This window comes from Equus caballus, chromosome 20 (assembly GCF_041296265.1).
Source record: "Equus caballus isolate H_3958 breed thoroughbred chromosome 20, TB-T2T, whole genome shotgun sequence".
Classification (NCBI taxonomy): domain Eukaryota; kingdom Metazoa; phylum Chordata; class Mammalia; order Perissodactyla; family Equidae; genus Equus; species Equus caballus.
In genome coordinates, this window is record NC_091703.1 from 3,398,093 (window position 1) to 3,470,181 (window position 72,089).

Sequence of the window (72,089 nt, forward strand, 5' to 3'; positions counted from 1 at the left end):
CACCACTACCCAATCACGGTGCTTGGTAATCGCTCAGAGCTACTCCAAGTTGACAAGGGAAAACGCCTTTCACATTGAACTCGTTTCCCTCCGGTAAGAGTTTGACAAGGCTAGATCTGGGAAATGCCCGGATGTTGAAGGTCCAGGGGTTTTGGGTTTTTGGGGGGGAGGGGGTGAGGAAGATTGGCCCTGAACTAACATCTGTGCCAATCTTCCTCTGCTTTATGTGTGACACCACCACAGCATGGTCTGATGAGCAGTGCTAGGTCCATACCAGAGATCCGAACCCGCAAACCCCAGGCTGCTGAAGCAGAATGCGTGAACTTAACCACCATGCCACCGGGCTGGCCCCAATGTCCAGGTTTTGATATGTCTCACAATGTCTCTAAAAGCAGTATAGAGAAATGCAGACTGGAGACTGAAGTTACAGAGTGTCAATGGATTACTCAGCTGTACCCAAAGGTGCCAGTTAATAGATTAACATTCACCCAGGTCGCAGGTGGGGGCTCTAGTGACAGATCAAAGAATTCTCTTTCATCCTATTTTCCAATGAATTGGACGGAAACATCTTCAGGTCTCTGCTCCAATGTCACCTTTTCTGTGAGGTGTTCTCTGGTCACCCTATCTAAACTTGCAAACATCCTCCCCTCACTTGCTCTCTCCCTTGCCTGCTTCATTTTTCTCCATGGCACTGGTCATCACCATACCATGTACGTAACTTGTTTGTCTTTGCTCACCTTCTGTCTTCCCTACCTGAAGGAGGGCTCCAGGAGGACAGAGGTTTCTCTCTGTGTTGTTCACACTGCATCCCCAGAGCTTAGAACAGTGCTTGGCATATTGCAGGGTTTGACTCTCTCAATAGAGAGTCACCAGATGAATGAATGAATGAACAGAAGTAGCACTGTTATCAAATGTGAGGATAACATAAACACAGGAGAACATTAGAAAATATTAGAAAAATATTAGAAAATAATATAGAGAAATATTAGATGTTTCTAATATTAGAAAATATTAGATGACAAAGTCAACAACCAAAATTATCTTGACAGGTGAGAATGACAGTCTAGAGCTAGCAAGATGGAATCTCACAGGCTGTGTAAATCAGCCGGCACTTGGATTTCCGAAAAACAATTGCACAAGAACGAGATGGGAAAGATAGCGTGGCTAAATGACAGCACGTGCAAAGTGACAGGGGCTCGGAGGGCTGCCAGCTCAATCTGAGTCAAAAATAAAACCAGTCTGTCAAAACAGTGTGATCCATGGCATCATAACTAGTTAAAATAATCATACTTTTCAGTATACAAGTGTGCCAATATGCATTCCTCCCTTTGAACTCACTTCTTTTCACACAGACATGGAGTACACGTGTGGACAAGGTTCTTCCTTGCAGCCTAGCTTGTCAGAGAAAGATGAGAAACTGCCGAGTGGCATCAATAGGGCCCTGGTTAAACAAGGAAGGAAAGCTGTGCCATGGAACGCAAACCAGCTTTGACATCAGAAAGACGACATTCTTGATGCACTGATTTGGAGCAGGCAGGTAAGAGGGGGAAGAGAGAGAGATTTAAGAAAACAGAAAATAAATGCCAATTTGTGTTTAGATAGAATTCAGAGCCTTACTACTCAGGGCGACCTGTGACCATTAGCACAAGCATCATCTGGAGCTTGTCAGACATGCGGAGTAGCAGGCCGGATCCCAGACCTACTGAAACAGAATCTGCATTTGAATAAAGCTCCTGGGTGATTTCTAAGCACATTAACTTTGAGAAGTGCTGTTTTAAAGAACAGCTTGAGCCCAGGCTGCCTCACCTTATCCACACCCCGAGGAGGAAGTGGCCACCCTTTCCCTCCAACCTCCCTTCTTGCAGTCCTCAGTCTTGTTCAAGAGGCCAAGGAGCTCCCAACATTCCAACCACCTTAGGTCCAAACCCAAAAGACTCTCCAGGGTACTCTCAGGAACACTGCATTTTGTAGGATCCTCCTCAATTAGCTCAAAATTGTCCCTGGCTGAGCTGACACCAGCATTCGCTGCTTTCGCCTGGCCAAACTCAGCTTACCGCAGGGACATCTGTGGTTGCAAGCAATTTGCTCTCGTTCAGTCACACTGCTTCAGTCAATCCCTGCTGGCTGGTGGTAATTTTCAGTTGTCGCCATCTAAGTGTTCGGCCCAACTGATGCAATCCCAGCCTCAGCTGTGCATTCTCCCTCAAAGATACACAACAGCCAAGATTAGTCTCAAAATCACCCAAGGATTCTTGCCAAATTCAAGATTACTGAGCCACAGCATGACACCTGCTTCACCTGCCAGAATTAGGAAACTGATGAGGGTATCAAACAGTAATGACATCAGAGTGGGAACCCACTCATCATGGAGCTGTCAGCTTATGCAGCTCATCTCCTCTTCCTAGAATTGATGATGTCTTGGTTGACTTTCCCCTCCTGCAGTCACAAGGCCAGTCTTATCCCATCTGCATTCTCAGCTACACACCCAACCCAATAATGCACAGCTTGTGATGCTCACCCTGTCAGTATTTTAGAGCCAGAAGCAAAGCACATATGCCAGCATTGTGCAATATGGATTTTGGGGAGGATTTTGTTCATGCCTTGCAATCACCAGCCAGAGGGCTGAGGTCCACATTGTCCAGAGGGTTGCTCTGGGTCTTAGAGGTCCCGCTAGTTTGGCAGCATCCTACAGAACTGTAGTCCAGTGATCAAAAAGTCCCTACTCTGGAAAACAGATCATTCTAAGAAAAGATGTGAAAATCTTTCTGATTCATTTCAGAAATAATCAAGATCTGTTAGACTTAACTATGAAGAGTGGTGTTCATCCCATGAAAGATAATAAAGGAGTAGTCAAACCACCAGTTCACAAAACTTCAGAAGGTACAGGCAAAACGTTCAGTCAGGAAGCATGGGAAGCCTTGAGTGATTCGCAGCTTTGGTGTAAAACCAACTGAGGGTTTTTCAAGCTCATCTTTGCCACTTACTGCATTTCTTCCATGACAAGAATCACTTTTTATTTCCTATACAAATTTTAATGTTCTGAAATTGGCATGTGTCTTACAATCAAAGTACCTATTTATTGTGTAGTGTTTTGTTTCTTTCTGAAAAGCTATAATTAAATCAATGACACTCCCCCAAAAAAGTCCCCACTACACTCTGTACCTACTTCAGCCACACACACCATATGCTTCCCACCACCACTTAGCCTCCTTCCTCCCTTCCATTCCTCCAAGGCTTATTCTTATGTAAAAAAAAGCAAGGTGTGGTATAGTGTATCAGTCCACTGTGGTTTGCATAAAGGCGGGGAGCACAGTACATTATACACATACAGGTGTGTGCTGTCGTATACAGAGAATGGCCCTGAGAGAACACACACAGGCAGCCTGGCTGACCACAGGAACTCAGTGACAGGGAACAGAAATGGCAAAGAGACATTTCATCATGTGCCTTTGTTCCTTTTGAATCTGGCACAATGTATAAGCAATTACTTTGTAAAGAAATTAAATTTAAATTATAAGTAAAAATACTTTTCTATCTGATTTAACACACACAATTTTATACCTCACTGAACCAATATACAGTGCCAGAACTAAAGAAGTGATACTCTTATTTTTCACTCTGCAATAGTAAGCCTTTCTCACCTGTAGAATGTTCAAATCTAAACGCAATACTTTCAAAAAATTATATCCACTCTTTATATCTTAAAGATACTTCCCTGTCTTTCCTTCTTCCTCAAAACCAGAAGCTGGCCAAGTAAGCTGTCATCTCCAGGATCAAAAGCTCCACTTGGTAGGGAGTAATCATTACTCTGCAATCTGTTAGCATGTCTTAAAGTCATTCCTGCCTGTCAGCCATGCATTTCTGTGCATTCCTCCACAGTGCCACTGCCCTTTGTTCCTGTGAGGAGACCCTATATTAGTAAACGAGATGAATTCAAGAGAATGTTCTAAGTACCAAAGCAGATAATAAAAGTGCATGTTAGCAACAAATTTTGTTTCTTCACCTTGTTAAAACTGCATTACTGGGTGGGGGCTTCCGGTTTCTGGTCTGGCATGTAAAGAGCTTAGAAGTCATCACTCTCACCCTCACAACAAGAAAAAAAACTGAACAAACTGAAAATCAAGACCTCTTCTTCGATCCGTCAGAGAGCTGCAGTCCCAGGGCAACCGCAGCCCCCAACGCTGGAAAGACAGACAGAGAGATGGACAGACAACTTGCCAGAGAAGATGCCCAGGAGCAAAAACAGACTCTGTGCTAGCACTAGTTTCTTTTTCCTATTACATCATGTCAGCTTTTAATAAAAAGCTACAAATTACATTAATGTGTAATTAATACATATTACATTAATATGTAATTACAATTATATTACCTACATATATTACATGTAATATGTAATGCAATTAATACAATTACATTAATATATAATTAAAACTTACATATTAAAAGACAACAAAGTTCGAAGAGACAGAGCAAGTATCAGAACCAGACTCAGATATGTTAGAGATGTTGAAATTATCAGACTGGGAATTTAAAACAACTATGACTAATATGCTAAGGACTCATACTGAAAAAGTGGTCAACATTCAAGAAAAGATGGATAAGGCAAGCAAAGAGATGGAAACTCCTAAGGAAAATTCAAAAGGAAATGCTGGAAATCAAAAACACTATAACTGAAATGAAGAGTGCTTTCGACAAGCTTATCAGTAAACCAGGCACAGCCAAGCAAAGAATCAGTGAGCTTGGAGAAATGTCAATAGAAACTTTCAAAACTGAAATGCAAAGATACAAAAATACAATAAAATAAAACCTATAGAACAGAATATCCCAGAACTGTACTACAATCATGAAAGATGTGACATAATACATAACGGGAATATCAGAAGGAGAAGGAAGGAAGAGAGGGAGGGAGACAGGGAAGAGGGAAGGAAGGAAGAAATAAAGGAACAGAAAAAAATATTTGAAGCAATAATGGTTGAGAAAATTCTAAATTAATGTCAGACACAAAACCAGAAAGACAGGAAGCTTAGACAACACCAAGCGGGATAAATACCCAAAACTCCACAATCAGGTATTTTAGACTCAAACTGCACAAAATCAAACACAAAGAGAAAAATCTTGAAAAAAAAAAAGCAAGAAGGGGAAAAAACACCTTACCTATAGAAGAGCAAGGGTAAGAATTACATTGGGCTTCTTTTCAGAAATCATGAAAGCAAGAATAGCGTGCAGTGAAATATTTAAAGCATTAACAGGGAAAAAAACCCACCTAACTAGAGTGCTGTATCTAGCAAAACTGATCTTCAAAAGTGAAAAGGAAATAAAGACTTTCTCAGACAAACCAAAGTTGAGGGAATTTGTCTCCAGTAGCCCTACATTGCAAAAAATGTTGAAAGAAGTTCTTCAAAGAAAAGGAAAATTATATAGATCAGAAATTCAGATTTATATAAAGAAAGGAAGAGTATTAGAGAAGGGATATGTTAATGTTAAATAAAAGTTTTTCTTTTTCCTAATTGATCCAGCAGAGAGTAGTTTGTTCAAAATAATAGTAAAAGTGTATTCAGTGATTATAGTTTAAGGATAAGAGAAATTAATGTGAGCAATGATATAAGGGATGGGAGGGAGGAATTAGGAATAATCTGTTATAAGGTACTTGCACTACCCAGGAAGTAGTATACTGGTATTTGAAGAGGATTTGGAGTAGTTGCACATGTACATTGCAAGCTCAAGGGCAACCACTAAAAAGAGCTTTTTTAAAAAATTTAAGTGATATGCTAAGAGAGGAGAAAAACTGAATCATATAAAATGCTCAATTAAAACAAGAGATGGCTGAAAAAGAATGGAAAACAAACAAACAAAAACCCCAACAAGGTCAATGAGTGAAAAACAGTAACAACATGGTAGATATTAATCCACATATATCAATAATCATGTTAAATGGTCTAAATATACCAATCAAGAGAGACAGACTGTCAGAGAGACTAAAAATATAAGGCCCAGCTATATATTGTCTACCAGACACCCTCTTTAAATATAAAGACACAGAAAGATTAAAAGTGAAGGGGTGGGGAAAGATATATCACACTAACACTAATTTCTAAAAAGCCGGAGTAGCTATATTAATTTCAGAAAAAGGAGACTTTACGGCAAGGAAATTTATCAGGGATAAAAGGGGCATTTCAGAATGATAAGGGGTCAATTCTACAAGGACATACAACAATCCCTACTGTTTACGTGCCTGAAAACAGAGTGTCAAAATACCTGAGGCAAAAACAGATAGAACTCCAAGAAGAAACAGACAAATCCACTATCACAGTGGAGACTTCAGACCCCTTCTATCAGTAACTGATGGATCCAGCAGGCAGAAAATCAGAAGGACACAGCTGAACTGAACGGCACCAACAGCTAGAGGGGATCTAATTGACATCTATAGACTAGCTCATCCAACAACAGCAGAACACATATTCTTCTCAAGCTCACATGGAGCATTCACCAAGATAGACCATAGTCTGGGCTATAAAACACACCATAACAAATCAAAAGAATAGAAACCACACAAAGTATGCTCTCAGATCGTATGGAATTAAACTAGAAATCAGTAACAGAAAGACAACTGGAGGCCTAAAATCTTATTATCATTCAATAGATGCAGACAAAGCACTTGACAAAATCCAGCACTCATTCATGATAAAAAATTCTCAGGAAAGTAGGAGTAGAGGGAAATTTTCTCAACTTGATAAAGAACATCTACAAAAAACCTATTGCTAAACTTGTACTTAATGGTGAGAAACCTTGTGTTTTCCCAATAAGATCAGAAACAAGGCAAGGATATCCTCTCTCACCATTCCTTTTGAATATTGAACCAAAAGTCCTAGCTATGTAACAAAACAAGAAAAAGAAATTAAAAGTACACTGTGTGTGTGGGGGGGGGGGTGGAATCTGGTTTTTTTGCAGATGACATCATTGTCTATGTAGAAAATCCCAAAGAATCAAATAAAAAATTCCTGCAACTAATAATTTACAAGGTTACAGGATACAAGGTTAATATACAGAGTCAATGGCTTTCCTATATCCAACAGCAAACTACTGGAATTTTAAATTAAAATAGAATACCATTTATATTAGCACCAAAAAAAAAGAATGAAATATTTAGCTATAAGTCCAACAAAAATATACAAGATTTATATGAGGAAAACTACAAAACTCTGATAAAGAAATCAAAGAAGATCTAAAGGGAGAGAAATTCCATGTGCAGTGACAGGAAAACACAATACTGTTAAAATGTCAGTTCTTCCCAACTTAATCTATCGATTCAATGCAATCTCAATCCAGTATCACAGCACGTTATTTTGTGGATATTAACAAATTGATTCTAAGGTTTATTTGGAGAGGCAAAAGACTCAGAATAACCAACAGAATATTGAAAGGAAAGAACAAAGTCAGAGGACTAACAGTACTCAACTTCAAAACTTACTGTAAAGATACAGTAATCAAGACAGGGCAGGATTGGTGAAAGAACAGAGAAATAGATCAGCAGAACAGAACAGGGAGTCCAGAAACAGACCCACATAAATACAGTCAAGTTTGACAAAGGAGCAAAGGCAATTGAATGGAGCAAGCATAGTTTTTTCAACCAATGGTGTTGGAACAACTGGACAGTCACATGCAAAAAAGTGAATCTAGACACAGACACTACACATTTCACAATACTTTTAACTCAAACGGATCATAGACCTAAATGTAAACCGCAAAATTTTAAAACTCCTGGAACATAACACAGGAGAAAATCTAGATGATCTTGGGTTTGGCAATAACTTACATACAACAACCAAAGTATGATCCATGAAAGAAAAAACTGATGTTAGTCTTCACTGAAATTAAAAACTTCTGCTCTGTGAAAGACACTGTTAAGAGAATGTAAAACGACAAGCCACAGAATGGGAGAAAATCTTTGCCAAGCAAATATTTGAGAAAGAACTGGTATCCAAAGAACTCTTAAAACTCAACAGTAAGAAAACAAACATCCAAATTAAAAAAATGAGCAAAAGATTGAACAGATACCTCATCAAAGAAGATACACAGATGGCAAATAAGCATATGAAAATATGCTCAACATCATATGTCATTAGGGAATTCCAAACTAAAACAATGAGATACCACTACACACCTATTAGAATGGCTAAAACCCAAAACACTGACACCACCAAACGCTGGCAAGGGTGTGGAACAACAGGAATTCTCATTCAATGCTGCTGGGAATGCAAAATGGTACAGCCACTTTTGAAGACGCTCCGGCAGTTTCTTACAAAACTAAATATGCTCTTACCATATGATCCAGCAGTCATGTTCCTTGGTATTTACCCAAAGGAGCTGAAAACTTCTGTCCATATAAAAACCTACCCGTGAATGTTTACAGCAGCCTTATTCATAGTTGTCAAAACTTGCCAACACCAAGATGTCCTTTAATATGAATGGATCAGTAAAAAAACTGTGGTCCATCCAGACAATGGAATATTATTCAGCAATAAAAAGAAATGAGCTACCAAGCCATAAAAAGATACAGAGAAACTTTACATGCATATCGTTAAATGAAAGAAGCCAGTCTGAATAGGCTACTTACTGTATGATTCCACTAACTAACATTCTGGAAAAGGTAAATCTATGGAAACAGTAAAATATCAGTGGTTGGCAGGAGTTTGTGAGGAAGGAGGGAGAGATAAACAGGTGATTTAATAGGGGATTTTAATGCAGTAAAATCATACTGTAATGGTAAACTATGGACTTTATTTAATAGTAATGTATCAATATTGTCTTAGCAGTTGCAACAAATGTACCACACTAATGCAAAATGTTAGTAATAGGGCAACTGTGGGAGGCAAGGAGGGGTAATTGGGAACTTTCTGTACTTTCCACTTAATTTTTGTGTAAACCTAAAATTGCTCAAAAAAATTAAGTCCCTTAAAAAAAAATGAGTCCTCAAAAATTTAAAAATAGAATTACCATATGATCAAACAATTTCACTTCTGGATATATAGCCAAAATAATTGAAAGCAGGGTCTCAAAGAGTCATTTGCACACCAATGTTCATAGCAGCATTGTTCACAATAGCCCACTCGTGGAAGCAACCCAAGCGTCCATTGATGCACGAATGGATAAACAAAATGTGATGCACACACAGTGGAATATGATTCAGCCTTGAAAGCAAAGAAAATTCTGACGCATGCTGCAACATGGAAGAACTTTGATCACATTATGCTGAGTGAGATGTCAATCACAAAAAGACAAACACTGTATGAGTCTGCTTACATGAGGTCCCTAAAGTAGACAGACTCATAGAGACAGGAAATAGAATGACGGCTGCTCAGGGCTGGGGTGCAGTAGGGGGAATAGGGAGCTGATGTTTAATCCGTACAGAGCTTCAATTTTGCAAGATGAAAAAACTCTGGAGATTGAGTGCACACCAGCGTGAATATACTTAACACTACTAACCTGTACACTTAAAAATGATTAAGATGGTAAATTTTATGTATATTTTGCCACAATTAAAAATTTTAAAAATAATAAGAGGATAACTAAATATTTGGCATACATTTGCTTATGCACAGATTATTCGTGGAAGAAAACACAAAAATTGACAATGTAGTTACTTCAGGGCAGAGGCACTAGGGCACTGAGCCAGGGAGATTTTTAACGTATTTTGAACTCAGCATTTTTTTTTTACCATATACATTTCTCAACTTTTCAGTTTAAGAGAAGGGTCAGCCTTTTTCTCACACATCCCTTTCAAACAGAAGCAGGCAGTTCAGAACTAGATAGGTTTTTCTTCATACACATTTGTCAGTTTTTAGACAGAGACCCTACATTTACGTGTCTATCAATGATATTGTTTCTGTTGTTGTTTTTAATAATGGTCGATTTTTGCAAATTCATCTCCACCCTGTCCCCCAGACTTGTGTCCAATAATAATAATGCCTGATATTTACTGAGGGCTTCCCAAGTGGTGAGTTCTTACATACATCATCTCCTTTAAGAGTCTAATAACCCCGGGTCTAAGGGCTGACGTTACCTCCATTTTACACGTAAAGAGAGTGCATGTCAGTTGGAAGGTTAGATAACTTCTCCGAGGCGTTGCTGCACTAGGAACTGATTTTGCACCAGCTTTGCTCTATGAGGCAAAGCCTGTGCACTAAACCATGACACCATGCCGCCTGTGACGGCGTTTCAGGGCAAGCCTGGAGTTCAGCCTGTTGCTGTGGAACCACAAGGACAGCTAGACGGCATGCCAGCTTCTTTCTTGTTCACTGCAGCATCCCCAGCAAACTGGACAGCACCTGGCACAGACTACTTGAATGAGTTCATGAATTAACCGGCCTCACCTGGACCAAGAGCTATGCACCTGAGAGAGTAAGTAAGTGGGTAAGCTCCAGAGGAACTGGGTACAGAAATCCATCTGTATCTCTGAATAACTAAGATGTGACTGCCAGAAAGCACAGGCAGAGGTCTGCTTTTCAAGCCCCGCTCCTTGTACTAACTAGCAGCATATTCTACGTCTGGTGAGACTTGTATGATCCAGCTGTGTATTTGTAATATATTCTCTTAACTACTTGTCACTGATGAGTGAGTAATTACTAATCACCAACCCCCACATGAAGCCAAGACGCTCCTTAAAGGAGTTGCTAAAGATTTCAGCAAATGCTGTCAGCTTAGGATGTTTGAAAAAGTCATGGAAGTGGCAGCATGGACTCCTCTCTGCCCCAAAGAAAGGTCCGAAGTGGGAAGCTCATGGGGAATAGGAAGGCTGCCGTCAACACCCCCAGGCGGCTGGTGAGTAACACGGTGCGTCACCTGGTGTTCTGAAAGAGATGAGCAGGCATACTGTCTTACACACATTTCCTTCTACACACTTCCCTCCCTACCATCGCTCCACTCAGCTAACCCTCCAATGTCTTTAGTGAGTTTCTAAATAAAATTCTCAAAGCAGGAAGTTAAACAGGACAAACACATCATGGGAACTTGGAACTGCCCATTTGTTAACGTCACAAACTTACATTCAATTTTTAAAAAATTATTGATGATGGAATGTTCTGCAGGATTATCCTCTTTTGTCTTAGGCCTTTTCTCTGATGGAGCCCTATTGGAATTTGGTGATTTTTCTGAACAAAATTCTTATTACTGTTCATGCATTTCTGCTTCAATTTTTCTAAGGCTGCAGGCTTTCTCATGCTGTCCATTGGCTTATGAAATACCAATGCTACCCTCCCATCTTTGTTTTTCCCCACTTCTCTTTTCTTCATACATGTGTGTGTATATATATGCATATACTTGTATATATGTGTATGTATATATACGCATGTGTGTATGTATATATGTACACATGTACATATATGTACGTGTCTATGTATGTGTGGGTATTTATATCACAAATTCAGAATAACTAAGCCATCACTTATCTGTTATTACACTTTGTCACTTTTGACCTCTGGATCAGTAGTTCTCAAACTCTGGCTTGCATCAGAATCCCCTGGAGGACTGGTGAGAACACACATTGCCGGCCCCACTCCAGAGATTCTAATCCAGTAGGTCTGGGGAGGGCAGGAAAGCCATAGGTTGCAGCTTTCTAGATCAGTGTCAATTTTAAATGCTTTCCCTGTTATTTCTATAAGTACATTTGTACTTGTTGAAATGTGTCTTAATTTTGAGACCCAGAAAATATGATTGAGACCCAGAAAACTTGAACCTCAAACAAGTTCAAGGTGATGCAGATGATGCTGGTCGAAAGCTGACATTCTGAAAACCATTGCCTGAGAGGAGTGACTTCAAAATCGATCAAAATGGATGACAATTTTGAACACAGAGAATCAAAGAAACTGAAGAAAATTTAAAACCATGTTCTACTGTGGAAAGAACTCTGTCTTAACAATAAAAATAGTAAAACACCAAAAGCACTAAGACAGAAGGGATGTGTGGTGAATTTGCAAAGTAACCCTCATAATAATCATTGCTGAAGCTTTCTGAATAAGTATGTCTTTCACTGTGTGTCTGTCAACTTTTGCTGAATTTGAATCTTATGAAGGGCAAAGTTTCATATTTTTAAAAATAAGATGGACCTTGGGTAAAACTTTGGTTCTTTCTTCTGAGTCCCATGCTCCCTTTCTTGGGGCCTTGGTTGCCTCCCAAAGTTAACTCCCAGGTGTCACTCTTGCATCTCTACCCACCCAGAGCGTGAGCATCGGAATGGGTTCTTCCATTTCCCACATCAAAACCTGCTCTCAGAATAAAACATGATTGATTCATTCACACAGAAGTGCAAAGTGCCTGATACTTTTCAATGTGTGATGCCTCTTAGAAGAAACTGACTTAAAATTTATTGTTTTCTCACCTAAACATAAATGTACTAAATGTTCCAAGTAAACTAAGAAAAGGCAGAAAACTGTAAAAAAGAAAACAAAATCACTCACCTCAAAGTCAAAAGCATACCTTTTACAAAGGTAAAATGTATGCTACAATTCTGGCTATCTCCTTCCAGGGCCCCCCTTTTCTCTCCCTCCCATGTGTGAATGCATGCACACATATCCACGCACACACGCGTTGCACAACACTCCCTCCCCCCCAAATTATCAAACACGCATGACAGGTAAGATATTTGGGAGAATAGTGCCCAGAAAAACTCCTCCCATGGAACCAATCATATTTTCTGGGTCTCAAAATTAAGACACATTTCAACAAGTACAAATGTACTTATAGAAATAACAGGGAAAGCATTTAAAATTGACACTGATCTAGAAAGCTGCAACCTATGGCTTTCCTGCCTGGGGCTTCCCCAATCCTAAGGGCAGCCCTGCTCATGAGGTAATGTAATGGAGTTGCCTGTTGACACTTTAGGAGATGTCATCGCTGTTATGAGGGGAAACATCACATGGCACAACTAACGAGGGCAGGCCTCTCAGCTGGGACTGCGGTGGGTGCAAATGTCATAGGCTCTGCCCCCAAAGGTTTCTAATCTGGTTGTGACTCCAGGGACCTGCCAAATTTTTTAGATGGACAGTCGGCAGCTCTGATGTGTTCACAGTCCTCCAGGTTAAGCATGGCCTGAGTGAACACCCTAGTGTACTCACATATTACATTGTGCACAATCTATATTGCAGATCTCACATAGCTGACACTGTCTGTGAATTTCTCCAGAGCCATGCTGAGTTGGAATGTGGTCTTCCATCACATCCTGTCAGCAGCAGTGCTGTAGCTACCCTACCCCCACATCTCCTCCTCACCCCTCACAATGTCACAAGAGTGTTTGTAATGAGGAGTGAGATCCAGGCAACTTCATGACAGCTTCATTGTTCTGAATATAGCACCATTTAAATTGTCTATTTGCAGTAACCAAAAGAAAGAGGATAAGTGACCTTGGAGGGAAAAGAAATATGCAAAAGTGACAAGAAAAGCAACATTAAAGAGTAGCAGCATGAAACACAGTCCTCAAATGACAGTGCCATACCACAGATGCTGTGGTGGTGCTTGGGAGACAATGAGGACGACATGTGTGCCATGCGCCATGCACACGTGCTAAGCGATGAATCCGTGGAGATGTCATTGTGGTGGGGAGATAGTGGGGAAACGTCACTACTCTATTGACCTTCCAGGGAATCAGGGGAAAGCAGAGCCTGTTCAAGGGCTCACTAAAGACTACCAGCTGCGCACAGCAGAGTCCCCAGCTGTGTGCTAGGTGGGGTAGTGCTCTCCAGCTCTTCTCCCTTGAATGGTTCCTTGAACCTGCACAGGCATCCAGCACAGGCAGGGCCCCACACTGCACAATGGGTGGGACAGTAGAGGACTGTGGAGGAGAGGCTCGTCCTCTCAAGGGTACAGCGCATCTCGTAGAGGTCTTGGGTGACTAGAGATTTTAGAGTGGTCACTTAAGGACTGAGCACACAGGATGTCCAACAAGACCTCCACAAGAAAGAGCCAAGTCTGTGAATAGCTCTCCCTTCCTTTCACCACATCCTAGAGATTTCAAGTGGTCGGCAGGCAGCAATGGCTGCAGGAGGCCCCACCAGTCGTTCTGGCCATCTCCACTTTACTGTGAGCACAGCTGCATATTTGGGCATCACCTTAACAGCTCATGTCTCTTGAGTCTAAAAAACAATCCTAACAAACGTAGAGTCAGTGCAATAATTAATTTTTTGAACTATGAAGTCTTTTGGTGTACATGAAAAAGAAAAATGCAAATTTATGCTATGATTGTGAAAATGTATTGACATGTATTGACATGGATATAGAAAGCAGAAAAAAAAAGAGAAAACTTTAAAAGTAAAACCCTTTAGGATTCTAGAAGAATGGGTAGTTTTGTCCTCATAAATATTTCTTAAGGTAATAATATCTTCAGAAATGACAAATATAACACATGCTCACCACAATCTCTGGAACAATACAAAGATAATTAAAAGCTGATAAGCTATCCCATACACCCTCTCTCCATTTAGTCCTAAAATCTCACTGCAGTCAATCTTGACATCCCAGTGTTATCCTTATACACCTGTCCCCATACTCAAAGGATAATACAGACATATACATAGGGGCTTTTGGTCATTATGTTTTCAGAAAAGTGGGAGATAGATGGATACATACATACATACAAAAACCATGGGATTCTCTCTCTCTCCCCAACTTTTCTAATTTAAAACATCATGGATACCCCTCCAGGTAAGAAACATAACTCTAACTCATTCTTTTGAATGGTTTCATAATATTCCACGATACGGATGTTCCATGGCATATTCAGGTTGTTTTCAGGGTTTTGCTGTTAAAAACAATGTAGACATCACTGTGAATGGCAGAGTAATGACCTCCAAAAATCTTCTCCTCCATAAAAGTATCAAAAAACACTGGCAAAAATTGTCATCATCAACTTTCTTTGACCTCTGGAAATTAACCAAGCCTTGCGGTAATCCAGGGATCTTTCATTCAGGTAAAACAGCTGAATCTCAGTAAGAAGAGAGAGCTCTGTGGCATCTCAAACTACCCTATTCCCAGCTCCTCCTCCCTGTCTTCTTGATAGCTTTGAAAACCAATAGCCAGAATCACGGTAAAAACCAGCAGCCTACCAACCACTAAAGGAGGAAGATGGAGGTTAGAACTTCTTCAAAGCCCCATTCCCAGAGAATTGTCACTATGTGGCTTCTCAGGTGGTTCTCTTAAAAACCTCACTTTATATGACCTGACTCAAATAAAATGCAAACAACCTTTTCTCCAGGGGTATTTCTGAAAGACAAATCAGTAGCAATTGTGTAACATTGTGACTGCCTGAAGCAGTAGTTACAAATGGAGCACAAAATAGGCTGACCAAAAAGGTTAAAAGGAAAACCTAGGGAGTGAGATGTCCATCAAAGGCTCTGAACAGCACTGACATATTCCAGGGACTCTAGAAGGTCACACACATGTGTAAGGCTATGAGCATCCCAGGAAATACCTGGGAAGGTCTTAATCTCCCACCTCAGACTGGCCTTAAGGCTCTGTGCAAGCAGGAAGCCGTGGCTGAGGCAGAGACATCACCTTCCCTGCTGGGTATTGAAGGCACGCCCCCAACACACACAAAAAGCTCCTTGGCAAGACATGGAAGATATACTGGTTCCAGACATTTAAGGAAATTGAAGTTCTATCATGAGCTGACCACTCAGCTAACTGAGCAGAGATTTCAGTGACTACACATGACAAACAATACAGACTTTACATAATTAAAGAAAGTTACTAAACAAATAATAACAAAAGCAACAATAAACAGTAACAACAAACTCTGGGTAGGGGAGAATATTTGATTTACAGAGTTGCCACATTATACTGTTTAAAAGATCCAGTTTTCAAAATATTATAAGACATGCAAAGAAACAAGAAATTATGGCCCACATGTGAGGGTGGGGAGACGGGGAAGCAATCGAAAGAAACTATATCTGAGGAAGCCCAGACATTAAACTTACTAGACAAAGGCTTTAAAGCAGCAATTTTAAATATATCCAAAGAACTAAAGGCAGCCATGTATTAACAACTAAGGAAAGTATGAGAATGAGAGACCAAATACAGAATATCAATAAATAGAAATTATTATTATTTCTTTCCATTTTTTGAGAAAAATCAACCCTTAGCTAACATCTGCTGCCAATCCTCCTCTTTTTGCTGAGGAAAAGTTGCCCTGAGCTAACATTTGTGCCCATCCTCCTCCATTTTATATGTGGGACGTCTGCCACAGTATGGCTTGGTAAGTGGTGTGTAGGTCCACAGTCAGGATCCGAACTGGCGAACCCTGGGCAGCCAAAGCAGAGCGTGTGAACTTAACTGCTACACCACCAGGTGGGCCCTGAAATTATTTTTTTTTAAAGACCAAGTAGCAAATCTGGAAGGAAAAAGTACAAAAACCAAAATGAAAATTCACTAGAGAAGCTCAACAGCAGATTTGAGTAGGCAGAAGAAAAAAATCTGAACTTTGGAAGATAGATTAATATAGGTTATCCAGTGTGAGGAACAGAAAGAAAGAAGAATGAAGAAAAACGAACAGTATCTCAGAGATCTTTGGGATCTTATCAAGCAAATGAACATATGCATAATGATATGAGTCCAAAAAGGAGAGGAAGGAAAGGGATAAAAAGAATATTTGAAGAAATAATGGCCAAAATCTTCCCAAATTTGATGAAAACATTACTCTACACATCCAAGAAGCTCAACAACTCCAAGTAGGATAAACTCAAAGAAGTCAAGACCTAGACACAACATAATCAAACTGTCAAAAGACAAAGACAAAGAGATAATCCTGAAAGCAGCAAGAAAGAAGCAACTCATCACATACATGGGCTCCTCAATAAAATTAACAGCTGATTTGTTATCAAAACCATGAAGTCCACAAGACAAGGAGATGACACCTTTGAAGTGCTCAATGAAAAAGACTGTCAACCAAGAATTCTATATCCAGCAAAACTGTCCTTCAAAAATGAAAGAGAAATTAAGACATTTCTAGATAAATAAAAACTAAGAGAATCTGTTGCTAACAGATCTGTCCTACAACAAATACCATGGGGACTCCTTTGAACTAAAATAGAAGGACACTAAGGAAAACCTCAAATCCACATGAAAAACTGAAGAGCATCAGGAAAGTTCACTACATAGGTAAATATAGAAGACAATATAAGTGTATTTTTATGGTAACCCCTTTTTTTTTTTTGCCTACCTAATTTAAAAGACATTCCATAAAACGTTAATTATAAATCTGTGTTGATGGGCATACAATGTATAAAGATATTTATATGAAAATAAGACAAAGGAGAAGGGAATGAGTAAATGGAACTATATAGCAGCAAAGTTTTTGTATACTACTAAAATTACTTGGTATTATTCTGAACTAGATTGTTATAATTTAGGATGCTGATTGTAAATCCCAGAGCAACCTCCAAGAAAACAACTCAAAAAAAAATGACTTGGGAATTTAAATGGCACACTACAAAATATCTCTGTAACACAAAAGAAGGTGATACTGGTAGAATAAAGGAACAAAGAGATAGCACATATAGAAAACAGACAGTAAAATAGTAGACATAAATCCTACCTTATCATTAATTACATTAAATGTAAATGGATAAAACAGTCCAATTGAAGAAAGAGATTGGCAGAATGGATTTTACAAACATGATCCAACTATATACTATCTACAAAAGACATATTTTACACTTAAAGACATAAATAGGTTGTAAATAAAGGTATGGAAAAAGATATAACAGGCAACAATAAAAAGAGAGCTGTAGTGGCTATGCTAACATCAGATAAAAATATATTTTAAGGCAAACAAATGTTGCTAGAGACAAAGAAGAACATTTTATAATGACAAAAGGGTCAATTAATCAAAAATATATAACACTTATAAACCTATGGCACCTAACATAACATATACATATCTAAAAACAGAGCCCCCAAAAATGCATAAAGCAAAAACTGACAGAATTGAAGGGAGAAATGAATGATTCAACAATAACACTTGGAGACGTCAATACTCCACTTTCAACAATGGACATAAAAACTAGACAGAAAGAAACAGAAGAACTAAATAGCACGGTTAAACCACTAGACCCAGCAGACATCTTTAGAGAGTTCCACCCAACAGCAGCAGAATATATATTTCTCTTCTCAAGTGTATGTGGAACATATTAGTCCATAAAACAAGTCTCAATACATTTTAAAAGATTGATAACATACAAAATACGTTTTCTGAACAAAATGGAATAAAATTAGAATTCAATAACAGAAAGAAGTTTAGGGAATTCACAAATATGTGGAAGTTAAATGGCACAATCCTAAATACCAACGAGTCAAAGAAAAAAATCACAAAGGAAATTAGAAAATACTTTAAGATGAATGAACACAAAAATAAAACGTATCAAAATTTATGGAATGCAACAAAATCAGTGCTTAAAGGTAAATTTAAATATGCAAATGCCTATATCAAAAAATAAAAAATAAGATCTCAAATCAATAACCTAACCTTCCATCTTAAAAACTAGAAAAGGTGCAAACTAAAAAGAAAACATAAGGAAGAAAACAATAAAGATTAAAGTGGAAAATAATGAAAAAAAGAATAGAAAAACAGTAGACAAAACCAGTAGAACAAAAGTTGTGTCTTTAAAAGATCAACAAAATTGATAAACTTTTAACTAGACTGACCAAGAAAAAAGAGAGAAGATTCAACTACTGAAATTAGGAATGCAAGAGGAGATAGTACTGTCTCACAGAAATAAGAATTGTAAGATAATGCTATAAGCAATTATACGCCAACAAATTAGATGACCCAGACAAAACGGACAAACTCCTAGCAAGACATAAACTACCAAAACCGACTTAAGAAGAAATAGAAAATCTGAATAGAATTATAACAAATAAAGAGATTACATTAGTAATCAAGAAAATTCCCACAAAGAAGGGCCCAGGACCGAGTGGCTTCACTGGTAAATTCTAGTAAACATTTAAAGAATAATTAATACAAACTCTTCCAAAAAAAAATGGAAGAGGAAGGAATATTTCCAAACTCAATATATGAGGCCAGTACAACCCTGATACCAAAACCAAAGACAACACAAGAAAAGAAAACTACAGATCAACATTTCTTATGAACACACATGTAACAATTCTCAGCAAAATACTAGCAAATTGAATCCAGTAACATATAAAAAGAATTATACACCATACCCAAGGGAAATTTATGTCAGGAATGCAAGATTGCCTTAACATCTGAAAATCAATTAATGTAACACACCATACCAATAGAATAAAGGACAAAAGCCACATCATCATCTACATAGATGCAGAAAAAGCATTTGACAAAATCCAATGTTGTTTCATAATAAAAGGACTAGAAATATAGGGAACATTTTCTACCTGATAAAGGAATTCATGAAAAACCCACAGATAACATCATACTCAATGGTGAAAGAATGAATGCTTCCCCCCTAAGATTAGGAACAAGACAAGAATGTCTGCTATCACTGCTTCTCTTGAAGCTTGTACTGGAGTTCTATCTGGGGCAATCAGAGAAGAAAAAGAAACAAAAAGCATCCAGATTGGAAAGAAAGAAAGAAATCTACCACTACTTGCACTTGACGTGATCTTGTATATAGAAATAAATACACACAGAGACACACACACACACAGAAAGAAACTGTTAGCGCTAATAAACAAGTTCAGCAAAGCTGCAAGATACAAGATCAACACACAAAAATCAGTTGTTTTTCTATACACTAGCAATAAACAATCTAAAAGTAAAATTAGAAAACTATCCCATTCACAATAGCGCCAAAAATAATAAAGTATGTAGGAGTAAATAAAACAAAATATTGGAAGTCTTACACACTAAAAATTACAAAACATCCTTAAAGAAACTTTTTAAAAGACCCAAGTAAACTGAAAGGCATTCCATGTTCATGTATTGAAAGACTTAATATTGTTAAGAGGGCAATACACCCTAAATTGATCAATAGATGTAACACAATCTATCAAAATTCCAGCTGGCTTTCATGCAGAAATCAATAAGCTAATCTTAAATTCATATGGAAATGCAAGGGCCAGAGTAGCCAAAGATTCCTGAAAAAGAAGAACAAAGTCAGAAAATGCATACTTCCCAATTTCAAACTTTCTACAAATTTACAGTTATCAAGACAATGTGACACCAGTATAAAGATAAACATACAGATCAATGGAACAGAGCTGAGAGTCCAAAAATAAATCCATATATTTATGGGCAATTGATTTTTGACAAGTGTGCCTAGACAATTCAATGGGGGGAAAATAATCTTTTCAACAAATGTTGCTGAACAACTGGGTATGCACAGGAAGAAGTTAAAGTGAAGCTGGACCCCTTCCTTATATCACACACAAAAATTAACTCCCTGTGTATCATAGACCTAAACGTAAAAGCTAAAACTGTCAAACCCTTAGAAGAACACAGGAGAAATCTTTGTGACCTTGGGTTAGCAAAGCCTCCTAGATACAGCACCAAAGCACGAGGACAAAAGCATGATGGATCAGCTGGACTCCATCAAAGTTAAAGCTTCTGTGTTCCAAAGGACATGATCAAGAAAGTGAAAAGTTAATCCACAGAATGGGAGAAAATAGCCAGAAGTCATATATCTGATAAGGGACTTGTATCCAGAATATATAAAGAAGTCTTACTATGCAATAATAAAAGGACAACCCAGTTTTTTAAAATGAGCACAGTGTTTGGATGGACATTTCCCCAAAGGTATAAACAGCAAATAAGTACATGAAAAGCTGCTCAGTATCACTAGTTGTTAGGAAAATGAAAATCAAAACCATACTTTATACTCACTATGATGGCTAGAATCAAAATAACAAGTGTTGGTGAGGACACAGAGAAATTGAAGCCTGACTCATCGCTTGTGGGAATGTAAAATGGTGCAGCAGCTTTGAAAAATAGTTAGCAAAGTTCCTTAAAGTGTTAAATATAGAGTTCCCATATGACTCGATAATTCCACTCCTAGGTATACACCCAAGAGAATTGAAAGCATACATCCACCCAAAAACTTGCACAGTAATGTTCATAGCAGCGTTATTTATAGTAACCCAAAATAGAAACAACTCAAATGTCTATCAATGATAAATTGATAAACCAAATGTGGTATATCCATAAAATGGCATGAAGTACAGATACATGCTAAAATGCGAGTGAGTCGTGAAAACATTATACGAGTGGAAGAAGCCAGACATGAAAGGCTACATAACGTTTGATTTCCTTTATATGAAACATCCATTATGGGCAACTCCATACAAACAAAAGTCAGATTAGGGGTTTCCAGGGCCTGGGGGAAGGAGCAAATGGTGAATGACTGCTGGTGGGTACAGGGTTTCTTTTTAGGGTGATGAATATTTTCTGAAATTAGATAGTGATGATGGTTGCACAACTTTGTGAATATACTAAAACCTACTGAAATGTACACTTTAAAAGGAATGTGAGGGGCTGGCCCAGTGGCATAGTGCTTAAGTTCTCACACTTTGCTTCAGCAGCCTGGTGTTCATGGGTTCAGATCCTGGGCACAGATCTACACACCGCTCATCAAGCCATGCTGTGGTGGCACGCCACATGCAAAATATAGGAAGATTGGCACAGATGTTAGCTCAGGGCCAATCTTCCTCACCAAAAAATGAAATTAAAAAATGACATAAAAGGAATGTGAATTGTATCTCAGTAAAAGGGAAAACACAGTAATAAACATTTTTGTATATGTATTGTTACATATTGGGAATTTTCTTTCTCAAAGAGAAATTCCCAAATGTGAGATTGCTCTGTCAAAGTTACATGAAGTTTTTTCTCCTAATTTTTTATGTTGCCAAGGTGTCTTCTAAAAGAGGTAGAGTAATTCACACTCACAGCAACAATATATTGAAGGCTTCATTTCTCTGAATTCTGTCTCACTCTTGTAAATTTTTGCCAAGCTGATGGGTGAAATCAATATCATTATTATTTAAACTGCACGTCTCTATTTCATTGAGCTTCTTCTCATATTTATGTGTAATTTGGATTTCCCTAACTGTGAATTGCCAAATTTTATCTTTAGCCTATTTTTCTATTGTTTGCCTTTTCCTTGATAATTTGTAAGATCTCTTTGTACATTCGATGTATCCATTTCCCTTTCTCTCTCTTATGAATTACAGATTTTACCTCTTTTTGTTTATGGTGTCTCTATCTTTAAATATCCTTGTATTATTACAATATGGTTGGAATAATTTGTAAAAGCGAGAAGCAAGACTACTTCATACCTCCACTTTCCTTAAACCTCCACCCCTCCCTTCTCTTTACTCTTACTGCAAGAGCAGAAGCCATCCAGAAAGAAAGCCCCCTTCCCACGGCCACATACACCAGCGTTCCTGAACCTGTGCTACACATGCTGCCTTGTGAATTCCCAAAGCAGTCAGCCAGGCTCCCTCAGGTTCCAAGGATGACCATCCCCTTGCATAGCACCTTGAAATTTGAATTCAAACTTCTGGCTTTATAATATCACTTACAGTGACCAGAACTTGGTACGTGTCAAGAAATGCTAATTGAACTGAATATACAGGTTTGGGTCGAGATAAGTTAGGGACCGCTCAAAGCTAAGTCCATTTCCTGAAACTAGTGGGACTAGACTTCATCTGGTCAAGTCAAAATTCTAGAGCAGTGTTTCTCACACGTTTTTTGCCTCAGGACCTCTTTACACCCTTAAAAATTGAGGACCCCAGAGAGCTTTTGTGGAAGTGGTTTATATCTTTCAACTTTTACTGTATCCAAAATTAAAAATTGCTTTAAAATATTTGTTCATTAGTTTTTAAAATAACAATAATAAACCTATAACATGTTAGCATAAATAAAATATTTTATGAGAAGTAGATACATTTTCCAAAACAAATTAGTAAGAGTGGTGGCATCATTTTATATTTTTGCAAATCTCTTTAATGTCTGGCTTGACAGTAGACAATTGGGGTTGCACATCCATATTGCACTTAAGCTGTTGCAATACATTGTTTTGCTTCAAGTACGTGAACTAGATCCAACCTGACACCGACAAGTAGCTGGGAACAGGAGGCGTATTTTAACTGCCTGCTCAGACAGCTGTGGATGTCCTTTGATAGTACATCAAAACGTGCCAAGCAGCAATTTCTTAAAGATTAGTTGCAATCTGGAATCTGAAACCATATCAAGGAACTTTTTTTAACTCTGTTACATAAAAATCTACTGGTCTATCTTGCCTGATTTTGTGATATCGTGCATTGATCGTTGGGAATAATTGATTCTCTAAGGTATGCAAATTTTCTAAGTTTGACATTTCATTATACAAAAGTTTTAAAATAACATTTGTTAATCTCACCACTGATTTTACCCGAAAATTCTTTAAGTTTCAGGAACTTTCAAGCTCACAGTGGTGGATACAAGTTTCTAAAATTCTAATTTTCATTAGAAAGCTTAAATTTTATCATTGACAACAAATACTGTTGGTTATTTGTTCTCTTAAAGTGACAGGCTCACTTCACTTCTTAAGAAAAAATGTACCAAATACCTAAGGCAAATAGCCACAGTTTATGAGCTGTTCTTTCAAGTAAAAATGATGTTCCATGAAAAAAAGCAGCTAATTCAGATGGCAACTCAGTTTTATGTAAGCTTTTGTTGAGACAACCATTGCAGCTGAGTAGGACTAGAAGGTATTTATGTGCACTTCCCATTTTGTCACTCAGAGATATGTAGCCAATGGTTGAGATTTCATAAAATTAAATTAATAATTTTTACTTTTTAATCAAGACATTCTTAAGGAAATTTGCCTTTTGAACTGAGTGTGTGGCAGTAAAGAATGCAGTGACTAGTAGTAGGTGCGCTACAGCTCTGTCTCTCTGTCTTGATTTGTCGTAAGACACCAGCAGTGTGACCCACCCTCGCTTTTGCACCATCAATGCAAATGTCAACACAGTTGTGCCAGAACAAACCATGAAACTCAAAAACAGAATTCATCCCTTGGAATATCCCAGCCCCACATGTGTCTGTTACCCAGCACTCCCAGAAAAGAAGTCTCCTTCCATGAGCGTCGATCGAATAGCAGATGAATATGAGCAAAATGGTAAGTCCAGCATCCATTTATAAGCTAAAAGTACGATTTTGCAGACAAGATATTAATTCCATAGAGCTTACAGGAAAATAGCTTTCATCACATTTTCACCTCTTACTTACAGTTTCAACCATTCTTTTGGATTCAATTTCCCCTTTCATGAGAGAGAGAATGCCCTGATACACCGATTTATCCTTTTTAGCGTCTTTATCCATAGATGGTGCAGCGGCACATTGAGAAAGTAAATCTTCTAATCTCTCTTTGTAAAGTCAATCATTCATCCTTAAATATATCAAAAATGTATTATAAGTAAATTTCATTTATTTTATTTTAGAATAAGATATTAAATTCTAAAATACTAATAGTTTTAGGTAGAATGATAAAATTTAGAAATGTTTTCATAAAAAAATTAAAATATTACTGAAATGAGACAAAAAGATGTACTCACTTTTTGTTGTATTTCTCCATAAGAAACTTGAGATTTCTTTTCTTTCCTTTTTTTCTTACCAAATGATGGTAGATAATGCTGTGTTATTATTCTCTTTTAGTGACATTGAACGTCTTTTTTATATATAGTTGTTTATATTTTCTCTCCAGTGAATTGCTTACTTATATAATTTCTCCACTTAAAAAAATAGGTTGTCTTTTCCTCAATAACATATAGAATTTTAGCCCATTATAATTCATATTGTTATCTTTTGACTTTGTTCAGGTTTTTTCCCTTTAGTACTGAAGCTTTTTAATATTTATATAATCAAAGCTGTCCATTTTTTCCTTTATAGCCATGCATTTCCTTTACTGTTTTGGATTGTCAGCTTTATCAAAATATTATGTTATTATGATTATCAATCATAATATTAGATATATTCGATACATTGCAATACTAACTTTTGAAATTCTCTAATATTTCCTTCCAGTATTTTATTTAACTTTTACATTATACTTTTAAACTGTCTGAAGTTGATGATTATTTATGGTGTTATATATGATTGTTTTCTCCCACATGGATAGCCAGTTTTCCCAGCACTGTTTATTGAATATCTTTTCTCCCTCCTGATGAATTGACGTGCCACCTGCATCATAAATGAAGTTCCTTCATACACCTGGATCTGTTTCTCGACCTTTGAATTTGTGCCACTGATGTATTTGTCCACTCCTGCACTCGTACCACGCTGGAGCTTCACAGTAAGTTTTAATAATATACAGAGTATATCCCTGGTCAATCATCTTCATTATTAAAAATTTCTTGTCAGACCTCATGCCTTTATTTTTCCACACAAATGTTAGACATATTTTGTTTAGTTAAAAAAAAGCTAATGGGATTTCATTTTAAATTGCATTAAATTTATGTATTAATTTGGGAAGAGTTCTTGTTTCATTTATTTACTCATTTATTTATTTATTATTGCCTTATTAATCAGGTTTTCCATTCTGCTCTTTGAGAAAATGTTACGGTTTTTAAAAACATAGGTTATTTTAATTTTGCTTATCCTTGGGTGTACGGTCATGCTTAATGACAAGGATATGTTCTGAGAAATGCATCATTAGGTGATTTCATCATTGTGCGAAAATCATAGTGCACTTACACAAACTGAGATGGGATAGCCAACTACACCCCTGGGCTATGTGTTACTAATCTTATGGGACGACCATCATATTTGCCATCCATCTTTGACCAAAGCGTCATTATGTGGCATATGACTGTATTATAATTTTGTGGCTGTGAATTATTTTTCCCCCTCATTTTTATACTAAATGTTCTGTTCAGTGCTAAGAGGTTTGGTCTCGAGTCTCTTGGATTTTCTATGTATACAAGCATTTTATTTGTAAAAAAATAATTCTTTCTTTTTCATTAGTAGGTTTTTTTAAATGCCGATTACTAGAAATTACATTAGATATCTCCATCTGATTTCTGATTCTAGGAGAGATATTCTTAATATTTCACGATGTAAATAATTTTAATGATAGCTTCTGGTAAAGGAAACTTGAGATTTCAAAATAACAATTTATGAAGATTTTAGTAAGTATAACAAGATAACTAGTAAGAACCCAGAAGTACTGGGAACTGAGTTTATCTCTGAAAATGCACACATGTACGCCTTAGCGCTACTAATTAGAATGTTCTAGAGAACATAAGAATACATGAGCACACATTCCATTAGTCATCTGAGCAATGACATCTTCACATACCAGGTATCCCCTGGAAAAACCTACTGTACACTTGTGTGTGAATGATAGTGAAAAGAGTAAATAGTGTCTTAGTATTGTTATGAAAATAGTTTTGAACTCACAGACCCCATGAAAGAGTCCCAGAGATGCCGGGGGTCCACAGAGCACGTTTTGAGAACCGCTGTTATAGATGAGTCCCTTTGGAAGCTTCAGGGATGCTGGGTTGAACTGGTCCTAAAGGTAAAACCCAGGGGAAAGCAGTAAGAAAATCAAGGCGTGGGGAACCTGGGCTTTCCTACATCCTCAGGCTTCTAACCAGCCTTAGGAAGCTTGGTTCTTTGAACAGGAAAAGTCTCATAAGCACTCACGTGCTGCTGGCCTTCTCCTGCAACTGCAGGCTTCCAGAACAGAAAAGACACCCAAGGGCAGCCCACGCGTCAGCCCTGCTTCTCAACAGCCTCCCCTCAGTTCGCAGGGACATGTTCAACCGCACTGTCAACCTCACACACATGCACACCATTCTGGAGATGGGTCATAAACATTTGAACTATATTGGCTCAAAATGGGGACATTTTGGCTCCAGATTGTGCTGAACTTGGCCCATTCCAGAAATATCCTGTAAGACGGTCCCAAGGCACTGAGTGATGCGAACCACATTTATCCACTTACCACAGACAAAAATGTGACTGAAAAGCAGGACTTCAACTTCTTCCTGACAAAAGAGGTGGCTGGTGTGAAGTGTTCACAATACATGCCTGCCTTTCTCCCTTACTTGAAAACCACTTCCCATTGCTCCTCACCGAGTCTTTCAGTGCTGAGAGCAATTTTCTTTAGAGTCGATATCCAGTACCCTCTCTACTCTCTTGCCCTTAAACAGGGAGGTGAGGGGATATGGTCCTGTCCGTGGCATTATCCCCAGGCCTCGGGAGTCCTGCAGATAACCATATTGATGGAAGTGGTAGTGAAAGCAGCAGTAATGGGTCGCCTCATTCACCCCAGGCCCAGTCGGCAAGACTTCGGTTTTCTTTAGCACATACTTTGTGCACAGTATTGTATTTGGCTCCACGACAAGATGACAGTGAGCTGACATTTGACACACTGTCCTTAAGCAGGATTTCCCTTTCTATTTCCTGAAGGAGCTTTCTACCTGTATCTCTGCCAGGGCTGCCAGAACGAAGTATCGCAGCCTGGGAAGCTTAAACAACAGACATTTGTTTCTCACAGTTCTGGAGGCCAGAAGTCCAAGATCAAAGTGTCAGCAGGGTGGTTGCTCCTGAGGCCTCTCTCCTGGGCTTGCAGACGGCCATCTTCTCCCCGTGTCCTCACGTGGTCGTTCCTCTGTGTGTTTCTGTGTCCTAATCCCTCCTTATAAGGACACCAGTCAGACTGGACATGGGCCCACCCACAGGACCTCATTTCATCTTAATTACCTCCTTAAAGGTCCCATCTCCACAGTCGCCTTCTGAGGTACTGGGGGTTAGGACTCCAACATCCAAATTTGGGAGGACATAATTCAGCCCAGAATACTCTCTTTCCTTTTATCCCTTTGTGCTCCCTTAAGTTTTTTCAGTGTGGTCCAGGTGGCAAACACTTCTACCCTGTTTGCCTCTGAATCTACAGCACTTAGCAAAGGCTCCTGGCATGTAGCAATGGTTCAATATATATTTGTTGATAACATGAGAGTTTTACAGATCTTCACTTTTAGATCCACCAGCATCACAAAGATGAAAAATAGTAAAATCTGAAAACCCTGTTTTGAAGTGACTCAGTTCTATAATTTCAAAATAACCATCATTTATTCTCAAAGTACCCCAATGCACTAGACCCAAAAGATTATTACAAGATGGAATTATGAGGCCTTAAATTCTTTTTTCTTTTTTTCTTTTTTAAAGAAAGATTAGCTCTAAGCTAACTACTGCCAATCCTCCTCGTTTTGCTGAGGAAGACTGGCCCTGAGCTAACATCCATGCCCATCTTCCTCTACTTTATACGTGGGACACCTGCCACAGCATGGCTTTTGACATGCAGCGCCATGTCTGCACCCGGCATCCGAACTGGCAAACCCCGGGCCGCCGAAGCAGAAAGGGCGCACTTAACCGCTGCGCCACCTGGCCGGCCCCAAGTTATTTTCTTGGTGGTAACAAAATAATTTTATAAACTTAATGTCTTTACTCTTATTTTAAAGACAGGAGAACTAAATAAACTTTTAAAGTATCATTTTCAGAAGGAGGATTAGGACCTAAACAAATGATTGTTTCGGTCTAGTTACAATGTTTCTAACTGAGTAGTTTATTTTAAACAGTGCTTTACACACTTAAAGCCTTCCCCGTTGATAAGTGATTCTGCATGTGAGCACACACTTTCACAACCCACAGCATGTGCAGATTAAAGGAAAATGGCGTTGGTCAAAATTTCCCCACATATGCTATCACATGATTCAATTTCACATGTAAATGAACTCCTTTAAAGCATAAGTGTTTCAAGCAGGAAATTAAGCAAATCTGGTGTGCTTATTTTTTGTGTCCCTCTCTCTAAACAGAAAAACACAAATGCTTCTCAAGGCATTCAACAAAGTCAGGACATTCGTATCTCCTATTCCATGAACTCATCGACATCTGCCTGGGCATCTGGAGCTATATGCCTGCGTATCTAAACTCAGAGTCATCCGCACTGTCTCTGGAAGACGATGCACCGAAAGCAAAAGTGCTGCAAAATGCAGCCGGCTTCTTGAAAGTCATGGAAAACAATTAAAAAAAGAAAAAAAAAAAAAAAAAGCTGTTCTAAACTCTACACAATTGGCCGGCAGCTTAAAAAGCCCAGGATTTTTCTCTGCTGATTTTACCGTAAGCACCACAGAGCCCTAAAATATCTCCATCAGGAGCAGCGGAGGGAAACAGAAACAGCAGCACTGGCCGGCCTCAGCGAGCCGGCCCGATTCACAGAGCGGCCCGCACACAATCTCTTGTGCCACATTCAGGGACAAGCACAATTTTAGGAAATGCAAACAACCTGGAAGCCCACTGACCTACAGATGACCTACTCAGCAACAATGAAACATGAAAAAAGGAAAAGAGAAAAGAAACTTGCAAAGAAAACTGCTTCCCTATTTTAGGAACAAGTCCATGAAATCTCAAATTTTGGATCCCTGCCTTAATGGGTCTGCTCTGGTTTTGAGGCCTTGTTCTGGTGGTTTTCTCACAGTAAATCAGTAACTACAAAGGGAGAGCTGGCACTGTGGCTCTGAAATGCAGGAAACAGCCTCAGCGCAGCCAGCACATCCCGCGAGCAGAGACGTGGGCTCCAGGACATAGAGAAGCAGCGGGCTGAACGTCACCTCAAATGTGCAGTGGGTCATCTTCGAGATCACAAGTTTGCTAAGTGCTCAGCCCCTGTAGGAAATAACACCAAGAAAACTACCATGGAGCCTGTGGGACTTCCCAAACTCAGGCATGTTCTTAGAGAAAGAAGACAGCAGTGCCTCTTGTGTGCAGACCAGAGGCACAGGTCTAGGCAAAAGAGGGGCAGGAAATTCAATATCTTGTGGAGTCTCCTGGAGCTCTCCCTCTGCTTTAAGGAAAGGCCGATGGCCAGATGACCATGCATCTGAATTTCACTGAAAACAAAAAGTATTTGAAAATCTTATTTTCACATTTGAATTGTGATAACGTAGAAAAGCAGGAAACCTTTGATTTTTTTGTTTGTTTGGGGTTTTTTTCTTTTCTCTTTGTCTCTGGGACAGAGGAAATTCTTTAAAAATAAGGAATTTAGCAAACTTTCATCAAGGTATTAAAAACAAAGCGAGGAGGGTGGCTCTGGGCCTTGGAATAACAACCTTGAAGAACCAGTGTTCCTTCTAAATCAAAATGGGAAAACATACAATTTTTAAAGGAGTCTTTTTCCATGACAAGGATCTAAAGTAAAAGTGAGGACATCAAGAGAATAGAGAAGACACTGGACAAACAACCATTGATTGTGTCATCAGGAGCCAAATACAGCAGGACGAAAGATGGAGCCACCCCTTGTGTGGTGAAGGCCATCACCAGTGGCCCCTGTTCTCTGCAGGTGTTCATGTCTGGAGGAACAAGGTGTGGAAGACATAACCCAGCCTAGCAGCCCACGGCACTGAGACCAGGGCTGGGCAGGACCCCAGCACTCAGATGTCCATCACCTCCCCCTCCTTCTTCTGGGGAAAGGCAGTCCACACTAGCCAACCCCCCACCCACACCTCACAAAGGTATTTTCTGACAGCAGTCCTTAAAGGGCAGACACTTGGGCATGCATTTTCTATTTTAAAAGGAAGATAAAAAGCCATTTTATAATCTAGGAATTGCAAAACAGAGACTTTCTGCATAACATTTTAAATGAGAAGCATTACCAAGTGGACAGGAGAAGAAAAGAGAATTTATGCTCACTCCAACAATAAACCAAGTTTATGTTCTAAGCACTTTATATATAATCGTTGAACATCTTGTGATCAATTTGTTGTTGTCAGTGCCTTCGAGTCTATTGTGACCCAGTGGACAGCAGAATGGAACCCTGCCTGGTCTTTCTGCGCCACCCTCTCACCTTACGGCGCCATATCAGCGCACCACTGCTATTCACAGGGTAACCCTGGCCAGTTTTTTCAGAAGTGCATAGCCAATCCTTCATCCTGGTCTGTCTAGTCTGGAAGCTCTGCTGAAACTTGTCCACCGTGGGAGACCCTGCTGGTGTTTGAAATCCTGGTGGCACAGCTTTCAGCATCACAGCAACACACAGCCACCACAGCATGACAACCGACTGACGGGTGGTGTGGTTCCCTGCCAGGGAAAGGAAGCCAGTCCTCATGGTGAGAGCACCGCATCTTAACCGCTAGACCAGTAGGGCTGGCCCTTGGGATCAATACCTCATAGATATCAATAAGCCTCACTTCTATAAACTCCAAACCATCATGTCAAGTCTTCACTGAGTGCCAGAGGGCCAAGCTCCATGGAGGAAAATCTGGTAGCTTCAACTCCCTCTGTGCTTTCATCACCATAGGTTCTAAAATGCGGGCTCCTCCACTCACAGGAAAATTATTAATTTTCAATTCCAGTTTCTTTGAAATTTTTCAACTTCACACACACACAAAAAGACACATAAAGACTAAGAATTAATACTTCATCACTAATTTCCAGTCCTTCCTCCTTCACCTCTCTTTCAACTTATATTTTCTTCACTCATTCAAATAAAAGTCCCAAAATTTCACAGGTCCCAGGTTGGGGACAAATAGCAAAAGGGAAGATAGAAGTCACCAGGCTTCGTCAGAGACCTGAAAAACTGGCTTTTATTCTGTCATCCTCTTAGCTCAGGATTGCACAGCTTTTCCTAAAGACCGCCTCACACCCACAGCCAAAACTGAAGATGTGTTTCTGAACCATTCTTGTAATCCAACTGCATCTCCTTCTAACAATCCTGGGTGGGCGGGGGAAGAAATGACTTGGACTATGAAAAAGTGGCCTCACTGAAGACAGAGGAGAAGCCAGGGAGTGTTTCATAGAGAGGCTTATGGTAGAACATATTGGGGGGAGGGCTGGTGTTGCTGGCTGACCCACTGTGCTGAAGGGCCAGGGGCCTACGGTGTCAGAATTCATTATGCACACAGGCTATTTACTGCCTCATAAACTTGTAGACAAGGAAATTGTTGGTGAAAAAATAGTTTCCAAAGCTAAAATGCAATCACTCACTCATCGGCTCCCTGAGGACAACCAAGTGCACCTCCAAGGATTACTCTGGCCAAAAGCAAAGTCCTCAGTCCTCAGTAGTAAAAGTCTTCCTGTCCTGATTCCAGTTTGAACATTATTATCTGAGGTACAGTTGGGTGTATCTCTGGGGGAAAGACGTCCGTCTACATCACAGTGCCTGTAGCCAGCAGATGCCCAACATGGCTCAGGTGAGAAAGCGGGAGGGAGGAGACACAAGTGGAAGAGAGGAAGGGGACCAGAAATAGAATCCCCATAATAAGTCCTCTTGGCATGGGGGATGCAGAGAGCCCCACGTCAAAGCTGACTCTTTAAAACTTGGTTCAGACTGACAATTTTCATTTGGTCCCAGCATGTACTGAATGCTGCACTACTGCTGAAGACACAGCACCCAAAACTGTGCCTGGTGCATAGTAGACACTCAAAAAATATTTGCTGAATGAATGATGAGCCAGGTAGATGCCTTCCCTCTTCTCCAGCCTAAGGTAAAGGTGATAAATCCAAATGCCAACCTTCTGGGAGAAAACGTGTGTGTGTGTCTCCCCCAGCCCAGCGCAGTTGCATGTGCAGGAGCACTGGGACATGTCCCCTAGTCTTTCAAAAATAGTATCCATTTACTGAAATAAAGCCTACCACTGAATTTTTTCCCCTTTGTATGAGCAGCTGATTCCTTCATAACTCCACATCCATTTCTGGTTCTTTACGTCAGAAAATAGGAAATAAAAGATTCTTATTTAAGGTAATAAAGACTAAATCTATCTGAAACTCATGGCCAACATAATACTCAGTGATGAAATACTAGAAACATTCTCACTGGATCAGGGAGATAATAAAATACCCACAGTCATCAATATCATTTACCACTGTCTAGACGTTCTAGCCAATGCAATAAAACATGAACAGAAATAAGAGGTACAATGTTTGGCAGCATTTCTCAAAACATGCTCATTGGAACACTACTTTTATGGAATGTTAAACAGAGTTAAACAGTTTCTGTGCTGTAAGACTTCTCTAAGGGGCTGGCCCTGTGGCCGAGTGGTTAAGTTCACGTTCGACTTTGGCAGCCTGCGGTTTCGCCGGTTCAGATGCTGAGCACGGACATGGCACCGCTCATCAAGCCATGCTGAAGTGGCATCTCACATAGCACAACCAGAAGAACCTACAACTAGAATATACAACTATGTACTGGGGGGCTTTGGGGAGAAGAAGAAGGAAAAAAAAGAAGAAGACTGGCAACAGACATTGTCTCAGGTGCCAATCTTTAAAAAAAAAAAAGCCTTCTCTAAGCCTTAAATATCCTGACATTTGCTATGAGTTTTCAAGAGGGGACACATTATCTAGCACTTGCCAATGTTTTAAACGTTGAATTTTTTTTCTCTGAGAACTGGAGAAGTCCTTGGAACACTCTGAGGAATTCTGACTCCGTTTGTCCCTGATCCTCAAATATTTTAGTTTATATATTTAGTCAAGTAAATCTATCTTTTGTGAACTAAAGCAGTAATCAAGAATGAAGGCTTTAGAGTCAGAAAATCCCAGGTTTGAATCCTACAGCCCCCAGTGGCTAGCTGAGGGCCTGAGTGGAGGGCCTCTCCTCTTTCTTGAGCTTCACTTTTCTCATCTATAAAATGGAGATCGTGATGTCTACCTTGCAAAACATTTTACATATTAGAAGAGAAAATATATGTAGAGTTGCTTACCCTCAGGCATATTTAAAAATTCTAACTCAGAAAGCATGAGATATCACTCGTGTTATGGAACAATCAAAGCTGGGGAGGACGCAGTGAGACGGGCGCTCTGTCATCACAGTGAGTGAGGCTGCACATCGTTACAACAGCCACAGAAAGTAACTTGGTAATTTAATCAAAAGCCTGAAAATTACTTATGTCTTTTGATCCAGTGATTTTATTTCTAGCAAAAAAATTATGACAAACATGTTTGTTGAAGCTTTTTTATACTAATGAAATTTTGGAAAGAATATGAATATCCATCCATAGAGTACTAATAAAATAACTCGCATTACATGTGCTAGATATTTGTCATTTGTTGGTGCCCCTTTGGGATATTTTCCATTATGTATTGTCTTATGGGGAGATTTCCTGCCAACCCAGAAGTCCGAGGGACCAGGACCGCTCTCCTTCCCAGCACGTCCAGGGGCAGGTACCTGAGTCAGATCTGTCCAATCCTTGTCTCTCTCTCAAGACTTTGAATCTTGAGCTGGTGAAGAATTATTAGTTTATAAATTATAAACCCTCGACTTTAGCTATTTCTTGTGAATATGTGGGTGTGTGTGTGGGTGGGTGTGTGCGTGCATGTGTGTATGTGTAACATCAATGTTTTCTGAAGTCTCATCAGAGGCTTACCTTATTATTCTTTTCAAAGAAACACCTTTTGGTACTGTAAATTACCTCAATATCGCAGAGGGAGATTGTCCATTACATTAATTTCTGCCATTATCTTTATGATTTCCCTCCTTTTTGAATGCAGAAGATATTTGCCATGCACCCCAACCCTATGTCTTGTGTATTTCCTGTATAATAAGTTCTGTCTCCCATGGTGAAAGCCAGAAACTGGCCTTCCCAGCCTTCCTGCAGCTAGGCCTCACCCCCGCGACTGAGACACTGCCCATCAGACCCACCCACATCAGACTTCCGTTTGAGAGACAGCAAGATGAGGAACCAGGCAACGTGCATGGAATGTAGAAACTCCTTTCTGGGCTCTGTGACCTGGGAAGCGGTAATCAATCAAGGAGACCCTGATGTCCAACAGTAGGTGTGAGTGGTGCCCAGCAGTGGTGGTAACTACAAGAGGGTCTTCCTTCACCTGTTTCTTGGCGAGATTTGCTGTTGTTTCGGTGATGCAACCTCCCAAACTGACTCTTCAGCCCTCCCAAACCAGAGCGTCTTTAGATATCCTCCATATGTTCAGTTCCTGTGGAATCTGCCAGCATGGGCTCTGCTGTTTCTAAGTAAGAATTCAGACTAATGCACTGTTTCTTTGGCTTGTTCTACTACAGTTATTCTAGCTTCTTGAGTTGAACCACTAGCTTCTTTGCCTCAATCTTTCTTAATCTCTGATAACTGGTCTCAAAGCTATAAATCTCCCTTTAGGTGATGCTTTGGCTGTACTTTGACATGGAATCCTTTCTCTGTCATCGGCTCTCAGAATTTCACGGTTTCCGTTAAGATAAGCTTTTTATCTCCATCAGTATTTCATACTTTTCTTTGGATGCTAACAAAAATGGGTTTTTTAATTATTCTGTTGAGGTACATGGGTTTATAACATTGTGTAAATTTCAGCAGTACATCATTATATTTCAGCTGCTGTATAGACTGCATCATGTTCACCACAAAAGTCGAGTTTCCATCTGTCACCACACGCGTGTGCCCCTTCATCCCTTTTACCCGCCCCCTCCCTCTTCTCCTCTGGTGACCACCAATCTATTCTCCTTATCTATGTGTTTGTTTCAAACATGTTTTGTAAGCTATTCTTTTTACGTCCTTGTTATAACCACCCAAATTTATTTCATTATGGTGAGTGAAGATGATTCATATGGTGTTAATTCTTGAGAATTTACTGAGACTCCCTTTGTGGCCTAGGACATGGCCAATTCTTGTGAATGTTCTTTATGTGCTCAGAAAAAATATGTCTATTCTGTATTCATCACCAGTGGTTTCCAATCGGAGTTCAGCGGATAGGCTGCATCACACTCAGATGAATGACTGTAAAAACAGAGCGCCGTAGGCCTCACCCTGAAATGCTACATTTACACCTCTGGGTGAGGCTCTCGAGTCTGTGTGCTAACCAGCACCTGAGGTAATGCCAGTGGTCATTCTAGGAAGCACTCTCTTTTCCTCCTACCCCTCCATGCTCCCACATTCAGACAGGATCAGACGCACAATTTCAGACAAACAGAATCCTATAATTCTGAAGAGATTCCATATCCTCCCATACTACTTTTTCCCAACATTCAAAATCATCTGTATTAGATTATTCTTCCTTACATTTACCCTAAATGCCTCATCCATGCTTTCTATTCTGCATGCATTTCCCCCTCCTTCCTTCCTAAAGAACTTGTGTTTCATTTCCTAATCCCACGATACATGTGAGACCTATGAGACCACGTGATCCAGTGGAAGGAGAGCTCCAGAGAGGTGACCTAAGCAGTCCAAGTCACCCCCTGCACTTGCCTGTGACTGGCTTAGATAATCTGTGAGTGACATTCTGCTGGAGACATACTGATCCAGGGAGAAGCATGGGATCTAAATTGGCCCTAAAAAAATGAAGAAAGGAGCCTTTTCATTCCTCTGTTGGAGGAGAAGACTTTTTCCCCTGTCTATCCTTGTGAACTCAAACAGTAAAAGCGTAGCTCCAGCTGGTGCCATCTTACAACAGAACATACACAAGTTTCAGGATAAAGTGCATTCTGCAGCCAGAAAAGTGGAAAAGAGAAAGAATTGGGGGTCTTGCTGATATAATTGAGCTGCTAACAGAACCAGCTCCAAGACTTGCCCTACGCCAAGAGCGCCATTTACATGAGACAACACACTCGTGTGTCACAATGGACTTCGGCTGCCTGCAGCCTGACTCATCCTGAGCCAGTCTTCGTTCCCTTTCACCATAGGTTAAAAACTCAACAAACCATTTTGATTTTCAAAGCATGAATCTTTCACCTACTTAAAGACACAAGTAAAATCCCTCCTCAGCTTTCTCAAAACTGAATGTTCCTCAACTCTCTCTTTTCATCATGTCACAATCAGAGTCACAATTCCCTTCTGAACCTGCTGCACCTCCTCCCCTAGCATTCTGAGCTCCAGACCTGCGCGCATCACCTCCTACAGTTTGAATAGTGCTAAGGTTAGTAAGAATCTCCTCCAATCTCTCATTTACCTATACTAATCCTATAGCCAGACTTCAGGGCCTACAGAGTTTAAGAATAATGTGAGTCTGTGGCTAAAAGGAGAAAAGTCAGCATATCTACAAACATATGCCACTAAAATGTGACTGCCTCATGGAAAAATGGGGAGAGTCGATTTAAAACGGTAAAAAACATTGTAACCTGCTATGCTATACTGTAAAAAGTCTGTGGCGATGCCATGTGGCCATAACAGAACAGTGGGTATTTGTAAGGGTAACTGCCTAGAAAAAGAAGAGCCCAGATGTCAGACTTGATCACTATTTATTAGCATCATCTCTCTCATTCTGAACAGCCAGCACCTAGAGTGGAGAATGTCTGTCCAGCCACCCGTGGTCCTCTTGAAATCCTTTGAATGTTCCAAGATCTTTCCTCAGGGCTTTGTATCTTCTGCTCCATCTGCCTAGATCTTCCCACAGCAGGCTCCTCTCAATCATCAAGCCCCAGATCAAAGCCACCCCAGGAAGGGCTTTCCTGACTGGCCACCCCATGTCCACTTCTCTATTGCACCACTCTGTAATATTATCATGACTTCTTAGAAAACGTGAGCAGACTATGCCACCCCAAAATGTACCCCTTTGGCATAAGGATTATTGTGAGCTGAAGATTTTTAAGAAATAGCAGACACAGAGAAGCTCTGAAAACTGAGCAGAAGTCACCCTTTGTAAGGGACAGACACACTCACAAGGGAATTCCCCATTTGCAAGTGTCTCCCTCTCTCTACCAAGAAGAGGATGACTCTAAACCACAAGGCAATGGAGAAGAAATCACCCACTTAAATCTGCATAACAACCTTTCCCTTGTTTACTGTGCTTTTCCTGTGACCTCCTAGAACTGCCTCCCCACGCCAATATCTTTGTTTTGTCTTTAGCAGGAAAAGTTATTCAAGGTGGTGGCTTGGGCCATTTCGGGGAGTTACTCAGTTTTCCTGGATGTCTCCCATGTATACAGGAGGTATTTATGCTCTTAAACTTGTGTTTGTTTTTCTATTGTTAATCTGTCTCTTATTATGGGGGAGAGGAGTCTCAGCCACAGAACTTAGAAGGGTAGAGGGAGAATTATTTTTCCTCCCCTACATTACCATCATAAATTTTCTTGTTTTGTGTTAACTTGTTTATGGTCTGTCTGCATACCACTTTTCTCTATCTGAGAGGGTTTTTTCTGCATTTATTGTTGTCTGTCTCCCCACCCCTGGAATTTAAGCTTTGAAAGCAGAGACCTTGACTGTCTTCCCCTGAATGTTCCCTGGCACCTAGTACAGTGCCCAGCACAGAGCAGCACTCCAGAGGGATTTGTGGAACAAAGGAGTTGGCTGGTTAAATGAAGACACCAGGGACAGGGTAGCCCCTACTTCCAACAGTTTTGTCAGCCCACACTCTGTTTCCTCTGCTTTTTCCAGGGTTGTAAATGGCTTCTGCCAAGGAGCCAGGGAAGTGACAAGATGGTCACAGAAAGTTCCAAGGATGCATCCTCATGGTTTCTGATGTAGGAGGGAGAAGAGGAAGCCTCTCTTATGTTATCTCTGGTGACAGTCCCGAGAAAGGACTCTAAGTGACTGAGCTTGATCCTATGCCTACACGTGGCCAACCACAGTGGCAAAGGATGAGCGATATAGACAGGCACAGATCTGAAGGTGTCACAGCAGTATGACTGTACCAGGATAACACTGAATGGGGGGAAGAGAATTCTTCTTAAGGATACAGAGATGTTGTCACCAGTAGGAGGAAGAAAAAGATGCGAGGCAAACCAAAGAAACATATGTCAAGACAATTGTCTGGGTATAGCAAGGTTTTTAAAAACGTTTTTATCATATTCTCCAACCCACTGCTCTCTGTTGAAACTCCCAGTTATTACTGAAAGAGTCCAACGGTACTGACCTCAGGATTTATTTTTAATCTTCCAATACTCCATTTTCCTAGTTTCAAAGAGTGAAGATGTGTTTAGCTCTCCCTCTTTAAAGGATTAATGAGAAGGTTAATAGACAATTGATAAATTGTTCGTGTTCTCTAGAAAAGACAAGGTAAATCACAAGTAAATACAATGAAAGTTATCACACAAAACTACAAGGGAAATTTAGAATCTTTTAAAATCATTTACATTTTTAAAGATTAATCCTTTTCTTAAAGTAATATTTAAAGCTTTAAGAAGTAGTTTACATGAAGATAACTTTAATGACACAAATAAACTTCTCTGCATTATTTGAGTAACATGATTTATTCTACTCCCATCAATTGAAATTCCACCTATAACTCAGGTATGCAAGTAAATTGTACTATGTCTTTATGTCGGAAAAGTGAATGAAAACTAGAAGAAAAAGTATATATAATATAGGCCAGGAAAAATATTTTTAAGAGGTGTTAGTTACACTGCCCAACTCTGCTCTTCACTTTGCACAGACATCCAAAGCCCAGACATCAGTCAAATCTTGGCCTCGAAACAATTTCCTAGTTAGAAAGAGAGCAAGAATACACTAAAACGAATTCAATACATTCAAAATTACTTGCTATTCTCACATTACTATAGAATTAAGCTGATGTTAGAAAATAAAAACCAAAAGAAACAAAAAACTTATTCTCCAGTCATGCTTACCTGCTATAGGCATCTACACTCTTTTCCTGTCTGTTAAATCCCTATGTCCACAAAATGACAACAATTCGATGGCATTTTTGGTAACTGATTTACAAATGGAAAGGTCTTCAGGCTCAGATCTTATTTTGAAAGCCCTCCAACCATGGAAGTGTTCCACAGGTAGAAACCACAAAACCAAAAAAGTTCATTAAATTCGATTCTTGCTGAGCTCAATTGTGTGGATTCCCTCAGCCTGATGCCAGCATACACCCTTCACCCACATACAGCAACCTACCAGAGATGGGTGATGCTTCAACCTGCTCTCCAGACGGAAAGTGCTCTTTACTTTACTCCTCTCAGACCCCAGCCCAGACCCCTGAATGTATTCTGTCCCCTTATTCAGATGAGCATCACAGTCCAAAAGACCTACATATTCCCTGCCTCCCTGCCTCCATCCCCAAATCCTGTCTGCCCAGCCGGCCTTTCTAACTTTCCACACCCATTTTGTTGCGAGACATGGGTTCTGGGGGTTTAGTTTATACTTCATGTCCCAAAACAGCACTTCTTGTCAATGGAGGGAAAAAACTTTGAGCCCCTCTTTCACTAAATGAAAAGGTGACAACTGGAAACAACTCACAGTTTTTCAAATTTTTAACAGTTTAACTCCAGAGACTTAAAGAATAAATAGTTGAGTATTCGACTCATCAAATAGGTCATTCTTTTCTAAAGCCCGGAGCTCGTCACAGCCCAGCTCTCATTAGGATGGCTGCCCACCAACACCCACTGGAGTTCTCATCAGCTCGTTAAGAACCAACAAGAGACAAACAAAAGAAACACTGGCTTTTTCCAAAAATATATTGTCCCTGGGATTGGGAAAATACAATTCTGAATCTATCCCGGGTCCACGTTGATAAGGAAAGTCATCTAAACGTTACAAGAGAAAAGACAGCAAAGTTACATATAAAAACACTTGGGCCACCAACAGGAGATGAAACTTTAGCCACAAACGCCAGTAATGAAAAGAAGGAAGAAAAAGACCCGGGTAAAGAAAAGCTATTCTGTGCCAGATCGTTTTAAGAGCAAGAGTTTATGTGAACGATTCATGTAAATGGCTATTAAACTGCGAAGGTGTTTATATATGTAAAATATGCATATTGGAGGAAGTCAGCTGGTAGCTTCACCCTCCTGAGGGAAACCGGAAGTTCATTACCAATCGTCGGTCTACCGCAGAGAAGTCTGCAAATCCCAGGGGCCTGGAATTCTAGAAAGGCCATTCAAGCCTCAGGTGGACTCTGCGTTTCTCCATTTCCCTATCCTTCCGCTTTTCTTTCCTTAAAAACGTATAGGATTTGCATCTGATGAGGTTCAAGAGGTCACTTTCCCTCTCACACACCCCTCCTTGCCCGGCGGCGCAGCCGTGTCCCGACCCGCTTTTGAAGGCTCTCCACGCCTCGGCGCCTGAGGGTGTGCGCCCTGCGCCCTGCGGGGCCAGGTTCGCCTTCGAAAAGGCCAGCCTGCACTCCTTATCTGCCGCTGCGCCTCCTCCCGAGTTCTGGAGAGGCCCGCACTGATCTCAATGGCCAACAGCCGAAGAGTGGCCGTTTATTGTCTGCCTTTTCCAAGCTGTAATTGGAGACAGGACCTGGACGGAGGGGAACCCGGCCAAGGATCATACAGGGGAAACTTCCAAGGCACTAAAACGAAAATGCTCTCTCCCTTTTCCACCCCCAGCTTCTACAGTTGTCGCCCTCTGTGCCCGGCGTTTCCGTTCACTCCTACAAAAGGAGGGCACCCTCCCACTATGAGGTCGCAGTAGCGCCCCGCTGCCCAAAGCACCCAGCACCCCCAAGCAATTTGGCCGCATTGAGGTGTCACCGCCGAGGCACGCAGAGACAGCGAAAACTAAGTCCCAGGCCGGCCACCAGCCCCCTTCTCGGAGAGCCGAAGTGGCCTCAATGCGCTGTAGTCCTGGATGCGCCCAGGAGCGGCCCGGCCGCCGCGCGCCCGCGCCCGCGCCCTCACGCACCTGCTATTGGCGCCTCCGCTCCGGGCTTGAGCCTCGGGTCCGGGGGTCCTGCCCCTGCCTTTCGTACTTTCTCCCAGCTCCGTTTCTATCTGTTCTAAATCGAATCCTAAAACTAAAACAAGGCCCGGGAGTTTGGTTGGAGCTGGGGCAGGAGCAGGGGCCCAATTTTCCTTAGGCCCTGCGGGCCACAACTGGAAGTCACCCCGGGAAAATCTGTAGGGCCGCGGGGGCCCACATCGGTCCAAGGTCAGAGAAATCTGCACCGTCAATTTCAGGCCGACGTTTGCTGAGCGCTCCCCACGTGCTGCACGCTGTTCTACGCGCTCGGCTTGTATTAATTCGTTTAATGCTCCCAGCGATTCTATGGGGCAGCTATTATTATGATCCCAATTCTAGAAATGACAAAACTGTAGTCCAGAAAAATTAATTGCTCAAGGACACTAACTAGTAAGCGCAAGATGTACCGGGGCGGAGGAAGCGATGGGGGCAGATATATAGAAAAAAACCAAACGGGCAAAAAGCATTTACGACCTTAGTATTTCAAATTGCAGGTTACGTTTTCAGAGTCAGGGCCGCGCGAGCCTAGTGGGGTGGAGTGTGGGTTCCAGGCTGTGTCCACGTGTATCCTGGGGTATCAGGGGCGAAGGGACCCCGACCGCGGTCGTGGGTCCCGCGGCTCTGTAGTTAGGCTGACTGGTGAGGGTTCTTCGCCTACCTCGCCGCCTCCCACAGGGTGTCCAGAGTCGGCGCCTCTTGCAAACGGGAAATGGGGCGGAAAGGAGGAAATTTCCGCCTAAAAACAAACGAACCAACGCGGGGGCTGCTTTGCCGGCGGCCACAGTCGGCGAGGATCCTGAGGCGCCGGCGCCGGTCGCGCAGCAGCGCTCGGACACCTTCTCCTTTGGCGCTTTCACGCCTTCCCCGGGGGATCTCGGGGACGAGGGACTCCTCGACTGCAGATCAGCCGTCTGTGGTTCGACCCCTGGTGAGCGAGCCCAGCTCCCACACACCCGGGCCACCCATCGCCTGGCATTACCACGCGGGCGCTTCCCCAAAGCACAATTTTGCTCAGGACAAGTGACGTTCTGCCCTACCCAACTGAGCTCCCCTGACAGAGCTCAACTACACCCACACCCACACCCACCCACACACACACACACACAGAACCCCCGGGCACCGACCCACCGCGCTACAAGGGCACACGCCCAGGCCCGGGTGCTGCGAAAGAGTCGGATTCCCACAGGAGCTGCGCGGTGCAGACCAAGGGCAGCATCCTCCGCTCCGGGAGAGTTCACTCTCCGCGGTGGAGCCACCGGACCCCAACCACAACCCGAATGCACTGGAGAGCAGAGACCCCTGCCCGCAGAGCCTGGCTTAAACTTGTAGACAACAGACCCATCTTTTCCTTATGAAAAACAAAACCAAATGTGCTATAAAAAATTGCTGAAGCAAGGAAAGATCCCCAGTACGCATGAAACTTACAGAGTACTCCAAAACCAAGCAGTGCTCTTGTTGGATTGGCCCAAAATAACTTATAAATGTGTGGATGTCACAATGTTAATACTTGTTACGATTTTTATTTCATTTTATAGTCACCCTGGTAGGGAGCATTTAAAATTATTTTTATTATTCCCATTTTACAAAAATTTAAAAAATTGAAGCTCGGAGACTTACCCAAGATCACTGGGAGCAGGTGCAATTGTCAAACAAAATCTAGGGCTCCCTGTGACCCCTGCATCGTTGTTCATCTGCTCAGGGTTGCCCTGAGGGTGAAGGAAATGCTAAGACCGTAACATGTTTGTTTGGGGAGCAGAAAAAATCGGACAAATCAGTGAATAAATATTTGTGAAATATTTGTACAGAGTACTGGTGTGGACTGGGGATTGGGCAAAAGGGCTGACCAGTGCCTCCTGGTCCACCCCTAGGACCCCTTCACCCCTCTAGCCCAGTCCAAAGTCCTCCCAGGGGCACTTTCAAACAATATGAAACATTCTTCCCTGGGTAGCCACTGTCCGGGTAAAAGATTTGGAAACTACTATATGGGCCACGTGGGTAAACCTACACACAGACGTTCATACATATAGATATATTCAAAGGACATGTGTGCTCTGGCAATAAAGTAAATTCCGTCCATTTGATCTGGTACGCATGTATGAAGGCAGTGTGGGGTCAACTCCGGTGACTGACCAAATGGAGCACCGCTTTCCACAGCTTACTGCTAAAACACACACCCGGCTCAGTGAGGGTGGAGCAGGGAAAGCTTGCCACCTTCTTGGCCATTCCAGCAGCCTGGAGAAAGGCAAGAAACTCGGGGCTGGAAGGCACTTGTGGGGAGGTGCAGCAGGGTGGACAGTGCTGTTTGTAAAATACACATCCAGAGCCGCTCCCCAGCCCTGTTTCCAGCTTCCCCAAGGAAGCGTGCTTGTCTGCACCAAAACGTCATTTTAGGTGTGAGAGAGTTGGAGCTGGAGGCCACGGGGGGAGTAATAGGTGTACTTTCAAACATGATGTCTGGATTTGCCCTAAAATATTTCAGCAAGAAATGAAAATAGAAAGAGAGAAGAGACAAATGAAGCCAGCATGGCAACATCTTGACAACTGTTAAATCTAAGTGGTGACTGCATGAGGAAGGGCTTACTGTAGCCCCCTCCACTTCTGTGAACTATGAGACTTTCCATAATAAAAAATATAAAAAGGAAAAGAAAAACTCAACCCACTCGCTTAAAATGAGTGTGTTTTATTGTACATAAATTATACTTCAATAACGCTAACTTTGGGAGTTTTTTTTAATAAAAGCCAGTTTTGATGGAGAATGCCTTCTTGTGTCTTAAACGACAAAGCCCAGTTCCTTCTGACATCGTGTCACAGGGGAAGGCCAATGGGTGACATCTTGGTCACGGGTTGCAAATCTGGCGCCCCTATTGTTCTCATTCTCGCATCCCAAACCTACCCCTACCCGGCCTGTCCCCCTGCTTTGTATCCAGCCCGCCCCCAAAAGGACCCCCAAAGTTCCCTTTTATCCTGCAGACTTTTCCCAGGACAAGTTTTGGGAGCTTCCTAGTTTTCTTTAGTTGAAAAGAATGAGAAACAATAAAAGCCAAAAGTTGCCTTCCTGTCACCGTAGGCCCAGAAGACAAGAAAGCGGTCCTGAAGCCTCTTCAGGGCTGAGAACGCTGAGGTCCAGAGAGAAAAGCGCCTTCCCCAGGACACCTCGCTGCACAAGCAACTGGAACTGGCTTCTCCGGAAGCCGGCGATTTGTTTGTTTTCTGCTGGACCTCAGGAGAGCCCCAGGAGCTCCGGGTGTAACTTACAAAAGAAGACAGCCCCCTGCCCCTTGCTACAGGAACCAAAACAACTGAACTGAATCCTGCATTTCTTCAGCAAGGCCTAAGCAGGTTTGCAACGGAGAGTGCGCGTTCCAATAGAGGGGCATCAAGTATGTGACTAATTTTCTTCTTTACATAATAACCCGGGTGGAGGGGTAGTGTCCTAAGGTGACCCAGCCAAGTACGAAGTAAGCGACAATATTTGAAGGAATTTGTTCATCTAGGGGCCAAATACCGGTTGGTCCAAGGTCAGAAGTGGGGCCAGGGGCGCGGCGGCTGCGGGGACCAGGCCGCGCGGCCGGGGCCCGGGGCAGTGGAGGGGAGGCGCGGGACGAACGCGCCCGGCAGCCGCGGGGACCGCGATTCCCGGGAGCCTGGCGCCACCCAGCGGAAGCGAGAAGAACGCCCGCCTCTTCCGCGCTGGCGCCCAAAGGAAAGGGGTGGAGCAGCCCGCAGTGCCCAAACCCCGGCTCTCGGAGCGAGGGAGGGGACGCTCATTTGACCACGCCAAAACCCATACCCGGCTTTCCCAGTTCACCCCTCTGTACCAACAAGGACACCATGAGCAGATCCCGAAAGCACGTCGGCCAGGCCGTGACTCCTTTCCCCCTGAGCCCCCAGAGGAAAAGCGCGCTCTCCCGAAATGCAGGCTACCCCACCGGGGAGCGTTTGATGTTGACCGTTCGATGCAGAGAGGAGCGCGCGATGCAGGCGCAGGGGAGAGTCAGAGTGGAGGGTGGGGAGAGGGCGAGGAGTGCCGCGTAAATCTTGTGGAGGGATTTTTGGCCTGAGTCCCTGTTTCCAAAAGGTTGCGGGATGGCTTTGACGTTGATTATATAGCTGTTCTCTTTTCAAGTGCGCGCCCCTCCCCACCGCAGCCGGTCTGGGTGTGCGAGGATTGTGTTTGAAAGGGAGGAAGCATTCTTGAAGTGGTGGGTGATGGATTGTCTAAACCCTTCTGGGACATTTTGGGTGGGGGTTTTCGAGGCAGCTCATCAATAAAGACCCCCTTGGAGAGAGGCGGAGTGGCTGAAAAACAGCCCCCCCCCCCCCCCCCCCCCCCCCCCCCCGCCCGCACGCTGCCCTGAGGCCCCAAGCCTGGAAAGGAACTCTCGAGGCCAAGGAGGGGGCGGGGGAGACGGAGTGAGAGGAAGGCGAGGGGGCAAGTGGAGACTACTCCTCGCCTGGACTCGTCCGTCCGCCTCGGGAGCCTTTCGGGCTGCTCCGCGTGGGGATGGGGGACAGCAGGAACGCTGGTCGGCTCCCGACACCAGGGTGTCAGGGGAGCGGGAAGGGATGTACCAGAGGCAACTGCAGGCTGCCATGCTGCGCTAGAAGCATTGTGCTTTCACTCCCTGACGCTCCTACTCCAGCTCCTCAGCCACCCTTGCTGTATGGGGTTTCCTTTAGTGTAGATGTCTCCCAAACTGAAGGAGGGAGGTGGGGAGGGGCCGTAAGGACGACCCGGCTCAAACCATCCCGAAGCTTTGAGGGCTCAGAGCCCCTAGGGCCCAAGGGCGAACAGGCTGCAGCCTCTGTAGCAAAGCCTTCTTCCTTCTGCCCGAGCAGCAGCCTTCAGAGATGCCCAATTCGGGGTCCTCTCGGCCCCAAACATGGACTCTTCTGGCCCCGTCTCTAGGAGAAGGCCGCCCTGAGGTTGGGAACCCCGATGGGGAGCCGGGAGGCCACATGATCCTTGGGAAGACTCGAAACCTCGGAGGCAAGGCCGGCCTGAAGGGGCAGCTTTGGGGTCTCATCTAAGATGCGCAGCTCCAGCTTTCCCTGAGAGCCGCTGTCTCTGGTGCCTTCCCGGCCCCCTCCTGCCGGTTCGCACCAGTGAACACTCCCTTCCTCTCGTGCTCGCCTCGCGGGCCTTTTGCCCCCTACGGCCCCGGGGTTCCACCGAGGAGCTGTCTTCCTCCCTCCCGGGACCGTGGGTCAGACCGCATCCCGGAACGGGGACCGACCGCCGGGCTGGGCGGGGGGGGACAGGTAGGGGAGTCATAGGGGGCAGGTCGGAGGCAGGGCTCCCGAACCACAGCTCCTCCGAGGCGGCGTCTGGGCGCCCCGAGGTCCCAAGCCGGGCTCTGGGCGCCGAACACGTTTTATTTATCCCCGCAGAGGATGCTGGAGGACAAAAGAAATATTTGGACGTCAGAGCTGATTTATATTTTTGGAAAAGCTACGTTTCCTTTTCTGAAGAGAAGCGAGCGCGCCCCATATCCTGCGCCCAGCAGGAGGACAGGGGGCGTTTTGATACTCCAGGAAGTGCATCTACCGCGGCGCGGCGCGCAGGGCCCGGCGCCCCGCCGAGTTCGCTGCCCTGGGAGATATTTATTTATTTGGAAGGAGGGGAGGGCAGGGGGAGAGGAGGCGAGCCAGACAAGAGAAGAAAAATGGACCCGCTCGGGTTGGGACCTCCAGGGCGCCTCCCCGCCCGCGGACCCGCATAGGGCCGGTCTCGCCTCTCCGTCGGGGGGCGTCTCAGGCAGGGCCTTGCGACCTCCGAGCGCGTTTGCCTGATGCATTCTGCAGCCCTCGCGCGCCCTTCCTCGTTCTGTGCCCGGGGCTAACCCCTCCAGGCCCCGAGGGCGCCTCCCGGGTGGGCCTGGTCGCCCGTGAGCGCAAGGCCCAGACATCATCCGCCTTATCCGGGGGAGGCAGGCAGAAGCAGTGCACGCGAGACCTCCCAAGGCGTGGGCCGCAGCCACCCGGAGCCAGAGGAATAGCAGGATGGGCACAGGGGAAAGGACGCAAAGTTCAAGGCGTCCTAGGGCCCCCTCAGAAGACACAGCCTGCTCCCACCGGTTTCCGTCTCCCAGCAGCACTGGTGGACGCAAAATTAACGTGCTGAGGCGCCAGCACCTGCGCTTGCTTCCATCTTTTTCTCCGGGAACTAGGAATGTGCAGTACAGGTTTCCCTAATTTTCCTTGGCCACTAGGAGCCCACTCATTCCTGCCCCCTTGGGAGACGCATAGACTGTCTCTGTTACAACACTGTCCCTTTTCTCTCCTCGCAGGCATCAGAGCTGCCTTTTAGAGGAATGGCCAGTCTCTGCCATGGAAAACAACTTCTAGAGCCCCGGGCCTCTCCACCCATAAACGCAGCAGGCTGTGGGCGACGTCTAAGGCCGATCCACCGCGGAGCCCGCACGGTGCCCGCGTGATGCCCCGCCAGGTACGGTTGCGCGCGCACCCGGGTCACAGCCTGTGGGCAGATAGGCTGGCTCCGGGGAGCACCCCAAAGTTACGTCTTCCAACCGAAGGGATCCGGGGCCTCGAAATCTGGGCAGTGCAAAGATAGGAAGAAGCAGGCGCGGTGTCCACTTGGGGCTCTGGTAGTTTGGACTCCTTTGTCGTCCCTCCCTCAGCGCCTCAAACTAGGCCAAGTGGGTGCTTGAGTCATGCGCCTTCCCCGGCCCAGGATATTTGGGGGCTATCGGCAGATCTCTCAGGAAGATGGCTATAAAAAGAGCCTGCCCGGGACACAGGCCTTTGGAGAGCGGAAGAATCTATCCAAATAAACATTCAGCATTGAGTGGCTGGTGTTCAAACCCGGAGGTCTGGGGGTTTCTGGGCCGAGGAAGGAGAGCAGACACCCAGAAGGTGTAAAATTCCCACTGTTACCCCTCGTCGCCAAGCTCCCCTCTCCAACCTAGCCTCGGCGCCTCCTGGCTGGATTTTCTACTGTAAATTAAAGGGTCTCTGTGGCGTGCAGGCTAGTGGTCCTCCACGGTTTCCTCCAACACAGCGACACGCCCCAGGCCTCAGCACAGAGTTCCCACCGTCCCCATCCAGAAGGGCCTCGCGGGAGCTGGAGATTCCTCCACATGTCTTTAACTCCGCACCAAACGCACGGGGAACACAGCGGTCAGTTTCAGGCTGAGCTGGGAAGACGCTTTGCTCCGCCGCGCTGGCGGAAGGAAGGGAGGGGCGAGCAGAGCGAGAAGGGCCTGGAGGGGGAGAGGTCTTAGATGGCCGTAAACAGTGTCTGTACGGATGCGCCTCTCCGGTGGGTAGCTGGTTTAGTCTAAGCCATTTCATGTAAAACCCACGAATCAGGGGAAGCACGCTAAGAACATAAAATTTAAACCACAATAATGAAAAGATTTCCTAGAATAAAACGCCGATTACAGAACAAAATAGGAGAAACCCAAGCTCCCGAAGTTTACATTCCCCTGCGCTGGAGCAGGGGCGGGTCCTTGGGGTTTGGAGCGGGGAAGGAACCCGCAGCCCCGACGGAGACAGGCAACCAAAGGGACAGAGCGCCTGACGGAGAGAGGACCGGCCATCCCGAGGCTGTGTTCTTACGGCTAACAAGGAGCGCCTGAGCTGGTCTCCTCATTTTAACGAACCATACTCTTCCTCCCCGTAAGAAAAAATAAATCACTTTTGTTGTTTATAAGGTAGTGAAAGCCAGTCAGTCGGAAAGAACTCACCACGTCCGAGAGGGGGGAGTGTCCCAAAGAAGGCTACCTACGTTTCAGACAAACATAACTTTCCTTTTAGACCCTATCTGCTAAACAGAGATTTAGGTCTTCTTGCTGGGGATGAAGAATGGGACATGATTTGGCATCACATACATTCTTACGCAGGAGACTTATATGAATCAGAGATTAAGACAAAGTTCAGAGAGGCTTGGCTGCAGTGTAGTGGAAACAGCGCTGAAGTGGGAACCCAGGCCTGTAGGACAGGCCAGAGTCATCACTTGCCCAGGTGTGACTTGTGGCAGGTCACCTGGTCTTTCCAAGCCTCAGTTTCCTTCCCTCTAAAGGGGGTTAAGGGTACCTAGGCCAGATGGCAGCTGGCGATGTGCTGGGAGTGGAAAAGCTTGTGCCTGTGAAGTCGACCGTGAACAAATACAGGCGGGCTCTGCCCCAGGAGCAGTTTCCATAAGCAGAAGTGGGGTCTCCAAGAAAGAGCTCTGGAGAAGAGCCCCTCCCGGCTCACATAGCTGAGAAGGTCGCCAGCCTCCGCATCTCTCTGGAGCAGAGAGCAGTATTTAGGCCCCAGAGAGAGAGCGCAAGGCTCCAGGAGTGCAGGGCTGCTCCTGGCTGGGGCTCCATCTACTCTGCGGGCCCGGCTGCCTCTCCAGGACCTGTCTAGGCTGCTGCAACATTCACCACACTCCAGGGGTATTTTCGCAAGTTTAGAGAGTTCAGGTAAAATGGACACCGTTGTCACCTGGCTGGGGAAGTAAGCCTTTAAAAAATGCCTGATAACTTAACCAACTGAATTGGTAGAAACTAAAAATGTGTACAGTAGGGGTTCCTTAAATGAGTATCTGTGGGATCTCTTAAATCCCAGGCAAAATGGCAGTATTTTTTTCTGCAGGTAGGCTCCATTGCTTCCACCACATTCTCAAAAGACCCATGACCCCCAAACTTGGAACTCCTGGTATCCAGGGTTATCACTAGTCCTGCCCAGACGTCACAGGTTGGTGCTTTTTATTCTTCAGTCTCTGGGTCCTAAAACGTTGTAGGGCCTGAGAGCCAAGGGACGTAAAATTCCCTGGTGCAGAAAAGCAGAGAGGGTCCAGGGACAGGGATATTGACTTGTGGAATTGTCCCCAAATCGACTGCCCGCCACCTCCCTCTGTAAATGAGATGATTGCCTTCCTTCTCCCCGTGCTGCTCAGCTGGGCCCATTGCTTTCCCACTGCACACACGCGCACACACACACACATGCACACACACATGCGTGCACGCGCACACACACACACACCGATGGCTGTGTCGCTGGAGCTCCTTTTGGATTCTATCTGTCCTCCTAACTTCAGTTTCTATGTTATTTAACTATCTTTCAGACACTTAGGGCATTGATTTAGTGAATACTTGATATTTACTTCTATATTTGATTACTTAAATTACTCCATGTAAAATGACAAAAGGGAGTAAGAGAAAAAAATATCATGAAAAATATGGGGACCCATGCCCCAAAAATGCTCACCAGTCACTTGGAGAGAAATTCTTAGAAGTGGAAACAACTGCAGCCCCCACCCCGCTCAATCAAACACCCCGTCCGGAAAAGAGCGACTTGTTTCTTTTTTCTGCTGGAAATGAGCGGTAAACTGAGTTCATTTTGGCAGTGTTTTCTTAGCTGACTCTCGGCTACAATCAAGCCATTTTCGGACACATTCCCATGTAGGTACCAGGGGTGCTCTGGAGGAAGCTGTCGACGCCTGTTCAGCTAATTTAGGTTTTCTTTGTCTAATTACTGTGGAGCTTAGGGAAAAGGAGCCCGGCTCAGGGCAGTAAACTGACACTCGGTCTCTGTGTGTGGTATCCAGGCAGGGCTTGATGGAAAAAGCCTGCTTCCACTCAACTTCAGGTCACTGTCTGGGGCCTGCCCCAGCCCAACCCCCAGCCTCGCCCTCCCCCTCCCCCCTCCCCCCTCCCCCCTCCCCCCTCTGTTTCCACAGCCCCACCAGCACACTCAGCCAGGAGCAGTCCCAGAGCTCCAGGGGCACACAGACATAGTGCCAGCCCCAAGGGCCTCCCTCAGTTCTGTCCCACCCCAGGCTCTTTGCTGCCTGCCTTTCTCTGGATCCCTGCACACTCGTCTGTTCTCTCACCCCCCCCTTCCATCTCCCCAGGCTTCCAAGCAGACAGGCTTGCACCTTGGTCCTTTCAGAGTAGACGCAGAGGTGCACTCAGCTCTGCCTCCCATTTGGTGCGCTGGTCTGCAGCACCTCCCCGCTAGGCGACCTCCATCAGCCCTGTGTGGCCGCTGGCTCCGGGGGCCTCCTGCTCTCCTCCTCCCACTTCCAGCCCCTGTCTCTGGTCAGACTACATTTCCTTGCACGTGTAATCCAATAACTAACTGTCGGGTCTTGTTGGAAGTGATTCCTCCCGAGGGCACATCCTCTCTCCTAGCCTCTTATGTAGAGCGAAATTAGCCACAGTGGGGTTGGACGTTCTCCCACAGAAGGTAGCTTTGAGATGGTATGGTTTCTTTGCTGGGCAACCTTGAGACTGAGGATGTGAACTAGTGGCAGTGACACATGCCTTCAGGACTGAACATGAACACAGCTGTGTCACTTATCTTGCTCAGCATGGGCCTTCCCTTTGCATTTTTTACAAAACATCCAGTAGAAAACAGAAAGGAAGTGGAAACAAATGCAAACATGAGTCCTCTTCGACCAGGTTCCCAGAATCTCTAAAACTTGGTTTAGTTTTCTCTATCTAAACCCCTCTGCTCAGAGTTCTGAAAATGCCCATGATGGCCCTGGGCCGCACCCCTGAGGCGCTCGGGCGCCAGGCTTCTCGCCCTCTTCTAACAGTTGTCCCGGAGCGTGCAGCCCTAGTCGGAAAGAGAGAGGATTGGCACGTTACCTTTGGGCGTCTGGCACCCTGGCGTGTGGCTGAGGGCTGCAATGTCTAAATGAAGTTGACAGATGGTCAGTGTGGGCACCGGGGAAGGCAGCTAAGGAGGCTCCTGGCGGCACACCAGCGGCAGGACCACTTGGCCCAGGATGGGCCAGGAGGAGGAAGAGGAGGAGGAGGAAGAAGAAGAGAAGGGAGAGGAGGAAAAAGAGGGGGAGATGGGGGAAGGGGAAAGAGAGGGGGAAGGGGTAGGACGAAGAGGGAGGGGGAAGGGAGGAGAAGAGTGGGGAGGAAGAGGAGGAGAAGGGGTGGGTCTGCCCTGCGGGGGGGCGGCTGGTTTCTGGGATGGGAGGCAAGGGTGCTGTAAGGAGCAAAGAGAAAGGAAATTCCATGAAATCAAAGGTGGTCGAGTCTTGCTGAGGGTGGGGCTCCTCCTAGCAAAATATCAGTTAGTCTGTGATCCCTGGATTGGAAAGAGAGTGGGTACGGGAGAGGGAAAGAGGCCGAGGGAGGAATTAAAAGACCTAGGCGACCCCGCAGAGCGAGGAACGAGATAAGAGCGGGAGCCGGCCGCCAGGTTGGGAGGGGAGGAGGCAGCGCCGCGGCGGAGCGCCCTCCCCAAGGCGGCGCGGCGCGAAGAGGGGGCAGGGCGGGGTGGGGGAGGAGGGAGCGAGCTGGGGAGGGGGAGGGAGAGGGGGAGGGAGGGAGCGCGGCCGCGGGGAGGGCGCGGGAGGGAGGAAGTCTGGGAGACAGAGCGAGGAGCGCTCCTGAAGGGAGACGTCGGGCTCGTCCCCCGGGTCCCGGCCGCGGTCCCAGCTCGCGGGCGCAGCTGCCCGGCCCCGGCCGCTTCGGCTCCGCGGCCCAGGGGCCATTGCGCAAGGCAGGAGCCCGAGGCTCGGGGGAGGGATGCGCCGGGCGTTGCCTCCGGTCCGCCGCCGCCGCCGCCGCCAGAAGCCCCAGCGGAGCTGAGGGGGGCGACGCCGAAGCGCTGGCTCGGAGCGGCCACGGCTGCAGCCCGGGCGGCGGACTAGGGCGCTCGCCGGGCTTCTGGGCCGACCCCGTTCCGGCGCCTCCGCTCCCGGCCCCAGGCCCGCCCCCGAGGCCCGGCGTCGCTCCCGGGTCCCAGATGACCACCGAGGGCGGGCCGCCGCCGCCCCCGCCGCGCCCGCCGCCGGCCCCGCTCCGCCGCGCGTGCAGCCCGGCCGCCGGCGCGCTCCAGGCCGCCTTGATGAGCCCGCCGCCCGCCGCCGCCGCCCTGGAGACCACCTCGTCGTCGTCGTCGTCGTCGTCCTCCGCCTCCTGCGCCTCCTCCTCCTCCTCCTCCTCCAACTCGGCCAGCGCCTCCGCGGCTGCCTGCAAGAGCGCGGGCGGCGGCGGCGCGGGCGCCGGGAGCGGGGGCGCCAAGAAGGCGAGCTCGGGGCTGCGGCGGCCCGAGAAGCCGCCCTACTCGTACATCGCGCTCATCGTCATGGCCATCCAGAGCTCGCCCAGCAAACGCCTGACGCTCAGCGAGATCTACCAGTTCCTGCAGGCGCGCTTCCCCTTCTTCCGCGGCGCCTACCAGGGCTGGAAGAACTCCGTGCGCCACAACCTCTCGCTCAACGAGTGCTTCATCAAGCTGCCCAAGGGCCTCGGACGGCCAGGCAAGGGCCACTACTGGACCATCGACCCAGCCAGTGAGTTCATGTTCGAAGAGGGCTCGTTCCGCCGCCGGCCGCGCGGCTTCAGGCGGAAGTGCCAGGCGCTCAAGCCCATGTACCACCGCGTGGTGAGCGGCTTGGGCTTCGGGGCCTCGTTGCTGCCCCAGGGCTTCGACTTCCAGGCGCCCCCGTCGGCGCCGCTCGGCTGCCACGGGCAGGGCGGCTACGGCGGCCTCGACATGATGCCCGCGAGCTACGACGCCGGCGCAGGCGCCCCGGGCCACGCGCACCCGCACCACCACCACCACCACCACGTCCCGCACATGTCGCCCAACCCGGGCTCCACCTACATGGCCAGCTGCCCCGTACCTGCCGGGCCGGGGGGCGTCGGTGCTGGGGGCGGTGGCGGGGGCGGGGACTATGGTCCGGACAGCAGCAGCAGCCCTGTGCCCTCGTCCCCGGCCATGGCGAGCGCCATCGAATGCCACTCACCCTACACGAGCCCCGCGGCTCACTGGAGCTCGCCCGGCGCCTCGCCTTACCTCAAGCAGCCGCCCGCCCTCACGCCAAGCAGCAACCCCGCGGCCTCGGCCGGCCTGCACTCCGGCATGTCCTCCTACTCGCTGGAGCAAAGCTACCTGCACCAGAACGCCCGCGAGGACCTCCCAGGTAATGGAGCGCGCCGGTGCGGGACCGCTGGGGACGGGGTGGGGGGCTCCAGGCCTCTGGGCTCCGTGGCTACTGCCACTTCCACCGAGTTGCTGCAGCCTGGGGGCCTGAGGGCACCGGGAGGAGCGGGTGCTGGAGGGAGCTGGCACCTTATTCATGGGGCTAGAGGACTGGGGTCATACTGCCCTCCCCCACATCCTTGGCCCAGAGCTGGGCCTCCAGAATTCGCACTGCTGGGAGGATGATGCAAAGTCACCAGCCTTCTTAGGGTCTCTGGGTGTCTCTATAGATTGCAGATCTCAAGTCTCAGGCCTGACATAGCATGGCCTCTAGGAACCTTGGCCCTGAGCTGGTTCCTTCTGTCTTTTTTTTTTTTTTTTTTTCTAGTTTGTTTTGCTGTACTTTCCTCTAAAAGTAAATGTCAGAAAGGGGGATGCTCTGTATGCTGAGTGTGGATGGGGAGGGGCCGCAACCAGGCAATTGTTGAGAGGAGGGGAAATGAGGGAGGAGCAGAGTGGGGTCCCAGGGTCTTTCACAGGAGTGACATGTTGCCAGCGGGGAGGGGCGCCAGGCTGTTGAGGAGTTCCCTACTCCCCCCACAGAGGACCCACGTTGATGACACATGAGTCTATACTAGGCCAGCAGATTTGAGGCCCACGTTGTGACTCTCCTGAGAAATGCCTGTCCCTTGGATGCAGCTTGTAGTGTTACTGGTGTAAATTGTGTTTATCTGAGATTATGAAAATTTATTGACTTGCCAGGGGCAGTGAGAGGTGGGAGGGGACAGATGGGGTGGAGGAAGACGTTCGAATATTTAGCCAGGTTTATCGGATAGTGAGATAAACTCTCTTCCATTGACCCCTCCGAGGACCACAGGCGGCAGATTAGAACTGGGCTGGTCCGCCCGTCAAAGGATGCTTAGTTCCCACTTACCTTCCGCCCGATTAGAAAATGGTTCGCAGAATGATGCATACATTATCTGCTCCGGACTCGGTGTGCGACGAGAGCATCAAGGGAGACGGGAAGCCTAGAAATGGGCAAAAGATGTTGGTTCCCTGGACGGTGAAGTTTCCCAAATAGGCCTTTTAAATGCGGGTCTCAGAGGTTAACTAAACAAAGACCGTCTCGGCAGGACCACACCGGAGAGGATTTTAGCCTGACTTAACCCACTGAGAGCAGAGTCTTGTTCAATTTTATGGGAATTTCAACAAGTAACCAATACAGACGACTCTCTCGTCTTATTTTTTTTATCCCCTCGGACTGGCTGTCAATCACCGCCCACCCCAAGCGGCGCCCCCTGCCCCGGGCTTGCCCTCCCGCCCACCCGCTTTCCTGGCGCTCGCCGCGCTGCCTCTCCGGGCAGGTCCTGCTCAACTGGAGCCCAGGCGCCGAGGCTTCGCAGCAGCCGTGAAACAGGTCCCTAAAAGTTTAAAACAAAAAACTCGTGGGAAAGAGACTTCTGATCCTTCCGAGGGGCTGCCCTCGCTCCACGCCACACACCCACACCGGGCTCACGCACAAGTCCCAGAAAGGCGGGGATCCGGAAGCCCGACTCTGTCTTCACGAGAAGAAAAACTGCAGCGGGCAGGCCGGCCGGCGGTGCCCTCCCCGGGAGCCTCGCACCACCTCTGCGCCGAGTCTGGGACCGAAGCCCAAACGGGACACTTTGCACCTTCCTCGCCCTCTGGCTCCCATCCCTCTAGCATATTCTTCTCTAGGCCCTGGTTGGCATGTCTCAGGAGGGCCGGGTGCGCGGCCGCCCTGGGGGTCTGGTTCGGAGTGTGCGCCCCGCCGGGCCGAACGGCCACCTAAGAGCGGAGGGCCGGGCGATGAGTGGGGAGGCCGAGCGGGACCGGGGCCGCGGGCCAAGGAGGCCCCCCAAGCACGCGCGCGCGGGCTGCGCCCTCCCACTCCGATGGGGTGGCCAAAGCTTGTGTGCTCAGGGAGACCCCTGGAGAAGGAGAAGGCTTCTGTGCTCCCTCCAGTCACAGCAAAGTCCCCACGGCGGCCCTGGCCGGGAGAGGTGAGCCTTCGCGCCGGGCCCGGCCTCGGCTCTTTTGAGATCCAGGGACTGGCAGCGCGATGCGCCCGTGTGCAGGGCGCGGGGACCGGCTGCTGCTTTCCGGGTTCCGTGCGGTGCAGAGCTGGCGACAATAGGTGTTATCCGGCAATAAACGTAGGCCGAGTCGCGGGTCACTTAGCAGCCTGGTAGCTCCATAAGCGCTGGGACACGGCCAGGCCGAGGCGACGCGAGCAGGGCATGAGCTCCTCGGGCCGGCGGTGCGGCCTTCACGCGCTGGCAGCCGAATCGGGCCGGCCCGCACCGCGCACGGCTGGCTCCGCAGACTGCAGCGAGCAGGCCGGCCCCGGCCGGCAGAAGCCCGGGTCCCCGCGCGCCCTGCGACCCCGGCCGCCTGCGCCCTGAGCCCGGCGGCGCCGAGAAAGCAGAAGCGAACGTTGGCGCGCGTCGGCCCCGAGCGGCTGGGCCCAGGCCCTCGGCCGAGGAGCGGCCCGGGAGACGGTGCGGCCTTCTCGGTGCTCGCGCCGCTCCCCGGCCGCCGACGCCGCCACGTGCCGGCGCTCTGCCGCTGAGCTCTCCCCGACGGTCCGCTCTGCTCCGGGGCCTAGAGACCCTCGCAACCACGGGGACGCGCCCTCTCCTGCCCGGCCCTTTTTCTCGCGATGGGATTCTTTGAGTCACCCTCTTTTAGCATAGGGAATGTCCCTGCTGTGGGCTGCCACTCGGACCGGGTCACTCGGGAAATAAGGCAGGAGGCTCGAAACAAGAGGTGAGGTCGAGGCGACAGTGTTGTTTCCGGGGCAGGAGCCTTGGCGTCCGCAGCGAGGGCTCTGGCGGCGCTCAGGCCCCGACCTCAGAGCCTGGTCGGGCGGTCCCGATGCCGGCGCTCCGCCCGCGGGTAAGGCGCGCGCCCGGCTTGGCCCGGCCCGGCCCGGGGAGGAGCAGGGGAATTCGGGCGCCCGGGCCAGCCTGCACCGGGCACTGGCTCTGTGTCTGCGAGGGCAGCAAAGCAAAGCAAAACAATGATTCCAGGGTCTTCCTATGATCTACAAGTTGAAGCTTTGAGACACTTCTAGAGCTGGATTTCCTTTACCGCTTTTATAGCAATAGACAAAAAACAATACACCAATCCTTTTTTTAACCTCGAGTCAAAATAAGACACGAGTTAAATTAAAATTTAAAAAATAATATGCCCCATCCTTAGCTGGATGAATTTGTTTCTGAAAGGGCTTTTCTTTTCTTTCTTCTTTCAGTGGGACTGCCTCGATACCAGCATCACTCTACCCCAGTGTGTGACAGAAAAGACTTCGTCCTCAACTTTAATGGCATTTCTTCTTTCCATCCCTCTGCTAGCGGGCCCTATTATCACCACCACCACCACCAGAGTGTCTGTCAGGATATTAAGCCCTGCGTCATGTGAATAGAGGGAGGAGGCCAGCCAAGGCCACTCTCTCCGTGGGGCAGAATGAGCTGAGGTGGACCCAGAGAATGTGCACCCACAGCAGTAAGTAGCACACCAGTCACTTAGCCAGGTGAGCACTGTTCACTGAGACTTGTCTCCGTGGGTAGATGGACGCCCCCTGCAAGGTTAATGCCCCAAATATGTGCAGGCTTCCGGTAAGGGGCCAGAGAACTGGGACCTCCACTTCATGGCTGCAATGGTAAAAAGCTACCACATGAAAAACGTAAACTTGTAACTCTGGGAGCTTCACTGCCTTCAGTAATCAGGGTCGGGAAAACGCAGACTAGTTGTGTGTGTGTGTTTTTCTTTGCCTATGAAAATTTGTGTGCTTTTCAAACAGGCAGTACTAAGCACAGACTTCAAGAAAGGCTCCTCTTGGTGCCCAGCTGAGTAGGAGAGTTCTGTGTGGCCAATACCACGTTTGGATACAGGTGCCAAAGAACATTATTGAGAAAGTATTTAGAAACAATGTGTCTAGTTTAAGAAAGTGGTTTTCAGTATTGTGACAATACAACGTTTTCTACAAGGTTGTTTTCTACCACCATATTTTAAAGATATTGTTATGATTTTCGTGTATACTCACACTTTGCTTGTATTTTAAAAGGAGAATATATTTGCACTTATGTATACTTTTACAGTTTGCCAACCTATTTTGATGTAAAATTTTTTCAATAAAATGTATATAACAAATAGTTGTTTAAGGATCTGTTTCCTCTGCGGGCATCCCACGATGGCCGGCTTCTCTTCTCCACCAGCCAGCAATGCAACTCTACACTGGCTTTTTTTTTCCAAGTTATATAATTGACGTGGTGTGGGGTCTATGCCTTGAGTAACACAGGCCAGATTCTGATTGTGGGTCTTCTCAGGAGAGAAAGAGAAGAAGGAACGCTTTCTGTTATTTCTTTCTTTCACCCTAGCTCTTTCTGGCTAAACAAAAACCAGAAGGTGAAAGGAACTTGAAAGAAAACGAGGCAAGATAAAGAAAGGCAGAGTTGGATTTGAGGACACTGAGTTTCATGCCCTTTTCTGCTCTTTCCTGTGCCCAAGGAGCATGTTGCCTTTGGCTCTTTCCTCCCTCCCAGGAGCACAGAGTGGAGTGACTAACAGAGTGGAAAGTCACCGCCTGGGGCTACCCAGGACGGGCTTCCCCTTTGCAAGTCACAGTTTTGTTGCGTGTGCTGATCACCTTTTGTGATGGGAGGGGGTCAGATCCTAGAGGGGAAGGCTGCAGACAGTAGTGGGCCGTCTCTGAGAGGCTCACCTTTTGTAACTTCCTTGGAGAGTGGCAGACGCGGGGCCCAGCCCTGACAAGGTGCTCTTTGGCTGCTGTCTGTGCCCACCCTCCCATTCAGAGAAGGGACGCCCTGCTTAGCAGCAGCCCCACCAGCCCCACACATCTCTCTTCATCCTTCCTTGTCCCCTGCACTCCCTCCTTCCTTCTAACCAGGGAGTCAAGGGTTTCCCTCAGGATTCCCCCAGCCCTTTCCTTTCCTGCTCGGTTTCCCAATCACGGTTTCCCAATCACGAATGCTACAGCGGGGCTGGTGAAGCTCAGAATGGAAAAGAGGAAAGAGGTCGACTGGGCAGGAGGACTTGGTTCCCACCCAGCACTGCCTTGTCCCACAGCCCTTCAAAGTCATGGGCAACCCCGCAGACCTGAGGGGGAGAGCGCAGCTTCTCAACCCACAGTCATGCTGTGGCTTTCTTCTCCAACTTGGGGCTGCTTTCTGTTTTGTTTTTGCTCGTTTTTGAAAACTCACCTTTGTTTCTTGTTCCCTGAAAGGTCTTTCTCCCAATCAATAACGAGGCACTTAATATGCTCAGTAGATATCTCACACAGGGCTTTTGTATTACAAGTGAATTTCAGTCCAAAGGCGGCCTCATTAGTAAAACATCTTGTTTTCAAAAGTCTTAACCATCTTTTAATCCTTAGGCTTCCTTTCTATATTTTCCAGAATTAGGGAGTGATTTAAACATTTTTTGTGTCTCCATTATCATATTTGCAGTTAAAGCTTTTTTTCTTCCTCTTTTATACTGAGCTACACGGGGGCCTGCTATAAATTATGAAGTCAGTTTCAGAGTTTGCTCCGACCACAGTGCTGTGTTTACATTCCTTCCAAGGCAGCCGGCATGGTCGTAATTTATATCCTAAACACTTGAACGTAACTTGTTTATACAGAGAATGACAGGACCTCAAAGACAAAAACGCTGGTATCTGACCGCATTGGAAAGGCCAGCGCGCCCCCTCGTGGTACGAGGAGACCCTGCACACGGTGGTTCGCGTTTCTTTCAAGATGCGCAAGAACTCTTGCAAGTGACCCATTTCGTGGTGCTTTTCTATACCCCTATGATGTGGGGATATCCGTCCTATTTACAGATCTGCAGTCGGTCATGACTGTCAGGGGTTCGACCCATGTATTCTGATTTCGGTTCATTCCACACGTTTTCCCCGACATCGCATATACGAACTTTGCTCTGACCCTGCAGACACAGGCACTATGACGACCTTCACTCTGAAGCAGAGTTCTCAAACCTGAGCGCGCTTCGGAAGCACTGGGAGGCTTATGGAGCACAGGCTACTGGGCGCACCCCCGGTTTCTCATCAGTTGGTCTGGGGCGGGGCTCACGAGTTTGTATTCCTAAGTTCCCAGGTGATGCGGATGATGATAGTCCAGGGACCACACTTTGAAAATCACACGTCTAGAAAGGCAGTTTGAATTACAGACATTTTACAGGTTCAGATGGCCAGGTGTTAAGGCTAGTCTATAAATTAGTTAAGCAAAGATCTAAAAAGGTTTTTCGAAAATAGTTTGTCCACCCAAATGCATACGTCTGTGGTTGATTGTCCCCTGGGGAAATGCAGCGTCTAATTTTTTTTAAAGATTTTTACTTTTTTTCCTTTTTCTCCTCAAAGGCCCCCAGTGCATAGTTGTATATTTCAGTTGTGGGCCCTTCCAGCCGTGGCATGTGGGACGCCACCGCAGCGTGGTTCGGTGAGCAGTGCCATGTCCGCGCCCAGGATGCGAACCCATGAAACACTGGGCCGCCTGCAGCGGAGCCCGCGAACCCAACCACTCGGCCACGGGGCCAGCCCCTGCAACGTCTAATTTGGAATCCTGCACCAAAAGGTAGAAACTCCTCGTTCTTATTCAAATAGACTTTCTCATTCAAGTAGACGTCTTAATCTAGTAGACTTTGCAAAGAAAAGTCAGAGGGAATCACTAAGCCTACCTGCTTCACCAGAGCCGCGAGTCTGGGCACTCACGGCAGCTGCGTGCGAATGCTGCAGAAGGAAAGGGGTGGTGACTGGAGCAGGTGGAAAAAGAAACTCCTTTATTGGTCATAAAATCTATGAGGGAGGAACAGGGAGAAGTCAAAGAAAGGGGGGCTGCAATTTCAGTGTATAGAAATAGCGATTGTTAGATACAAATGGGTCAGGCTGAACACAGTATGGGGAGACAGGAAGAGTGAAAGAGAGGGAGATAAGAGAGAGGAAGGAAAAAAGGGTGAAGGAAAAGAGAGAAAGAGAGAGAGAGGTGGAGGGAGAGAGAAGGAGAGGGAGGGAGGGGAAAGAGAAACAGAGAAAGAGAGGGAGGGAAAGGAGAGAGAGAGGAGAGCAGAGAGGGGGAAAGGTGGAGAGGTGGGAGGGAGGGAGGAAAGAGGGGAGAGAGAGAGAAGAGAGATCTGGAGAGGAGGAGTCTGAAAAATATCTCCTGAGTTCCCATCTCAAAGCGAGCAAAGCAGCCTTTGAAGCTGGACTGCTGTCCTCAGAGGCCACTGTGATCTCTCCAGGTCTCTCATGCCAAAGTGTTGGCTGAAAGGCCCACATACTTCTGTTTTACTTGGCTTCCGCCTGGATTCTAGGGAAGTAACTGAATTCTCTCGTTGTGCATGCTCAAATTTTCTGAACTGCTGCAGCAACTTCTAGGGAATTTAGGGAGAATAATCTTGAATTACGTTTTAGAAAATAGAAGTCTGATTTCTGGGGAAAATCTTCAGGCACACAGTATGTGTGTGGTATTAAATAGAATTAACACCTCCTTCCCGAAAGGAAAACTCTCTTATAGATTCATATATACCTAATTACTGTGCATGATGGTGATTAATTCAGAGCAGGCACTGACTGATTTAGAATGGAAATGTATTTTAATATATTTTATCAGGGCAGAAATACATTTTACCAAACCTGCCTCTATGAAACACTATCTGAGCAGGAAAACACCACAGATGCAGATATTGGGTCAAGGCGGGCCACAGCACATGGACACCAAGATCATTTGGGAAAAAATGCAAGTTCTGGAAGTGCTTTCAGAGTTCAGAGCGGCCCAAGTCCACAGCACTCCCAGTGATGGACACTCAGCTCTCCAGTTCCTGGGAGATGTGTCCATCCCAGGGCCGAATTGCCGGTGCTTTTGGTGCAAGTGTGTGCGGGCAAGAAGGGAGAGGGGGTCTGAGGAGCATCACGGAGGCCGATGCCCTCAGAAGGCGCCATCCCACCCCTCTGGGCTGGGAGCCACTCAGCTCACAGACGAAAGAGACCCAAGGAGCCTGGGCCGCAGCCGGGCAGCCACTCCATTTCCCAGATGCACCATGTCACCTCGAGGAACTGGCAGAGCCAGAACCTCCAGAATCACAAACTGCTTTAAATTTGAGTCTGGGCCCCAGAGTGTGGGAAGAGGAAGGCCTCCTTTCTCCTCTCTATCCTGGTGATCACCAAGGCAGCCACACTGTCTCCCAGGAGATGGAGGCGGAGCCCAGGGACAGCTCCAGGCAGTGGGCTCAGGAGGCAGCTGGGGTGTGTCCCTTGGTCTGCCACAGACCCCTGCGCTCCCCTCTGTCTACAGGACTGGGCGTCATTCAGGCTTGCCTTAATCCGCTTAGGTGTCCACACTAGTTCCCCTGTGTGCAAAGCAAGTGTCCTGCACCCGGGCACACATCAAATCACCCAGACAGCTTTGACCCAGCCTGGTCCCACACAGTCACACAAACCTCTGGTGGGACTGATGCACCAGGAGCCTTGGAAGGTCCAGGCTGGGTGGCAGCTCGGCCCTGAGCCCCTTCCTTTGTGTTCAGGGCGGAGCCACAGGGAAGGGAGCTGCAGGTATACCCTCACGGGAATCAATGACAGGTTCTTTCCTAAGAGAAAAGGCGGGTTGGAGGCATGGGCAAAGCATAAAGACATGGGCTGGGGCCCTTGGCTGTCTCTCAGGGCTGCTGGGTCCGGCCAACGGGGCTGTGCAGACTCAGCGTCACTACAGCGGGTCACCATGAGTCTCGGACCACGGACCCAGGGACGGAGCCTTACTGCCTGCAGCGTCCTACTGGGTAGTTGTCAGTATTCTAATTGCACGGTGGCAGTAACAGTAAAGATGCGAGGTCCCCAGTCCCTATGCACTAACATAATAGTCCCGCAACAATTGCCAAAAATCAGGGCCCCCCCCCCAAACAAAGGAAGCGTGGTGCCCAAGGCCAAAGGCTTCAGAGCCATCGCTTAAAGAAAACACACACTTGCAGACACACACTCATGCTCACACAGATGCACTCACAGACACGCACACAGGCACACACACAACCTTCTATTCAGTTGTGGTTCCAGCTCCAAGTACTGAAAGGCTGACGTTGTATCACACTTGCCATCTTTCCAAATTGATCGCAAGGTTTAATAATCACCTTCTGAGGTTTCCTTTTCTCTAACGGCAGGACCTTTCCACTCCTCTAATTCTGGAAACATAGAAACAGTCTCTCTTAAATTAAATTGTGGCTTTTGTTTCTGAAGGCCAAACTAAGCCCCTGGCTGTAGACAAGGCTACCAACTGGAACCGGGAAGAGTGCAAAGCTGTCCAAGATGCGCACAGGGCCTCCGTGAGCAGCCCTGCCACGGGCCTGGCTGTTTATGGCATGGCCCGCAGAGGGTGCCTGGGCTGTTCCTCCAAGGGGCGGGGTCTCAGTGGGCTCTGCTTTGATCAGCCTCTGAGCGCTGGGTGTCCCTCTGCAATGATAAGAACAGGTCTGGTGGGCAAGAGAGATCCCTCTTATTTTTGGACCCTCCGTCTTTACAGGAAGGTCCCAGGTCCCAAGGGAAACCAGACCAGTGACCGGCAGGGAGTCCTCAATCTGGATGTGAATCGACCAATGCCCCAGGAATACACTCAAGAGTATGCACTAACTTCAGGTCTTCACTAGTGGAGGAGCAGACAGACCAAAGCCCACAAACAATCCCCTCCAGGCTGCAGGGGCAAAATGCTCTTCCTTATTGTTCCCTGGAAATAGCTCCTGGAGACAGCACATGTGCTAAAGAAAACATCTCAGGGAGGTCTTTAGACTGCCTCCCCACCCTCACCCCCAGGACTCCCTTCCAAACAGCACACCCCAGTCACTGAGCACAGTGGGGCACGACAGGCAGGGTGTCACAGGCGGGCAGAACTGGGTTTATTGAATCCTAGCCCTTCCTCTTACTGTGTTACTTAAGTTGGCTGTGCCACAGTTTCCTAAACTAGGCAACGGGGGTGCTGATACCAACCTTGAATATTGATGGGGTGGTTAAAGGCTCCAAAGCAGTTAGTGCCTGGCATAACCTAGAGGTCAGGATATAGTCCTGTTTTCCTCCAGCACAGAAGCGTGGCATGGCAAAGCTGCAGAAGGCCCAATCTTCTCGTCTTACGCAAAACTGAGTCCCAACTAAGTCCTAGATAGAGACAGGAGAAAGGCTGCTGCCATCTGTATGTGCAGATGGAGGAACTGAGGCACATGAACCTTACAAGGCCATTGTATTAGTTTGCTAGGGCTGCCCTAACAAAGTACACAAACTGGGTGGTTTAAACAACAAGAATTTATTCTTTCACAGTCCTGGAAGCCAGAAGTCCAAAATCAAGGTGTCGGCAGGGTTGGTTTCTTCTGAGGCCTCTCTCCATGACTTGTAGGTGGCTGTCTTCTCTCCCTGTCTCCACATCATCTTCCCTCTGTGTGTGTTTCCCCTTTTTATAAAAAGGACACTGGTCATATTGGATTAGGGCCCACACTAATGACCTCTCTTTAGCTTGCTTACCTTTGTAAAGACCCTGTCTCTAAATAAAGTGACTGGGAGTTAGGACTCTAACACATCTTTTTTGGGAGAACACAATTCAACCCATAACAATTATAAACCAAGCTCACCCCAGAACAGAAATATACTGTGGAAAACAGCATGGAGATCCCTCAAAAAATTAAGAATAGAACTACAATATGATCCAGCCATTCCACTTCTGGGTATTTTATATAACATTATGTAAATTTCAGGTGTACATTGTTACATATTTCGTTTTCTGTGTAGATTATGTCATGCTCACCACCCAAAGACTAAATTCCAATCCATCACCACACACATGTACGTAATCACCACTTCTCCTCCCTCCCCCTGCCCCTCTGGTAACCACCAATCCAATCTCTGTCTCTATGTATTTGTTTGTCGTTCTTTTTATCTTCTACTTATGAGTGAGATCATATAGTATTTGACTTTCTCCCTCTGACTTATATCACTCAACATAATACACTCAGGGTCCATCCATGTTGTCACAAATGGCCAGATTTCATCGTTTCTTATGGCTGAGTAGTATTCCGTTGTGTATATACACCACATCTTCTTTATCCATTCATGCCTTGATGGGCACCTAGGTTTCTTCCAAGTTTTTGCTATTGTGAATAATGCTGCAGTGAACATAGGGGTGCATGTATCTTTATGCATTCTCATTTTCACGTTCTTTGGGTAACACTGCTGGGTGTTTATTCCAAAGAACACAAAAACACAAATGCATAAAGATACTAATGAATAAAAATAGAATACTACTCAGTCATAAAAAAGATGAAATTTTGCCATTTGCAACAGCATGGATGGACCTTGAGGGCATTAGGCTGAGTTAAATAAGCCAGACAGAAAAGTCAAATACTGTATGATCTCACTCATAAGTGGAAGATAAAAACAACCACAACAGCAACAAACAAGCATTTAGATACAGAGATTAGATTGATGGTTACCAGAGGGGAAGCGGGAGAGGGGAGGCAGAAACAGGTAATGGAGCTCATGTGTATGGTGGCCGATGGTAATTAGTCATTGGGTGGTGAACATGATTTAATCTACACAGAACTTGAAAAGTAATGATATACCCCTGAAACTTATATAATGTTATAAACCAATGTTGCCTCAATAAAAAAAGAAAGAAAGAAATATACTTGTTTTCTTATGGTCCTCAACTCAGGGCCTCCTGCACCGTCCACACCGTTTGGGGGTAAGCAGACTTTCTGAAGAGTGCTAGTGAGAGCCAGCCATGGAGCACGGCCTCCTCTCTCCGCCCGTCCCCTTGAGCGCGGAGTGGCCTGGAAGCTTGATTTTTTCTTTCAGCTAGAAAACACTAGAGCTGGCAGGTCAGTGAGCCCCAGCCAGCCTGCATTCTTTTGGGCGAAGCCTCAAAGATCCTAGTCCACAATTCCCTGGGAGAGGCCGTGGTGCCACTCACACTACATCAGACATAGGCCCTGCATCAAGGATCACACCTCCCAAGTGAGAAAGAAGACCGGGGAAAAGTGCTTCCCTTTTGGGAACGGGGAAGAGCTGGTGTTACCAACACAGCGTTATGACCTTGAGTGTGAGGAGAAGCAGCTCCCTGTTGTGCTGCAGATGCTCAGGCTCTCTGCTAACCTGCCTGCATGGACTGTCAGTCCTTAAAATAGTCCTATGAGGCTCGTATTACAAACCCATTTCCTAGATAGCGAAGTTGCTCACCACTGCACAGGTGGTAACTGAGAGGGCGGAAACCTCCTCAGCCGAGTCTGCCGGCTCCACACGTCTGAACCGGGCAGTCGGGAAGAGCTGCGGTGGCAGCCACCCGCAACGAGGGAAGCCTCTCTGAAGGGCAGGCAGGCCCAGCGCGCCAGGGCCTCTGCAGCGTCCACCCTGGCAGCTCATGAGACGCTCAGAGCATCTCAGGGGGTTTGTCCAGGAAGCTCAGCCCGCACCAGAATAGACACCACCCATCCTCATCCCACACAAAACAACAGACCCTTGAGGAGCCCAGGCAAAGGCAGTGGGCCTCCAGGACTACCACCCTTTCTCCTAAGGTCTCGAGTGAGAACCAGCCCCCTGGCCTTGCACCAGCGGGGGTGGGATGCTTTTCTGGGATCCCTTGCTGAGCAGGCTCAGATCCACCCTCAAGTTAACTTCCCACGCAGGGTATAGTCTGGTCTGCACACAGAGAAAGAAAGAAGCAATCCCAGGCCTGGCAGGAGGGGAGTTGGGGACATGTGTGGTCTGAAAATGAACTTGGGTGAAGCCTGGAGAAGAGAAGAACCAGCCCTCAGCATCCAGAATGAGCCTGGTCCAGACTCCCGTATAAAGGACTCCACCCCCATGGGGCCATTGCCAGTGAACTGAAATGTCCCCACAGCCTTGGGGAGACAAGATCCGCCCTTGGAGGGACCCCTGGCAGAGGGAGCACAGCCTGCACTGGCAGGGCCTGCGCTTCCCCGTCCTCCTGAAGCCCAGATGTTCTCTCCAGCTGGTTCTCTGGTCGCCGCTGTAGCACTGTTTCTCAGACCATCACGGAGGCTGAGTCACTGAGGGATTTTAATTTGGAAAACAAGATTACAAAAGAAAGAAAGAAACCACAATTCTATTAACAATTACACGCAGAACAAGGCCAAAGTTACAACTTTCATTTTTCTTCCCCAGATTCAGTGCTGCCATTTGATGAGGCTTTTCAGAATTTCCAAGCAGGCCCTATTCTCATGGAACAAAGGCGCCTGCAGGAGGAGCGGGCGGTTTGCTTCTAGGACTTTCATTTCCTTTACATCAAAGCCCAGATGAAAATGTTCAGTTTGTTCTAACTATGGGGGCAGAGAGAGCATGCAGAGGCTTTTTAGAAAGAACCAGAGTCCAAGATGCCCTCTGAGAAACACATTGAACCCTGAAAGCAAGTATGCCAAGTAAGGAAGAACTAGCAGGCAGAATGGGACCCTCAAGGCCACCCAGCTTGTTATCTTGTGCCCTGGAGGAAGGGTGAGAGATCTGGACCCTCGTGAAACTGTGACTTGAAGACCACCCGAGCTCTTGCCGCTGTGGTTTTTAAAGGCAGCCTCCGAATCTCGGGGCAGCAGCTCAGCACGGGGCAGCGGCAAGCTTTGTAGTCCTGTCTTCCTGCCAGTCCGCTTCCAAGTGCGCGAGCAGCCTCTGTCACTGCCGTGTTGCATATTTTCAGATCCAGCCCGAGGCAGATGATAGGGCCACAGGAGGAGAGTCCTTCAGGGTGTCTTGTTTGGTTTGGAAATATTTAAATGTCTGCTGCATTTCCTCCCAGAGGGGAAAAGTCAGGTCCTGTGGGAGATCCCAAGATTCTGGCCACAGCCCTGCAGGGACCCCAGCTCCTCTCCCCCTACCCTGGGCCCAGACCAGTGTGCCCCCACCCTCACCCCCACCCTCCACATCATGAGAAACTCCAGACCAGCCCAGACGCTCCCCACAACCTGTCACAGTCAAGTGACTCGGCTCGCCACTCTTTCTAAGCCAGTGTAGCAATTGTCTGTGATTACAGAAAACTTCTCAGCTCCTGGAAAAATCGCCAGCACGTTATTAACCTCTGTGGTGAGACACATGTTTTCCATAGATTTAAATGCTAGTGGCCACCACAGATGAACATAGCCTTTTAGGGGGAAGAGCGTGTAATTAAGACATAATCTCTTCTGCTTTGTAATACATGAAGCAGTAAATGGCTACCAAGATTGATTAAATTCTCCAGTTTCCCTTTGGCACGTAGGCACCCCCAAAGCCATAAAAGCAGTGGGGACCGCTACCCCTTCATAGCCTGTGGCCGGGTGGACTCACGGCAAGACACATGCCTCTCCTTGGGGTCCTGGGAGCAAGATGTTGATCAACCTGAGGTTTTACTCTAACGCCCACCTTCAGAGCACAGCTAGATTGACAGAGGAACGTGGGAAAGCAGGATATGATGCTGATTAACTGATATGGAGTGGGCCCTGCTCAGTCACAATACTGAGTGAGGCAAGGATTGTGGTGAAAGGAGATTTGAGTGTGTAAACACACAGCGCACCAGCGAAGCTTCCTGCAGGGGTGCATGCCTGCCTCTGGGGGAAAAAGCACGGCATGGTTTTCCAGGTTGGTGGGAGTTTTCTGAGGCCCGCCCTTGATGGGTTAAAACATTGAAGACTTTTCATCTTGCACCTCTCCATGTGAGGGAAAATCCAATCATTTTATGTTTCTCTGTTCAGAGAGCGAACGTGGGCTGTGGCTGATCGTCCAAGGACATAGATTTGCCCCTCATGGGCGACCTACAGTCTCTGCACTGAGGTTCTTCCAGAGCATGTAACCTTTATCTCTGCTGTTCAAGTCTTATCAAAAGCCAGTTTCTAAGAAATAACACTTGTGAGAGATTACCCAAAGATAAGCAGTCCATCTATCCTACATTCCACCCTTAGCGCACCAGCCCACCAGAGAGCTCAGGACTGGGGAGAGAACTTCCGACACGCATGCAGGTACCCCTGTGAGTTGTCCTTGGGCCTTAGCCTGAAGCCCGCACTGAAGACATCAGGGAACAGCTACTTGATTCTCGCTGGTACGTGATTGGAGGAGGGCTCTTAAGGACACGTTCTGTTCCCTCCGGGATCCTATAAGTACAGGTTTGCCTCTAACCCGTGGACTTCCCATCACATAAGTGACAGTCACATGTCAGTCGCAGCTCTGGCCACAGGAAGGTTTCTGAACTCGCCCCCGTCCCGCCCCCAGCTGTAACTGTGCCTCTGCCCCCTGGTCCTGCCTGTCTTCCTCGCCCCTTACTTCTTCCCCTATCCTAAATACATCTCTGCAAGTTGCCTCAACCTTCCTTTCTTTTTTTCTGTATCTTAGAAAGCTTCTGTTTTAATTTTCAGTCTTTTGATGTGTTATTTTATGCTTTAAATTTTATTCCACTTTTTTTTAAAGATTGGCACCTAAGCTAACATCTGTTGCCAATCTTCTTCTTTTTTTTTTTCTTTTTCTTCTTCTCTCTCAAGCCCCCCCAGTACACAGTTGTGTATTCTAGTTGTGAATGCCTCTGGCTGTGGCATGTGGGACGCTGCCTCAGCATGGCTTGATGAGCAGTGCCATGTCCATGCCCAGGATCTGAACCAGCGAAACGCTGGGCCACCGAAATGGAGCTTGCGAACTTATCCACTCGGCCACGGGGAGGGCCCCTTATTCCACTTTTTAATGAATACACGCACATGGCAGACATGCAACAGGCCCACAAGTCCAGAGAGTGAAGATCGCGGCTCCCCGCTCTGCCGCCACCCCTCCCCCCGCAGATGCAGTCCTGTCTCCAGTCCCTTGTGTGTCTCTCAGAGAGAGCTGACACCTATATAAGCATATGCATGTAAATGAACTTAACTTCCTTATTATAATTTTGGTATGTACTGAAACTAAGTAAAATTTTCTCCAACCTTCTAGTTGGTTATTTCCTTTTTATTCATACGTACTTACTGATCAGAACTTAGAGGTCTTGCTGAAAATAGCTGCGAATTTCCTGAAAAAGACACAGATGCAAGCATAAACTGCTTTTTTAGAGTGTAGGAATGGATAACATTTTTTCTGCCTAAACTGTTACCCAAACAAGACTCAAAATCTAGAAAGAGAGGAGAGGAGCGTGAAGCAAAGGAATTCAAAGGGCTCGTGTCACCTCCTGCAGCCGACTAGGATAGTGCAGCCATCTGTGTAGCTGCTGTGTCCATGTGGCCCCGGGGGAGTGCACTATGGGAGGGAAACCTCAAGTCATCGGTTTTGGAGCTTCAAACACAATCTTGTGGCTTTGGGTTTTCTTACGAGAATCAGAAAAATAAATACACTTTATTTATATGTAGATGGAGAAACCATTGAACTGTGTTATAAAACGGCAATCTCAGGACGGGGTAGGGGAGGCACAAGAAGCCATCTGTGTGCCCCGTGGCGGGGCCTGAGCTCTGAGTCATCCCGTCACCACTCAGGTGAGCTCGGGCAACAGCCCTCACTCTAGCCTCTTAGAAAATAACAAAAGAATCTGCCCAGGTTTGGGGAGAGGAGAGCTCTAGGTCTCCTTGTCCGGGTGGCCGAGGAGCCAAGGTCTAGGGCAAGTTGACGGCTTGCAAGTGGAGACAGGACACCGTTGTTCTAACCTGGCAGGGCTTGTGCTTCACCGAGAACAGACGGTCTCAAGTCGGAGGCGAAGGGGAGTGATGAGAAGAACCCAAGCTCCCACACTATAGCGGCCAGCTCCCGTCATCGTCTCATCGAGCCCGCAGTCAGCCTCGCGAGCTAGGTCTCATGTCATGTTAACAAAAGGACACGAGGCTAAGACTGGTGAAGTGGCTCTCCACACACAGTAGGGCAGGTTACCGAAGGAGCAGGAGAGGAAGCCAGGCTCTGGGCTGTGACTCTGAAAGTGGACCCCTTGCCCCGCAGGGGTGCAGAGAGGGAACACGGCCTTCCTGACTTATCAGTCCCTTCCGAGATCTTTGAAGAAAAATCTGAACCATTCTGACAAAACCAAGAGCTCAGGTCTACAGCAGGGGTTCTCACTGGGGACAATTTTGGCCTCAGGGCACAGTTGACAATGTTTGAAGACAATTTTGATTGTCACACTGTGGGAGACAGTGGTTGCTACCGGCATCTAGTGGTTAGAGTTCAGGGATGCTGCGAAACATCCTACAGAGCACAGGATGGCCCCACAGCAACGGGTTATTTGCCCCAAGATATCATACAGATTGACAGAGAGTGAGAAACTCTGGTCTATTGGCATAAAAAAGTCAAGGCTTATAACTATTTAAACACTTTGTTTGTTTGTTTGTTTGAGGAAGATCAGCCCTGAGCTAACATCTGCTGCCAATCCTCCTCTTTTTGCTGAGGAAGACTGGCTCTGAGCTAACATCCTTGCTCATCCTCCTCTACTTTATATGTGGGACACCTGCCACAGCATGGCTTGCCAAGTGATGCCATGTCCACACCCAGGATCCGAACTGGTGAGCTCTGGGCTGCCGAAGCGGAACGTGCTCACTTAACTGATGCACCACTAGCCCAGTCCCTCAACGCTTTTTAAGATGAGTTGTAGGGGGCCGACCCAGTGATGTAGTGGTTCAGTTTGTACACTCCACTT

The 72,089-nt window shown here is 46.1% G+C and overlaps 1 protein-coding gene across 1 annotated transcript; it reads left to right on the top strand.

Annotated features, from left to right (window-relative positions):
* The first annotated feature begins 52,876 nt into the window (after positions 1-52,876).
* On the top strand, positions 52,877-58,617 carry FOXF2 (forkhead box F2). Its single transcript, NM_001433621.1, has 2 exons — positions 52,877-54,463; positions 57,737-58,617. The coding sequence occupies exons 1-2, from the start codon at positions 53,281-53,283 to the stop codon at positions 57,901-57,903; spliced, it is 1,350 nt and encodes a 449-aa protein (NP_001420550.1). The 5' UTR covers positions 52,877-53,280; the 3' UTR covers positions 57,904-58,617.
* Positions 58,618-72,089: the final 13,472 nt, after the last annotated feature.

Excerpts from the sequence above, each read along its gene's own strand:
- FOXF2 (NM_001433621.1), top strand. The coding sequence starts at position 53,281 with ATGACCACCGAGGGCGGGCCGCCGCCGCCCCCGCCGCGCCCGCCGCCG. Across the intron at positions 54,464-57,736 it reads CGCCCGCGAGGACCTCCCAG|TGGGACTGCCTCGATACCAG; the intron begins GTAATGGAGCGC and ends TTCTTCTTTCAG.